The following is a 72089-nucleotide window of genomic DNA, read 5'->3' on the forward strand; positions in this document are numbered from 1 at the left end:
AAATAGTAGGCTCTGGAACTAGACTATTTGGGTTTGGAACCTGAATCTACTTATAGACTTAGGTGTGATCTTGGGTAAAACTCTCAACTTTTCTGTGCTGCACTCTCCTTATCTATAAAGTGGGGATGACAAAAATGCCTACCTCAACTGGTGAGGGTTGTGTGAGCTACTTTGGTAAAGCATTTTATGCCTCTCCATCAATGATTCCCAGGACTGACATGAGGACCCAGGCTCAGTGCCTGATCACACAGCACAGCAGGAGCCAGGACTGGGGTCAGGCAAGTCCATGGTGGCACCTCTCCAAGGTCAGGAAAGTACAAGAGGTACTTTCCTGAATTCAAGAGGTCAGAATTTTCAGTCCCCCCGACCTGAGATGGAGGAGTATGGGGTAATGCTGGGCCTGGCAGCTTTGACTTTCAGACTCAGATAAAGCATTGCCCTTGCCTCACTCCGATGCATGTGGGGTGACTCAGCCACCCCCACCCCTTACATCAGGATCTTAGGGGGTGGCAAGTGGTTTGTTTAGCTTTGCGAGCAAGATGTTGGCTCTCCATTTCATTTTTTTTTAATTTTTTGTTTATTGCAATAACATTGGTTTATAACATTGTATACATTTCAGGTGTACATCATTATACTTCTATTTCTGCATAGATTACATCATGTTCACCACCCAAATACTAATTACAACCTAGCACCACACACATGTGCCGAATTATCCCTTTCAACCTCCTCCCTCCCCGTTTCCCCTCTGGTAACCACCAATCCAATCTCTGTCTCTATGTGTTTGTTTATTGTTGTTATTATCTACTACTTAATGAAGGAAATCATACGGTATTTGACCTTCTCCCTCTGACTTATTTCACTTTGCATAATACCCTCAGTGTCCATCCACGTTGTCACAAATGGCTGGATTTCATCGTTTCTTATGGCTGAGTAGTATTCCATAGTGTATATATACCACATCTTCTTTATCCATTCGTCCCTTGATGGGCACTTAAGTTGCTTCTGAGTCTTGGCTATTGTGAATAACGCTGCAATGAACACAGGGGTGCATGTATCTTTATGCATTGGTGTTTTCAAGTTCTTTGGATAAATACCCAGCAGTGGAATAGCTGGATCATAAGGTAGTTCTATCCTTGATTTTTTGAGGAATCTCCATACTGTTTTCCATAGTGGCTGCACCAGTTTGCACTCCCACCAGCAGTGTATGAGAGTTCCCTTCTCTCCACATCCTCTCCGACACAGGTTGTTTCCTGTCTTGTTAATTATAGCCATTCTGACGGGCGTGAGGTGATATCTCATTGTAGTTTTGATTTGCATTTCCCTGAGAGTTAATGATTTTGAACATCTTTTCATGTGTCTGTTGGCCATCTGTATATCTTCTTTGGAGAAATGTCTGTTCAGGTCTTTTGCCCATTTTTTAATTGGGTTGTTAGATTTTTTGTTGTTGAGATGCATGTGTTCTTTATATATTTTGGAGATTAAGCCCCTATCAGATGTATGGTTTGCAAATATCTTCTCCCAATTGTTAGGTTGTCTTTTCGTTTTGTTGATGGTTTCCTTTGCTGTGCAGAAGCTTTTTAGTTTGATGTAGTCCCATTTGTTTATTTTTTCTATTGTTTCTCTTGCCTGATCAGACATGGTGCTTGAAAATATGTTGCTAAGACTGATGTCGAAGAGTGTACTGCCTATGTTTTCTTCTAGAAGTTTCATAGTTTCAGGTCTTACATTCAAGTCTTTAATCCATTTGGAGTTAATTTTTGTGTATGGTGTAAGGTAAGGGTCTACTTTCATTTTTTTGCATGTGGCTATCCAGTTTTCCCAACACCATTTCTTGAAGAGACTTTCTTTTCTCCATTGTATGTTCTTGGCTCCTTTTTCCAAGATTAGCTGTCCATAGATGTGTGGGTTTATTTCTGGGCTCTCAATTCTGTTCCATTGATCTGTGTGTCTGTTTTTGTGCCAGTACCATGCTGTTTTGGTTACTATAGCTTTGTAGTATATTTTGAAATCAGGGAGTGTGATACCTCCAGCTTTGTTCTTTTTTCTCAGGATTCCTTTGGCTATTCGGGGTCTTTTGTTGTTCCATATAAATTTTAGAATTCTTTGTTCTATTTCTGTGAAAAATGTTGTTGGAACTTTGATAGGGATTGCATTGAATCTATAGATGGCTTTAGGAAGTATGGACATCTTATCTATGTTAATTCTTCCCTGATTTTTGTATGTTGATTTTGTATCCTGCAACTTTACCATATTCGTTTATTACTTCTAAAAGTTTTCTGGTAGATTCTTTAGTGTTTTCTATATATAAAATCATGTCATCTGCAAATAGTGACAGTTTCACTTCTTCCTTTCCAATTTGGATCCCTTTTATTTCTTTCTCTTGCCTGATTGCTCTGGCTAGGACTTCCAGTACTATGTTAAATAGGAGTGGTGAGAGTGGGCATCCTTGTCTGGTTCCTGTTCTTAGAGGGATAGCTTTCAGTTTTTCACCATTGAGGATGATATTAGCTGTGGGTTTCTCATATATGGTCTTTATTATGTTGAAGTACTTTCCTTCTGTCCCCATTTTATTCAGAGTTTTTATCATAAATGGATGCTGTATCTTGTTAAATGCTTTCTCTGCATCTATTGAGATGATCATGTGTTTTTAATTCTTCATTTTATTAAGGTGGTGTATCACGTTGATTGTTTTGCGAATGTTAAACCATTCCTGCATACCTGGAATAAATCCCACTTGATCATGGTGTATAATCCTTTTAACGTATTGTTGTATGCGATTTGCTAGTATTTTGTTGAGGATTTTTGCATCAATGTTCATCAGTGATATTGGCCTGTAATTTTCTTTTTTTGTGTTGTCCTTGTCTGGTTTTGGTATCAGGGTAATGTCGGCTTCGTAGAATGAGTTAGGGAGCTTCCGCCCCTCCTCAATTTTTTGGAAGAGTTTGAGAAGGATAGGTATTAATTCTTCTTTGAATATTTGGTAGAATTCACCAGGGAAGCCATCTTGTCCTGGACTTTTATTTTTGGGGGAGGTTTGTGATTACTGTTTCGATCTCCTTACTGGTGATTGGTCTATTCAAATTCTCTACTTCTTCTTGATCCAGTTTTGGAAGGTTTTATGATTCTAAGAATTTAGCCATTTCTTCCAGATTGTCGAATTGGTTGGCATATAGCTTTTCATAGTATTCTCTTATAATCTTTTGTATTTCTGAGGTGTCTGTTGTAATTTCTCCTCTTTCATTTCTGATTTTACTTATTTGTGCCTTCTCTCTTTTTTTCTTGGTGAGTCTAGCTAAAGGTTTGTCAATTTTGTTTATCTTTTCAAAGAACCAGCTCTTGGTTTTATTAATTTTTTCTATTGTTTTTTTGGTCTCTATTTCATTTATTTCTGCTCTGATTTTTATTATTTCCCTACTTCTACTGATTTTGGGCTTTGTTTGTTCTTCTTTTTCCAGTTCATTTAGGTGCATTGTTAGATTGTTTATTTGAGATTTTTCTTGTTTGTTGAGATAAGGCAGAATTGCTATAAACTTCCCTCTTAGAACTGCTTTTGCTGTATCCCATAAATTCTGGCATGTCGTATTTTCATTTTCATTTGTCTCCAGGTATTTTTTGATTTCTTCTTTCATTTCTTCGTTGACCCAGTCGTTGTTCAGTAACATTTTGTTTAATCTCCACGTATTTGTGGCTTATCTGATTTTCTTCCTGTAGTTGATTTCTAGTTTCATACCGTTGTGGTCAGAAGAGATGCTTGGTATTATTTCAATCTTCTTAAATTTATGTAGACTTGTTTTGTGGCCTAATATGTGATCAATCCTGGAGAATGTTCCATGTACATTTGAAAAGAACGTGTATTCTTCGTTTTTTGGATTGCATGCTCTGTATATCTACTAGGTCCATCTGTTCTAGTGTGTCGTTTAAGGCCAATGTTTCCTTATTGATCTTCTGTTTGGATGATCTATCCGTTGGTGTAAGCGGAGTGTTAAAGTCCTCTACTATTATTGTGTTACTGTCTATTTCTGTTTTTATGTCTGTTAATAATTGCTTTATATATTTAGGTACACCTACATTGGGTGCATAGATATTTACAAGTGTTATATCCTCTTGTTGGATTGTTCCCTTGATCATTATGTAATGCGCTTCTTTGTCTCTTTTTACAGTTTTTGTTTTAAAGTCTATTTTGTCTGATATGAGTAGTGCTACTCCAGCTTTCTTTTCATTGCCATTTGCGTGGAGTATCTTTTTCCATCCCTTCACTTTCAGTTTGTGAGTGTCTTTAGGTCTGAAGTGTGTCTCTTGTATGCAGCATATATATGGGTCTTGTTTTTTTATCCAATCAGCCACCCTATGCCTTTTAATTGGAGCATTTAGTCCATTGACGTTTAAAGTAGCTATTGGTAAGTATGTGGTTACTGCCATTTTTTAACTTTTATTTTCTCAGTGTTTTAGTAGTCCTTCTCTGTTCCTTTCTTCTTCTATACAGAATTGATGGTCTCTTTAGTTTGACCTCTGTCTGAAAGCTCTACTCTTTAACTCCTCTCCTCCCTCCTTTTATGTTTTTCATATCATATCTAACCTCTTTTTTGTGCATTTGTATCCATTACCCTCTTATCATGGAAATAGATATTTTTTCCTGTTTGTGGTCTTCTCTTTTCCCCTTAAATAAGTCCCTTTAACATTTCTTGTAGCACTGGTTTCTTGGTGACAAACTCCTTTAATTTTTGCTTGTCTGGGAAATTTTTGATCTCTCCTTCCATTTTGAATGATAACCTTGCTGGGTAGAGTATTCTTGGCTGTAAGTTTTTTCCTTTTAGCACTTTAAATATATCGTGCCACTCTCTTCTAGCCTGTAAGGTTTCTGCTGAGAAGTCAGCTGATAGCCTTATGGGGTTTCCTTTGTATGTAACTTGACTTTCTCTTGCGGCTTTTAGGATTCTCTCTTTATCTTTAATTCTGGACATTTTGATTATGATGTGTCTTGGTCTGGGCTTCTTTGGGTTTATCTTGTTTTGGGCTCTCTGTGCTTCGTGTACCTGGATGTCTGTTTCCTTCCTAGGTTAGGGAAGTTGTCATCTGTTATTTCTTGAACTAGATTCTCTGCCCCTTTGTCTCACTCTTCTCCTTCTGGGACACCTATAACACGGATGTTAGTGAGCTTGATGTTGTCCCAGAGGTCCCTTAGACTGTCCTCAGTCTTTTTAATTCTTTTCTCTTTTACCTATTCAGCTTGGGTAATTTCTTCTAGTCTTTCATCCAGCTCGCAGATCCGTTCTTCTGTATCCTCTACTCTGCTTTTGAGTCCCTCTAGTGAATTTTTCATTTCCAGTATTGTATTTTTCATTTCTGATTGGTTCTTTTTTATATCTTCCATTTCTTTGTTGACATTCTCACTGAGTTCATCTATTCTTCTCCCCAGATCAGTGAACATCCTTAACACTCTTTGTTTTAACTCTCTCTCTGGTAGGTTGCTCATTTCTCTTTCACTTAGTTCCTTTTCTGGGGTTTTGTCCTGTTCCCTTACTTGGAATGTATTCCTTTGCCTCCTCATTTTGCCTCTTTCCCTGTGCTGTGTCTACATATTAGGTAGGTCAGCTATGTCTCCTGCTCTTGGATAGGTGACCTTATGTAAGTGATGGCTTAGGAGGCCTGCAGTGTGCTTCCCTCAGTTCTCAATGTTCCAGGGATGACCCGTATGTGGGCTACGTGTGTCCTTCTGTTGTGACCTGTTTGCTCTCCCTGTAGGCACCTAGGGAGGCGGAGTTATGCTCCTGGCCAGCTGTTGTAATGCTCAGCTGCTTGTATTTGTTGTGGGCCCTTCAGTCTCTTTGTCGGGTGTGGGGAGCCCCAGCACAGTTGGCGGCAAGTTCTAATACCACATTTGTGTTACAGCATTTCTTTTAAGTGAGTAGGCCCCCAGCGTGGCAGGTTGTTAGGCTCAGGGCCTTACAATTGCTATAAGCCTCCAGCCTTTAGGTCTCTTGTCAGCTCTCTGAGGATTGCAGCTGGGTGGGGCTGGCCTCAGGTTCAGGAGCACCCAATTGTTTTAGGCTTTGGAAGGTGGGGCAAACCCCCTATGTGGGTCTTTGAGAAGCACAAGTCTTCTGCAGCTGACAAGCCCTGCCGCCCACAGGTCCACACACACAGTCAACACAGTCCTGCCCCGTGTGCGTGCCCCGACCTCCCGAAGAGGACCCAGTCTCTCCACGGCGGGAGCCCCACACACTCCACCACCACCCCACACTCTCCACCCCCTCGTTGTGCACGCCCTGCCCCACTGAAGTCGGCTCACTTGCCAGGCTGCTGAGAATCCAGTCACCAATCTATGCAGGCCCACAAGTTGCCTGAGGGCTTGTTGTTGGGGGGGGGCCAGTCTCTAGGGTGGGCTGCCTGCCCTGGCTGAGCTGGATTAAATCGGTGCTCTAGCTGATGGGGCAGACCCTTGGCTAGCAGGCCTCAGGGAGAACTCCAATGGCGTCTGTGGCCGCACGCCCACATCAGGCCACAACAATGGCCGCCGCCAATGTCCCATTCCCTGGAGAGGTCGCACCTCTCACTGAGATGCACTCAGGGCCTATTAGGTGAGTCCCTTTTCACCAAAGCATTGTGCACCTTTATTTCTGGTGATTTTAGGTTGCTTTCTGAAACGGGTGAGTTTGCATGTGAGCCCTTTAAGAGCCAGTTTTAATTTCTTTGTGAAATAGCTTTTCTGGGGGTACTCCCCAATGTTTTAGTAGTAGGCAAAGTCAGATATTATGCCACTCATCTCGATTGTGCTGGGTCCACAAAATGCCCACAGAGGGGGTGCTCCCCTACTCAGGGCCTCGCTCCTCCAGGGAGGGCTGCGTACCTTTGGGCTGTTCCTGGGTGGCCGTGAGGCACTACGGCTTGTGAAGGCAGCCTTTTTCCTCTCCAGAAGGGAGTTTCTGCCTCTTCTACCTCAATTAGGTTTGTCCCTTGTTACAGGAGTTCCTCTTATCCAGTTTTCAGTTCTGTCTCAGGGGTAATTTTTCCACGAGTAGTTGTGAATTGGCTGTGTCCATGGGAGGAGGTGAGTTCAGAGTCTGTCTAAGCCACCATCTTGACTTCCTCCTCTGGCTCTTCATTTTAATGGAGATATAAAGAAAAAAGCTGATAGAGAGGCTGACTTGGACACATTCATTCACATATTGGGCAATTATCAACTGAACCAATGCACTCCTGAATTGAAGAGACAGACGGAGAGTCTGAGGGGTCCAAGGCAGCTGGAATTCACAGTAAAGAGTACAAATTAGGAGCTGCACAGAGAGGGAATTCTGGTGATCTTCAGAGGGTCCCCTGAGAACACCCAGCTGAGTACTGATCAATGCATATGTGTGTGTGGAAACAAGCAGAAGCCTTGGAAAGAACCATCTGGAAGGATTAGAAGAAACAGTGCCAGTTGCTTACAGAGGCCAGGCATAGTGTCTGTTCCTATCAGCCAGACTGAAAAAATTCATAGTTCATGAAGCATTGAGACTCAAGAAAATCCTGCCTTAGTAGAGGGGAATAGTTAGTCCTAGACTGAACACCTCTCAGAACTCACTGAACAAATCTTTAAAACAAGACCTAAAAGGATAAAACATTTCCCAAGTAACTTACCTGTGTTCCAGAAAAAGCTCAAGAGTCTTTATCTTTATAGGAATACAAATATCCAGTACCTAACAAGGTAAAATTCATAGTGTCTGGAATCCAACAAAAAATTACCAGGCATGCAAGAAGCAGACAAATACCTCCCATAATGAGGAGAAGTCAATAAAACTGATACAGGGTTTAGAATTAGCAGATAAAGACATTAAAATGGCTATTGTAACTGTATTCCATGTGCTGAAAGAGTTAATAAGGATATGGAAGAAATGAAAAAGACCCAAATCAAAGTTCTAGAGAGGAAAAATACTGTATGTGAGATGAAAAATACACTAGATAGGATACAAGGCAGATTAAACAATGCAGAAGAAAAGATTAATGAACTTGAAGTCATAGCAATATAAACTATTCAAAATGAAACACAAAAACAGAACAGAGTGGTGGCTGCCAGAGGCAGGGGGTGGGGAGTGGGCAAAATGGGTGTGGGGGGTTAAAAGGTACAAACTTCCAGTTATAAAATAAATAAGTCATGGGGATATAATGTACAGCATGGTGACTATAGTTAATAATACTGTATTGCACATCTGAATGTTGCTAAGTGAATAAATCTTAAGAATTCTCATCACAAGAAAAGAAATTTTGTAACTATGTATGGTGATGGATGTGAACTAGACTTATTGTGGTGATCATTTCACAGTGTATACAAATATCAAGTCATTATGTTGTACACCTGAAACTAATATAATGTTATGAGTCAATTATACCTCAGTAAAAAATAAAAAAAAAATAAAACACAAAGAGAAAAGACAATTTAAAATATAAAAAGAGCATCAGTGAGCTGTGGAGACAATATTAAGAGGCCTAACATACATACAATTGGAGTCCTTGAAAGAAAGGAGAGGGGCCAGGCCAGTGGCATAGCAGTTAAGTGGCGTGCTCCACTTTGGCAGCCTGGGGTTCACAGGGTCAGATCCCGGGCATGGACTGACGCACTGCTTGTCAAGCCATGTTGTGGCGGCATCCCACATAAAGTAAAGGAAGATGGGCATGGAGGTTAGCCCGGGGCCAATCTTCCTCAGCAAAAAAGAGGAGGCTTGGCAATGGACGTTAGCTCAGGGCTGATCTTCCTCCCAAAAAAAAAAAAAGAAAGAAAGAAGAAAAAGTTGGTATAGAAAAAATATTTGAAAAAATAATGGCCGAAAAATTTCCAAAATTGATGAAAATTATAAACATTTAGATTCATGAATCTCAATAAACCTCAAGCACAAAAAACATAAAAAAACTAAAGACAAATCATAATCAAATTCCTCAAAACAAGTGCTAAAAAGAGAATCTTAAAAGCAGATAGTGGAAAAATCATGTGATGTACAGAGGAATAAAGATAAAGATGACAGCAGATTTCTCAACAGAGGTAGTGCAAGTGATAAAACGGTGGAGCAACACCTTACAGTAAAGAAATCACAAATCTATCAATCTAGAAATCTATATCCAGCAACAATATCTTCCAAAAACAAACACAAAATAAAGATGTTTTCAGATATATGAATGTTTAAAGGATTCATCACCAGCAGATCCATGCCACAAAAAATGTTATAGGAAGCTCTATAGGCAGAAGGAAAATGCTATCAGATGGAAATATGGATCTACACAAAGGAATGAAGAACACTGGAAATGGTAACTGTATGGGTAATATATAAGATTTTTCCCCCTATTATTTAAATCTTTTAAAAGGATAATTGACTGTTTAAATAAAATAGTTACAAGGTAGTGTGAGGTTTATAGCCTATGTAAAAGTAAGATGTATGAAAACAATAGCCTAGTGTTCCAGAATATAATATAGTAAATTCTTACTCTATATGTGAAGTGACATAGTATCACTTGGAGGTAGATAATGATGTTAAGGATCTATACTATGAACCCTAAAGCAACCACAAAAATTATGAATCAAAGAGTTGTAGCTAGTAAGTCAACAAAGGAGAGAAAAGGGAATCATAAAAATACGTCCTAAGTTAAGATGTATACTATGAACCCTAAGCAGCCACAAAAACAACTAAAGATAATCCTCTTGAGCATCATCAAGGAGTGAATTGTTCCCTTTATCTCTCTCCTATAAGTTACAACTAAACGGACATCCATTAACCAAAAGAAGATTTCCTACACAGCACAGCAGGACCCCTGAGAGATCCAGGCAGCTATACATCTGAAGGTGGGTGGATTGAACCCCCAGGAAGCAGTGGAACTAGGTGAGTAGCCCCCACCCCTTCCCCAGCGGCAGTGACCCAGGAAGCTGATCCTCATGCAGTCGACAGGGCCACTGTGAGTGGAGGTGGGGGCAACCCAGCCCGTGTGTGAACTCTTGTGGAGTGGTGGTAGCCTGCCTGTGGGAGTGCCTACCGAGCCATGGTGGCCTTGTGTGCACAAGTGTGATCCACCGAGAGGCAGTGTCCCTGCCTGCGCAAATGTGTCCTACCAAGCAGTGGTGTCCTGGACTGTGCCAACACAGAGTGGCTAGACTGACACAATTATGAGGAGATGGGGCAGGAACAGAAAAAAACAGCCGCTGCCCACCTCCCACTAGTGGCAGATGGAATCTGGGACCAGAAGTATCAGGAACCAGGGCAGAACTGGTGACCCAGCCTGCACTGGCAGCAACCTCAACACCATTTCCATCAGCGGCAGGGGCTGCATACAAGTCCCCAGGTCCCCAGACCCCCGCCAGTGATAGCAACATCTGTGAACCCAGCACCCCTGGCAGCAGTGCAACCAGAACCCCCAAGTCAACCTGAGAACAGCAGTACAGGTGATGCATGGGACAGCAGTATCGAGGCTGCTGGAAAGCCAGTGGAGGAACAAGAGACCCGGGTGACTAGAACCAAAGTAACCAAAGCCATACCCAAATAAGAAAAGTTGAATACTACAACAAATGCGCTAGCAGAGGATCAACTCATCAAACACCATGAAGACTACAGTAACATGGCAGAACAGAAAGAAAATGACAACTCTCCAGAAACCAAACCTTAAGTCACAGATTAAAGTCTAACTGACAGAGAATTCAAAATAGCTGTCATAAAGTAACTCAATGAGTTACAAGAAAACTCAGACAGACATTTCAATGAGCTTAGGAATAAAATTAATGAACAGAGGAATATTTCACCAAAGAGACTGAAGCTCTAAAACAAAACCAAACATAAATTCTGGAGATGAAGAACACAATGAATGAGATTAAAAAATAAGGTAGAAAACATAAAAAATAGAGTAGACCTTATGGAGGAGAGAATTAGTGAGCCAGAAGATATAAACCTAGAAATGCTTCAGGTGGAGGAAGAGAGAGAACTAAGAATTAAAAAACATGAAGACATTCTTGAAGAAACATCTGACTCAATTAGGAAAAGTAACATAAAGCTTATAGGTATCCCAGAGGGAGAAGTGAGGGAGAAAGGAGCAGAGAGATTATTCAAAGAAATAACAGCTGAGAACGTCCCGAACCTGGGGAAGGAATGGGACATACAAGTTCATGAAGCCAATAGAACTGCTAATTACATCAATCAAAAGATCTTCTCCAAGGCATATAATATTAAAACTGTCAAAAGTCAATGACAAAGAAAAAATATTAAGAGCAGCAAGAGAGAAAAAAATAACCTACAAAGGAACCCCCATCAGGGTTTCAGCTGATTTATCAGCAGAAACTTTACAGGCTAGGACAGAGTGGAATGATATATTCAAAATACTGGAAAACTATCAGCCAAGAATACTCCATCCAGCAAAATTATCCTTCAGATATGATGGAAAAATAAAAGCTTTCCAAGATAAACAAAAATCGAGGGAGTCCATTGCCACTAGACCTGCCTTACAAGAAATAATGAAGGAAGCCCTCCTACCTGAAGCAAAAAGTCAAAGGTTTACAAAGCCTTGAGCAAGGAGAGAAACAGACAGACAAAATCAGAAAATTGCAGCTCTATATCAGAACAGGTTAGCAAACATTTAATTATAATGTAAAAGATAAAGGGAAGGGAAGCATCAAAAATTGCTCTCTTTGCCTCACTCTCCCCATCAATAAAGCAAGAATGACAACAATACTTACCTCGAAGGGTGAGAATTAAGTCAGTTACTCTGTGCAAAGCAAGAATGATGCTGCCTCATCTTTACCCAATCCATTTTAAAGGAGACAGACAGAGAGAGGTGGAAAGCCAGGCCCAGGCCATGACAGGTGGATGTGGACACATTCATTCACATGTTTGGCAAATACGGAGTGAGCCTGCCAGAGGCTGGGTGGGGACAGGCTCAGAGTCATGACTGAGAGAGACACAAGAAGAGTGGATGTCAATCAAGCTGGACCCAGTCTCTGAGCTCCTGAAGCTCAGAGCCCTAAGGGGGAAACAGAGACACTGAGACAGACAGAGAAAGCAGGAGAGAGAGCCACACACGTACAGATTGTCAGTGAGGGTCAGAGAAAAGTCCCACACTGTGAAGACAGAGCCAGAGGCAGGGAGAGAACTGCCTGGTGGTGCTCAGAGCAATCAGACATCCAGAGGACCCCAACGTTCCACCTGCCAGGTCTCAGTCTCTCCATCTCTCTCCACCTGACCCTCTCCACCTCTGAGTCTCACCAGTTCTGTGTGTCTCCTCCCTCCTTCTATTTCTACCATCACTCTCATCTGTGGTTGTCACAGAAAGGAGGACAAAGGAAGGGGAACTGGAGAGAGAGACACTGAGGGTCTGCCGGCCCTATAGAGACAGGAAATGGCTGATGCGCAAACACACAAGCACACACAGACTCACACACAGGGACATATACCACGATCACCACCCAAATGCAAACACACCATATAAATACATGTAAGTCCGCCCAATGCAAAAATATGCACATAAGCACACAGACTCATATACAGAAACATACACCAGCATATTTACAAAAATACAAACACGCTTTCACACATGAAAATCATACAAGCACACACACAGATGCAAAGGCACGGACAAATGCATGCAAGCATAAACACACAAACGTGGTCAAAGCAAGTATACATTGCATGCTCACCCATACCCAGAAAAATAGACAAACACATGCTCATGCACATACACACTCACATGGACCTTGGTATCTCCACCACAGTATCTCTGCCAACAGCTAGGGAGGGAATGCAGAAGTAAGGAGTGAGCAGGTCACTGCGCTGCCAGAGCACAAGTATGGGTCCCTTAGCTCCTCTCTGTAAAGTTCACATTCCTGGACAATGGTGAAAGAGGAGGTGGGGAATGGAGGACTTTACATAGGTGGGTGGGGAGGCAGGCTCAGGATAAAAGGTCCAGCTCGAGCCTGCAGTGGGGTGGAAGGCAGTCAGACTGAGACCGTGGAGCTCAGTGTGCTCCTCCTTACTCTCCTCATGGGACTCTTGCTTCTCCTGAAGGCCCACGGCCGCCTCCCACCAGGACTGCGACCTCTGCCCTTCTTGAGGAACCTTCTGCAGATGGACAGAAGAGGCTTACTCAAATCCTTCCTGAGGGTGAGATACAGATGGAGAGGGTCTGAGGATGGCTCCCTGCCTCTATACTTGGGGATCACTCACCAGAAGGAGGGAGGCATCCTTCTAGGCTCAGGGGTGGGATCTATGAAGGTTGGTGAGTAAGGGGAATGGAGCTGAAGCATGGTGGATGGAGGTCAGACACTCAGAGGTGTCCTTGCTCAGTTGGAAGTGTGTGGGTACTGTCTCTAGACCAGGCAACTGGGCATTAAGAGGCCCTGGGTGTGAGCCATGGGTGTAGAATTTCACCCTCATCTACAGCCCTCTGTCGTGTTCCTGGGTGTCTGCTCACCACTGGGAGAGAGAGAAAAAGGGGAAGTAGCACAAATCAAGTAAGTTTCTCCTCTGCCAACGAAAGACAGCAAAGACTGGCTCATGGCAGTGCCAGGACAATGGGGAGACGGCGGGAGAGCAGGACAGAGACCAGATACAGAGTGCTTACCAATAATGAACATTAATGCACTATAATAATAGTTGACATTGTGGAGTATTTACTAGGCTCTGTGTCACTGTTTTCCAGGCATGATTTCACATTTGATGATCTATTTGTTAATTAATAATAATCCACACCCATGACCCGACTATCCAACAGAACAATTGGAACACTGACAGTAACTTCCAACTGCCCCGTGCTACCCCATCTATTTCCCCCGCCATGGGGACCACACTCCTGAGTCTTGGGCTGTCATCCCTTTGCTTTTAATAGAGAGCATTTTACCACAGATCTGGAGGCCCCAAGTGCATGTTATTTCATTTTCAGTGTCTTTAATGTATCACAAGGGTGCCGTGCTTTCGTGTAAACTCCTGGACTTACTTTCTTCACTCAGAATTACGTGACTAGGATTCATCTGTATCATCCCTGGAATTCATCAGGTCTTGTTTAAATAAGAGGGCTGGGAGAGGTGCTGCCCTCATCTTAGAGGGATGAACAGGGAAGCTCAGCCTGGGGAGGGCACTTGTGCCCAGTCACACAGCTGGGACTACACAGAGGGGAAGCTGGGTCCAGCACAGAGGTCTCTTCATCTCCAATGCCCTCGTAGACTGAAGCTGCCTCACAATTTGGGGATCCCTAAATCCTTTGGGAATTTGATTAAAGCCCTCCTTTACAAATATCCATGCACATTTAGCATAAAATGTTGAGAGTTCCAGAGCCCCTAAACCTCTTCCATAGACCCTCCAAAGATCCTCAAGGTGTCCATGATCCTCCATTGTCATTGCATCTTTGTGGAGAGAGAGAAAGGGAGAGAGAAGGATGTAGAGACAGAGGAAGAGAGAGAGAGAGATTGAGAGAGGGAGGGAGGGAAAGGGCATGGGCTAGTGGGTGTCATGTTGGGACAGTTTGGGGAGGGTGGCACTGCTCCTCCTCCATTCCTCCATAGGCTCCAAAATCCTTCTGGGGTCAGATAGACGTGGGTTCATGTTCCAGATTTAATTCTCACTCATTATTCTACTGTTACTCTTGGCTTCCTCTTCTGTAAAATGAGATGGTGACCACAAGAATGTATTCCTCCTAAGACTATTATGAGGATTAAATGGGATATTACATAGATCCTGGTGGATAGTAAGTTAAATGGCAGCTACTTCAATCCACTCATTCATTTATTTACTCATATAATAATAATTTACTGGGCACCTTCTGTGAGCCAGGGAATATTCTAGGCATTTGTGATGTGGCATTGGACAGGGATACAAAATAAACAAATAAGGAAATATTAGATAGACAAGAGCTACGATGAAAATAAAGCAGAGTGATGTTTTAGAAAGTGGTGGGAGATACTGCTCAGTCTTGGTCTGTTTCTGAGCAGAGGCCCTGAAAGATGCAGGTGGAAGGCACCAGAGAGAGGCAGGTGTCAGTTTAAGAACACTGGAACTCTGTAAGAAAATCTGAGAAGGACAGCATGTTTGGGGGACAACACAGAGGCTAGATCCGAGTGTGTCAAGGGGCGAGTGGGAGGAGAAGTCAGAGGGGTGATGGGACCATGTTATGTAGGGGCACAGGTTCCACGGTGGAGACATCTGGTGTTACCCTCAGCACAGTGGGAGCATTGGAGGCTTTGGAGCAGGTTACGGATATTAATTAATTTACATTTTAATGGGATTACTCTGGCCTCAGGGTGGGGTGGGATGGGTGGGTGGTGAAACAGTTGTAGGGGGGACAGGAATGAAAGTAGGGAGACCAGTGCGGAGGCTTTGCAGAGATCAATGTGAGTAAGTTTTAAGTAAACGTAACCCTTTTATGATTTTAAGTCAACTATTTATTGAAGTTTAACATCACCATAAAAAAAGCACAAATCATAAGTGTGCAGCTCAGTGAATTTTCTCAAACAAACATACTCATGTAATTGACACACAGATAAGTAACAACATGGCTTTTCCCCAGAAACCTCCTCTCATCCCCCTTCCGGTTACTACCCTTTTACCATATGTTCATGTTATCTGTTATTGAACTTCATATGAATAGAATTATGATGCATGGACTCTTTTGTGTCTAGTTGCTTTCGCTCAACATTATGTCTGTGAGTTTCATTCATGCAGTTAGGTGTGGCAGTGGTTTGTTCTTTTTCATTGCTGCCTAGTATTCCATGACATGAATACATCATTATATATTTATTCTGTATTGATGGTGCTGAACATGTCATTAATAAGGCTTCTGTGAATCTCCGTGTTTATATTTTTGGTGAATCCATATATACAGTTTTGTTTGGCATTTTGTTGAGAGTGAAGTCGTTGAATCACTGAGTATACATGCATTCAGCCTCGGTAAGTACAGCTGAGGCATTTCCCAAGTCCCTGTACTGATGTTATGATTTTTCAAATTTATGATCACCCCAGAGAGCCCTCTCTTTCCCTTCATGTCTACCAAGTGGGTTCAGGGTAGATCTCTGGGCAAAATTTCAGGAGGCAGACAGCAGGTTGAATTCGGGTCACAAGAAGGATGATTCTTTAGTTGTGATGCCAGGGAGATCTGGCTAGATTCAAGGGTATAGGCAAGGGTGATATTAGAAGTATTTAAACATCTCTACTGCTTAGGGCACCAATCACACATATCCTGGCTGGGTGACTCATTAATCCTTTAGTTGCTGGGTCCTGGGGTGGAGGGTCTTGGGGGCAGCAGCTAATTATCAATCTATATGTAAGTGTTTTAATGGTTTAACAACCTGGGCGATCACGGACATGCACACTGACTAACAGCAACTCTGGGAGGGGTATTCTTGGCAGAGAAATACGGGGTGTCTTCATGGTGACCCTGGGTCCAAGGCCTGTGGTCATGCTGTGTGGGACAGAGGCCACCTGGGAGGCCCTGGTGGACCAAGCTGAGACCTTTTCTGAGGTGGGGGAAAATCGCTATTATTGAGCCAATCTTCCAGGGATATGGTAAATATCTCAAGGGCACCTGGCGGAGGCAGGTTGGAGGATAGGGATTGGGCAGGTGAGTCTGGGATGGGAGGGTAAGGAGTGGAGAAGGACCCAGAGTCTCCTTCTAACTTCTACACCCCCAAGTGTGCTCTTTGCCAACGGGGAACGTTGGAGGACCCTTTGCCAATTCTCTCTGGCCACCATGAGGGACTTCGGGATGGGAAAGCGGAGTGTGGAGGAGCGGATTCAGGAGGAGGCTCAGTGTCTGTTGGAGGAGCTGCGGAATACCAAGGGTGAGCCCCGGGGGACGGGGAGGAAAGAAGGATGGTGAATCAGGAGAGATGAGGGGTACATAGCAACAGAAAGACGGAGGGGTAGACGTGGGCAGAGAAAGAGGGGTAGAGATAGAGAAAGACAGAGCCTGAGAGACCATCAGACTTAGGGACAGGGACAGAGAGAGGAGCATGGAGATGGACAGGGATGAGCAGGAGAAGGAAATGAAAAGCCGGAAGAGCTGCTGGATGTGTAGTGTCGAGAACAACCAAAGACATAGAATAAGGTATTAGCACAGTCTGTACTTGTGTTCAGGGAGACCAATGCATGGATTAATTGTATGTATCAAAGGGAAAAACAGGACTTACATAAAAGAAAGCAAAGAGAGAAAAGGGAAAACTGCAGACATTTTGAAAATGGTGAACTGAGTTTTCCTTCTTGCAGTGAACTGCTGATGAGCTGGCAGTGAGCACAGGGCAGAGAGGTATTCTGCTCTCAGGCAGCTGGATGGACCATCAAAGAAGCACTTCCGGTTGTTTTTGGATTCTCGTTAAATAGGGATTTATGAGACACAAAGTTGACGGGATCTTTTCTTAAGAGATTGCAGAACATAAATGTGGAGACTGGGAGGGAGAGGCAGAGGCAGAGACACAGGGAGCAACAGAGGAATAGGGACAGAGGGTTGAGAAGAAAGTCAGGAAGAAAGAGAGTGACACAGAGAGACAGAGAAGGAGACAGAGATAGAGGGACCAAGACCAAGAAAGACAAGAGAAAGAGTGGAAGAGGCTTGGAGAGGCAGAAAGAAAAAAGGCAGTGAGCAACGGAGGCAGAGAAAATTAGAGAGATAGACAGACAGGCTCAGGAAAGGATCTGCAGGGGAACCAGAGAAGACGGACAGGTGAGACCCAGAGAGAGAGGCTGCACCCATCTGAGGTTCCAAAGCTCACAGCCCACCCTCCATCCAACCGGGCCAAGTCTGGCTACTCAGACATCAACTAACAAGTGCAGGAGGATTCCGATTCTGGAAGACCAGAGCCCAAAGAGGGAGGGAGGAGCTGACGGGGGTGACAGATAAGGGACAGGGAGAGCAGAGTTTTATATTTGCACAAGTGATTGATTGAAAACACCTGCTTTGCACCACCCCTGCCCTTGGGACTTATGTCTACCTGCTTCCAGAGTCAGAGAAGTGGCCTGAGTGGAGACCAATCATACAGCCCTGCAGCTGGGCCTCCTGAGTCTGAGTCCTGGTGCCAGTGATGAGTAGCTGGGTAACCCTAGTCAAATGAAGTAACCTCTCTGTCACCCATCTGTGAAAAGAGGACAATAACAGAATTGCACGCTTCTCACAGGGTTGTGGTAGGAATTAAATAAAACAATATGTTAAGTGCTTACAATAGGGCCTGGCATGTAATATGGGCTAGTGAGTGTTAGCTGTTTCTGGTTCTGTTTTCTTCGTCATGGCTGAGCGATTGAGGACAGTCACACAGAACTGGGGCAGCAGCCAAATGCTCAGGGCTTTGAGTCTGTGTCTGCTGAATTGTGCCTCCTCCCCCTAGGAGCCCTCCAGGACTCCACCTTTTTCTCCTGCGCCATCACCACCAACATCATCTCCTCCAATGTCTTTGTGTGTATGTGAGGAGATCAGCCCTGTGCTAACATCTGCCAATCCTCCTCTTTTTTTTTTTTCCTGAGGAAGACTGGCCCTGGGCTAACATCCGTGCCCATCTTCCTCCACTTTATATGGGATGCCGCCACAGCATGGCTTGACAAGCAGTGCGTCGGTGCGTGCCTGGGGTCCGAACTGGCGAACCCCGGGCCGCCGCAGCGGAGCGTGCGCACTTAACCACTTGCGCCGCAGGGCCGGCCCCCTCCTCCAATGTCTTTGGAAAACACTTCTACAGGGATCCTGAGTTCCTGCGACTACTGGACTTGTTTACCAGTCCTTTGCGCTCATCAGCTCCTTCTCCAGCCAGGTCAGGGAGAGGCTGAGGGACAGTGGGGACGAGGGGGCATCCAGGGTAGGAGAAAGGAGTGATCTGCTTTGGGGGCCAGAAATGCAGCTTAGGGATGGAAGAAGGGCAGAGACACAGGGAGAGACAGGGACTGAGAACTGGAGGGAGGGACAGTCGGTGAGACAGGGACTGAGAGACTGAGAGAAAGAAAAAGGAATGAAGTAGAGGCAGAAATAGAGAGAATAAGGAATGAGGGCTTGGAGAGAGAGGAGAGAAGAGGAGAGGAAAAGAGAGAAGACAGAGAGATAACAAGACAAAGAAGGGCAGAGATGAAGAGAGCCTGAGAGAGACAATTGAAAATCGAGTGTGTGTGAGTCTGTGTGTGCATGTGTGAGAGGGAGAGGGAGAGACAGCGAGAGAGAGAGAGAGAGAGAGACAGAGAGAGAGAGACAGAGAGAGAGAGAGACAGAGAGAGACAGACAGAGAGAGAGAGACAGAGAGAATGAATCAGGCTTTCAGGCTCTCTCCTCTTCTGTCCCTGCTTCCTGTGAATCTTTGCCTCTGTCTTGGGCAAAGTCCCTCACTTGAAGAAACTCAAGGATACATGAAAATAAGAACTGCATTTCTTCATTTCCCCCATTTCTCTTCCTTCTTTCTGTGAATTTCTCCCAGATTATGAAGGAATATATTCCTCTTTTAAAGAAAAATAATAAAGTTTCGCTTTTTCGACTAATCTGGAAATACCCCTATTGTATATTAAGTCAAAAAATTAAATGGCAGAACAGTATGCCTGGCCATTGCTCTTCACCAGGTGTGTGTCAGATTCACAGGTACGACTGTTACAAGTGTGGAATGGGGTCTGGGGTGAGAGCATGTGTGACAAGCCCAACAGGTGGTTTCAATTATCTCCTCCCATAGAGAATCACAGAGAGAGAAAAATCTGGAAGGAGATCCACCAAAAAGTTAACAGTGTTTATCTATAGAGGGAGAGATTAAGAAGGAATTTTACATTGATACGTTTCTGCACTTTTTGCCATTATTTGCAACGTTAGGTATTATATTTATCATCAGACAAAATAATGTAAATAGGCTTCAAAATAAATAAATCGCCTTAAATAGTCAGTAGGCTCATCTTGTATAAACATCCTATTATCAATGCCTGACACAGCAAGGCAGATGCAAGAGGTGGAAAGAGTCAGGGAGAGGTTTGAGTAAAACAGATAAACTGCTTAGGTAGGCAAGGGAAGCCCAGAGAGAGGATAAGAAGAGGAGACACACAGAGATAAGGAGAGATGGCGTGGTGGGGCAGAGACCAACAAAAAGACAATTTTTGGAGGAGGATGAGAGAGGAAGATGCAGAAAGAAAAAAATGTGAGAATAACAGATCAAAGGAGACATAGTATCAGTGAGCGAGGGACTAAGATACAGAGAGAGAGACAGAGAGAGAGAGAGACTGAGATTTCCCTTGAATTTATTAGGGTCCAGCAGGGCTGCCCCTCCCTGTGACCGGCTCTCTCAGCCCCAGGAGGACCTCACAGCCCCTTCCCTCCTACTTCAGGTGTTGGAGCTCTTCCTTGACTTCCTGAAGCACTTTCCTGGCACATCAGGGAAGTCTACAAAAACCTGCAGGAAATCAATGCCTTCATTCCCCACAGTGTGGAGGAGTACCGGGAAACTCTGGACCCCAGCAACCCCCAGGACGTCATCGATACCTACCTGCTCCTCATGGAAAAAGTAGGGTTTGGGAGAGGGGAGTTGGAGGGGAGGGGAAGGAGGAAAGACTGGGGGATGAGAAGGAGGGAGAGGAAGAGGGTGAGGGAAGAAGAGAGACTGAGGAGGGGATTTAGGAAAGGGGAGGGGAGATGCGGGAAGCAACAGAGAGAGATGAAAAGAAAGAGAAAGTAGGGAAGAGAGAGAGAGAGATACTGGAAATAAGTGACAAGGGCAAAAATACAGTTGAATAGACCCACAGAGGCAGAAAGACGCTGAGAGACAAAAAGAGACAAACATACCAAAGAGATGGAGAGAGAGTGAAACAGAGCCAGACAGAGTGAAGAGAGACTGAGCGAGACAGAAATAGAGATATACGGTTAGATCCGCAGAGGATAGGGAATAGTAAAATGAGCCAGACAGCATGAGAGACCCAGAAACAGGTGGATGGCATCTCAAGAGACACATGTGCCTTTCCTGACATGAACCCTAACCCTCTGGACCCAGGAGAATTCTGACCCCAACAACGAGTTTCACCAGCAGAACCTCATCATCAATGTGCTCTCGCTCTTCTTCGCTGGCACTGAGACCACCAGCACCACTCTCCGCTATGGATTCCTGCTCATGCCCAAATACCCACACATCAGAGGTGGGCAGGCTGGCGACGGCCAATCAAGGGAGATCTTCTGGCCCCTGTTGGAATGCAGAAGTGAGGCTGGGCTTCTTCCTGAATGAGAGGGCACTTTCCCCTCTTATACCTGGATCACTGCAGGTTTGGAAGGAGCCCCCAACTAGGCCAGCCATGTTGGTGGATGGATGAATGAATATGTTTATCTGTTCTCTCACTGTTTTCTCTGATCAATTAAAGATCAACTCATCCATGCAACCTTTCATCCATCCATCTTTCATCCATTCATCTGTCCATTCATCAGTCTGTCCTTTTATTCATTAATTAACCTGCTTCCTCAGCTTCTTTTATCTATGATTTATCCAAAAACATACACTCCCATTCTTTATTTGGATTAATTGATTCATCTATTGATCCTTTGAAACAGTAATTGAATGAACTATTTGTCATTAATTCATTGGCTCATTCATGCATTCATGCATCCTTCTGTGCTTCTATGAGCTAGGTCTCACTCCTTGATCCTTCCATCAGTCAGTCTTTCAATTCATCCTTCATCCATTCCTTCATTTGTCCATTTAATAATTCACTCATTTTTTCATCCTTGATTTATTCATTAATCATTCAATGCATCCATCTATTTATTCCTTTATTTACTCATTCCCTCACTAATTTATTCATTCACTTATTCCTCCCTAAATCTGGCCATTCATCCATTCATGTAATTTATTTGTCTATGAAATGTTTATTAATTAAGGATTCATTAATTTGTCTATTGATTGATATGTAAATATGTACATACATTCAGTAATGTTCTTCCATTCATCAACCTTTCCATTCATGAATTGATCCATTGGTTGATTGATTTATGTAGTGATTTATTTATCCAGTTGTTCACAGGATAATATATTGATCTATTTCACTGATATATTCCTGAGGACCTTGCACAGTACCTCATCTATCCTACATACACAGTAAATATTAGTTCTTTTTTCTACTCATCTTGGAGAATTTTGACAGGTTCATAGCCTAGAGTTATTAATCTGAAATTCTGTGCAAAAATGTGGCACACGTGGATATGTATGTGTCTGTGTTTACCTGTGCATGTGGGGAGAGAATCCATAACATTCATTAGATTTCAACGGGTGAGAAGTCTTATTGCGTCCTTCCTCCCCCCCTCACCCCAAACTGGTTGCTCTGAGGGGTGTCAATAATATAACCCTTTACTAGAGGTATTTTTTTGCTCATTGGCCCATAGAGCAGTGTCCCTGCTGAAATGTCTCTTTGAAATGAGGTTCACTGGTCCCACTCTTCTGTGCAAAGAGAGTCCACAAGGAGATTGATCAGGTGATTAGCTCACATTGCCCTCCAGCCTTCGATGACCGAGCCAAAATGCCATACACTGATGCAGTCATCCATGAGATCCAGAGATTCAGGGAGCTCATCGCCTTTGGCTTGCCCGACATGGTCACCAAAGACACTCGCTTCTGAGAGTACATCATCCCCAAGGGTGAGGCCAGCCAGGCTCCCACATCTGTTTTGGGTGGGCATCCTGGGTTCCCATAAACTCCAAACTCGACTTATTGTTGGTTTTATTACTAGGACTCTCTTGTTCTGTTTTTAGGGGTGGAGTGGGGAAGGGGATGACAATATCCTTGATCTTGTGATCAAAGGGCACTGAAGTATATCCCATCCTGAGCTCTGCTCTCCATAACCCATGTAACTTTGAAAAACCAGATGCTTTCAACCCTGACCACTTTCTGGATGCCAATCCTGAGGGTGGACATGAAGAAGAATGAAGCTTTTATCCCTTTCTCCACAGGTAAGGTGGACCCACACTCCCTTTCCAAAACACCAGAGTGCAGGTGCCATCCACTTCTTGAGACAATCAAGGAGAGGTCTTTGTTTATTTAGCACTGAGTATATACCAGTTGCTTTACCTGTATTAACCCATTCCATCTTCACTACAACCCTAGAGGGGGCTTGAGAAGTGAGATCAGGTCCCAAAGGCACATCTTGGTAAGCTTGACCCTGGGCAAATATTTTAATCTCTCCACATCTTCTGGTATAAAAGTGGGTCCTTGGGGCCTTCCCGGTGGCACAGTGGTTAAGGGCGCATGCTCTGCTGCCGCGGCCCAGGGTTTGCCGTTTCGGATCCCGGGCGCGCACCGATGCACTGCTTGTCAAGCCATGCTGTGGCGGCGTCCCATATAAAGTGGAGGAAGATTGGCACAGATGTTAGCCCAGGGCCAATCTTCCTTAACAAAAAAAGGGGAGGATTGGCAGATGTTAACACAGGGCTGATCTTCCTCACAAAAAAAATAAAAAAAAGTGGGTCCTTAGATTCTGTGGGGCCACTTAACCTTTTGGAAATCTAACAGAAGCTATACACTCTCTCCTGGAAAAATGTGCAAGGCACATCCACCCAAAGATTTGACCCTGGATTCACAGGGTCTGGGAACCATATAAATATCCACCATAAATTGTAGGTTAAAGGCCAATCTTAGGAAAATCTGTTGCAATGGACACATGTGTCTGGGCTTTGGGATGTGACAGGGCAAAGAATGTCCACCTGCCCCATGCCCAAACTGGTGATCCCCTGTGCCCACAGGGAAGCGCATTTGTCTTGGTGAAGCATCGCTTGTATGGAATTATTCCTCTTCTTTACCACCATCCTCCAGAACTTCTCCGTGGCTAGCCCCGTGGCCCCTGAGGACATCGACCTCATACCCCTGGAGAGTGGTGTGGGCAAACTGCCCCCAGTGTACCAGATCAGCTTCCTGCCCCACTGAGGGTGCTGAGGAAGGGGGTCTAAGGATTCCAGGGTCATGAAGTATCCCCATCTCTGCAGAGAATGGCCCCTGACTCTCTCCATGTCTTCCCCACTCTGAGAGACCCGCTGCAAGCCTGTATCCTTCCCCCGCCTTGGTTGCCACCTCCGTGGACAAGTCCTTTCTTCAGTCTCACCTCCTTCCATCATGCCACAGCTCTTCTAAAGACTCAAGGAAGTGTTTCCTTTGTTAAGAGAATTCCAGAAGTGGTGTATATATAGAAACAGGGGCTAAAAGGGGAAACCTGGCTCAGGATCTCTACAGTTTCACCTCCCAGGCCACAGCTCACCCTGAGTGACTTCTCTCTTCCCCAGAACAACCACAGCCTCCATTTATCAACTCCTTGTGCTCCATGATCTGTGCATACATGACTACACTAGAATCCTATCCAGTTAGCCCCTGTGGTGAGTACAATGATCATGCCCCCTTTACAGATGAGTAAACAGAGGGCAGAGAGTGCCATCAGTTGTCTGAGGTCAGATGGCTAGTGAGTGGAGGCACAGGATTCACACTGTCTGCCTGGATCTAGAACCCAAACTCTTCACCACACCTCCTTTTTTATCAATATATATTTTAAAACTAAGATGAAATTCACATAACTTAAAATTAACCATTTTAACATGTATAATTCAGTGGCATTTTGTTCATTCACAATGTTGTGCATCCACCACCACTATCTAGTTCCAAACATTTTCATCACCCAGGAGAAAACCCCACACCCATTAGCATTCCCCCTTCCCCACAGCCCCTGACAAACACCAGTCTGCTTTCTGTCTCTGTGGATTTTCCTGTTCTGAACATTTCATACAGACAGAATCACACAATCTTTTGTGTCTGGCCTCTTTCACTCAGCAGAGCTTAAGTACAAAATCTTTTAATTAACTAGGAGAATGTCATTTAAGGTTTTCTGATACTATGGTTGTTTATTCAATCCACATCTGAATGGGCCTCCGATGGCATGTCTTCAAGCAATAGGCTCATTCCTTTGCTTCACATATTAATCAGTCCAATTGTTGGATATGTGGCCAACTTCCCCTTTCTAGTACATCTGGGTTACCTTGGTGGGTTTTTCCCTTTCAAGGTACAGATTGCAAAGCTCTAAAACAATTTATTATGATGGAGAGGTCAAATTCCAATGTTCACAGTTCATCTGATGTTACTAACTATCATCCTGAAACCTGGCCAATAGCCAATACTATTAATGGTACAGGACACGGTTATTCCTTTTCTGTTGCTCAAACTATTCCATTTTCCCACCTGAAAATGTTTTTGCCACTAAACAACAAAATGTTTTGCCACTAAACAAAAGAAATTGGATCCTACCACAAGAACTATGGGGGATTTCACACAAATCTGACATGGATTTGTTTGTCTCACTCCTAGGGGTCTTTAAGTACATGAGCACGTTTATGCTGGAACAGAGGAACATGGGATGAAACATGGGATGGATATCCCTGGAGCCATGTCAAAATACTATCATTCTTAAAGAAAGTTTTCAGTTGGAACAGACTGGTCTTGAAGGCCAGAGATTGAAATCTTATAAAAGAAGAACGTGTTGTAAAATACACTGGATTATAAATATACCAGAAACAGATCTAAGGATATTTAAAATTTTATCATATTGTATGTTTCAAGCCAGTAGATAAAAGTTGAATTATCTGATAGGTGATTGGATCAGGGCACTTGCAGGACCTTGAGAGTGAGGATTCCCCAAATTTCTGTGTCCTAATTGCCTCCTGGGCTGCACTCTAGTCCACGGCTTGGATTTTAAAAACTGGCTCATTGGAAATAAGTCATTGAATTTTCCTTTTTTACTCTTCCATTCTGTTCCCTTTCTTTCCTCTACCTACTTATCCTCTATCTATCATCTATCTATCTATCTATCTATCTATCTATCTATCTATCTATCTACCTATCTTTCTCTCTGTCTGTCTTTCTATCTGTCTATTTGTCTATCCATCTATCACCTAACCTGGTGTGTGTGCACATATTTAATAAAAAGTTTGGAAGGACTTCTTTTTTTTTTTTTTTAAAGATTTTATTTATTTATTTTTCCCCCCAAAGCCCCACTAGATAGTTGTATGCCATAGCTGCACATCCTTCTAGTTGCTGTATGTGGGACTCGGCCTCAGGATGGACAGAGAAGTGGTGCCTCGGTGCGCGCCCGGGATCCGAACCCGGGCCACCAGCATCGGAGCGCGCTCACTTAACCACCAAGCCACGGGGCCGGCCCACAGAAGGACTTCTATAATATTAACAGATATGTTTTGGTGGTGAATTATAGCTGATTTTCACTTTCAACTTAATTACTTCCTTGTTGTATAAAAATTAGAAAAAAGTAAAAAGTTGTTTTTACCTTGAAAGAAAAGCTGAAAATGCCATTCTCAATTCTTGGCACATAGCGTGTGCTCAATAATGGATCATTTATCTGCCTGTTCTTTTGTGTGCACGTGCGTGCTTGTGTGTGTCTTTGTCTTTCATGTTATCTCAATCATTGATTTAGTTTCCATCTTTCTCCCCAATCATACCGCCTCTCTCTCATCTCCCTCACACTATCTTTGCCTTTTGTAAATTTCTTACTTTCTTTCCTTAGAATATTCATCTTTTTCAAAAATGTTCACCCAGCTTTTGGGGTTAGACAAAGGGAGAAAGTCTCACAAAGAGGAGGTGAGCAGGTGTTCTCATGGGGTGGGGAGGGCACAGATTACTCATGGAGAATGGGATGAAGGCTTCTTGCTTCCTGAGGCTGCCCTCCGCATCCAGGAAGCGGCCAGGGTGGAAGATATCCAGTTTCTCCAAGTGGTGTGGGTCATGGAGGACAGAGCTCATGACGGGGTACACAGTAGTGTCCTAAGAGGGTGTTAAAGCCAAAGAGACCCAAATGGCCATCAATGAAGAGTGGCTGAATCAATGATGGTGCAGCCACAGTTGATAATAAGCTTCACCAACTGTATAGTCCACAGTTGGTGACTAAAATAATTGAAAAAATAATGAATTGAAATAATTCTGCCCCATTTGGTTAATAGTTGTGTCCTGAGCTCTTCAGGAATCCCCACTGACCGGCCTCACCCTTCTTCCCAAAGACCCTTTGGACTTCTCCATGATCCATCAACTAAAAGTGTCACATCTGGCTCAGCAGAGGCCACCAAGGACCCGACTCTGATACCAGGGCCAGAATCTAATCTGATGGGTAGTGCCCATTGGGTGATTAGATATTGTGAGTATCACCCCTCGGTACGTCGATACTCAGGAAAGTTTGCAACCACGGAAAAAATGAGTTAGAACCATAGGCTAACCTGAAAATATATTGACAGCATATTCTTATATTATAAAAGGAAAACCACACACATGGACACAAAATGAAAAACGAATTGAAAATTGTATTAATATGAACATAAAGACAAGAGGGGAAGGAGACAATGCACACTGTACACGCAAGTTCCAAAGTGATAGATACAGTGTGATTACCAATCTTTTTGTAGATGCATTTGCATGTGGTATATGTTCATGTAATTAAAGGAAAGTGTGGAAGGAGAAAAATCAAATTGCAAACACCTTCTCATGAAGGAGGAAGGTAGAGGAGATGATAAAATAGTTGTAGGAAAAAAGCTCCATTGTGTAACAAGTTTCAATAAGTATATGGTAATTTTTTCAGAAAGTCTAACATCTAATAAAGGTAAAATATAAGACGGAGAGAAGGGAGAGGACTTTTCTGTGTTTCTCAAATCTCTCTCTCTCCCATAGACATCTGGAATAAAAATTCTCATTGCAGTGCAACAACCAGAGACATGAAGCATAGGACTGCAGGCGGACAGCACCTTCCATCCAAGATTCTGTGGCCCTGCTGGTCTCACCTTAGGGAGACCATATGCCTGAAGTGAGTATCTTTGTGACAGAGTAGGGGACAGCAAAGGGGATGAGGTCACTGACTCTCTGAATCTCGTGGATCACAGCATCTGTATAAGGCATTTTTGCCTGATTTTAAGGGCTGGAGACAGTGTGGGCCGATCACTCTGTCAATCTCAGCCTGGACGTTCTCTAAGAGTGGTGAGGGTGGGAGGGGGTCATCAGTGGATGCCCATAACAGTGGGCTCAGCCAAGTCACCCAAAAGTTGACCTGCAGACAGGGGGGAGGGTCTTGTGAACTCTTTACTAAGATGTTGGGTTATTGTTCCTGCTCTATGAAAGTATCAAGAAAGTAAGTCAATGGCTTCTTTGTGGGGAAGTCTTCTCTGATGTTTCCACTGTAGCTATGAGAGGAATCATTTGGGTAATGACAGGTCAGTAGAAATTCATTCACCAGTTAAAACACCATTTTGTGAGTGTGTGTGTGTGTGTGTGTGTGTGTGTGTGGGGAAGATCAGCCCTGAGCTAATATCCATGCCAATCCTCCTCTTCTTTTTTTTGCTGAGGAAGACTGGCCCTGAGCTGACATCCATACCAATCCTTCTACACTTTATGTGGGATGCTGCCACAGCATGGCCTGACAAGTGGTGCCTCGGTGCACACCCGGGATCCGAACTTGAGTCGCCAGCAGCGAAGCGTGCGCACTTAACTGCTACGCCATGGGGCCGGCCCCTAAAACACCTTTTTTTAAAAAAAAAATAAAAATGAGTTGTGGCTGAAACTGGGGTCATGTCCTTCTGTCCCACTGATTTACTATGTGATCTTGGATAAGTCACTTCCCCTCTCTGGGCCTAAATTCATTATCTGTAAAACAAAGGGGTTTGATTGGATGAAACTTTCTCAAAGTCTGATCTACAGACCATCCACATGAGAACCAATTAAGGAGATTTTTAATTAGTTGTACATCAGCAATATACTCCAAATAGTCCAGTTCTTTGTCAGCCTCGAAGTGTCAACGACAAAATGTTCTGTCAAGACCCATGTGCTTTGGTAGACTGCAAAATGCCCACTGATTGCTAATGCTTTGTGCCTGGAGCATGCTTTGTAAACCATAAAGCACTTTACAATCTCCCAAGTGTTTTGCAAATTACAAAACACTTCAATATACCTTCTAAACCATAGGGTGCATCATTGAATGAAAAATATTTTGTAAATTCTAAGTACCTTGTCAACTTCAAAGAGTTTTGTTTGCAGCAAAGCTCATTATAAGTTACAAATCCGTACAAAGGTGGATTTTCTATTTTTCAGACTGATCAGGACAGATGTCTTCACCTATCACCCAATAACCTTCCAGCATGGTCTCAGAGACCCTTGATTATCCTCACCTTCACCCACTATAAGCCCAGCTCAGCTAAGACATCCGGGTTCTTAAGAAGGAATAGAAGCTTATAGCAAAGAGTGGTGCTGGATGTCTCCATGCCAGAGAAGAACAGTGATAGCATCGCATGGATGAGATTCTTATGGTGGAACTCACTCTCAGGATCGGAGCATTCCTGGGGGTGGCAATGGACAATCCTTGATGCCTCCCATTGCATCTGTTTTAATTTCTAGGTCTTCTTTTCTCCCCACCCACCCCCGTGTTACTCTGTGTTGCTTTTTCTTTTTCCCTATTTCCCTTTTTGTCTATTCAAAGCCAACAATGAAGCAAAAGGGTGGGCTCTGGAGCCAAACTAACTGGTTTCAAGCTCAGGCCCTACCACTTACTAGCTGTGTGCCTTTGGGCAAGGAATTTAACCTGTCTGTGCCTTTGTTCGTCACCTTTGAAATTATGTATGTAAGTATTAAAGAAACATTATGGATTAACTTTCTGTTGTTGTTATTACCTTCTCTGTCCTTTGGTGTCTTTGCTTTCCTGATTGGCTCTTGCAGCTGTATATCCAGGGGTAATACTGAAGATATTTAACAACCTGTATGACTCTTACCACACCAATAAGAACAGACATCAGCCTCCAACCAATCAGAACAGACATGGGCTCTGACCAATGAGAACAGACATGGGTCTCTGAACAATCAGAATAGAAGGGCGATGGGCCGGCCCCGTGGCTTAGCGGTTAAGTGCGCGCGCTCTGCTGCTGGCAGCCCGGGTTTGGGTCCTGGGCGTGTACTGACGCACCACTTCTCCGGCCATGCTGAGGCCGAGTCCTACATAGAGCAACTAGAAGGATGTGCAGCTGTGACATACAACTATCTACTGGGGCTTTGGGGGAAGAGAAGTAAATAAAATTATAAAAAAAAAAAAAGAATAGAAGGGCGATCCTCAGACAACGGAAACAAAAGAAAAATAAAGAAATGGGACTATATCAGATTAAAAAGCATCTGCAAGGAGGAGGAAACCATCAACAAAACAAAAAGACAACTCACCAACTGGGAGAAAATATTTGCAAATCATATGTCCGACAAGGGGTTAATTTCAAAAATATGTAAAGAACTCATACAACTCAACAACAACAAAAAAACAACTTCATCAATAAATGAGTAAAGGAGATGAACAGACATTTTTCCAAAGAAGATATACAGATGGCCAACAGGCACATGAGAAGATGTTCGACATCACTAATTAATTATTAGGGAAATGCAAATCAAAACTACAATGAAATATCACCTCACATCCATCAGAATGGCTATAATTAACAAGACAAGAAATAATAAGTGTTGGAGATAATGTAGAGAAAAGGGAACCCTCATACACTGCTGGTGGGAATGCAAATTGGTGCACCCATTATGGAAAGCAGTATGGAAAGTTCTCAAAAAATTAAAAATAGAAATACCATATGATCCAGCTATTCCACTTCTGGATATTTATCCAAAGAACATGAAAACACTAATTCAAAATCATGCTCATCGCACCATTATTCACAATAGCCAAGAACTGCAATCAAACCAAGTGCCCATCAACAGATCAAAGGATAAAGACGATGTGGTATACGTATACAATGGACTACTACTAGCCATTAAAAAAGACAGAATCAGGGGAGAGAAGTCAAGATGGCAGCGTAGACGGACTCTGAACTCACCTCCTCCCGTGGACACAGCCGATTTACAACTACTCTTGGAAAAATTACTCCTGAGAGAGAAATGAAAACTGGATAAGAGGAATCCCTGCAGCGAACAACAGTCATAATTGAGGTGGAAGGGGCAGAAATTCCCTTCTGGAGAGAAAAAAACGCCACCTTCACAAGCTGAAACACTTCACAGCTGCTCAGGAGCAATCCAGAGGTACTCAGCCTTCCCTGGAGGAGTGGGGGACCTGAGCCAGGGAGTGTTCCCGCTATAGGCATTTTTTTGGACCCAGCACAAGTGAGATGAGTGTCATAATATCTGACTTTGCAGGCTACTAACAACAGTGGGGAAAACTCCCAGAAAAGCTGGGACATAAGGAAATTAAAGCTGGCTCTTAAAGGGCCCAGGCACAAATTCACTCATTTTGGAAAGCAGCCTAAAATCACCAGAAAGAAAGATGCACAGTCTTTTGGTGAAAAGAGACTCACCTGATAGGCTCTGGGTGCATCTCAGTGAGAGTTGAGACCTCTCCAGGGACTGGGACATTGGCGGTGGCCATTGCTGTCACCTGGTGTGGGTGTGCTGACACAGACACTGGCAGATGCCATTGGAGTTCTCCCTGTGGCCTGCTACCCCAGGGTCCACCCCACCCACTAGAGCACTGATTTAATCCAGCTCACCCAAGGAAAGCAGCCTGCCCCAGGGACTAGCCTCACCCAACAACAAGCCCTCAGGCAACCTGTGGGCCTGCTAAGCAAGCTGCCTGGATTCTCTGCAGCCCAATGAGTGGGTCCATCTCTGTGGAGCAGGGCATGAGCTAGGAGTAGGTGGACAGTGTGGGGCGTTGGTGGAGTGTGTGTGGCTCCTGCCTTGGAGAGACTGGGTCCACTTCAGGGGGTCAGGGTGTGTGCATGGGGCAGGACTGTGTTGACTGTGTATGTGGCCCTGTGGGTAGCAGGGCTTGTCAGCTGCAGAAGACTTGTGCTTTTCAAAGAGCCACATAGGGGATAAGCCCTACCTTCCAAAGCCTGAAACAATTGGATGATCCCGTGCCTGAGGCCAGCCCCACCCAGCTGCAATCCTCAGACAGCTAGCAAGAGCCTTATAGGCCAGAGGCTTATAGCAATTGTAAGCCCCCGAGCCTAACAACCAGCCACCCTGGGGGCCTACTCACTTAATAGAAAAACTGCAACAGGAATGTGCTATTAGACCTTGCAGCCAATGTACTGGGGCACCCCACACCCGACAAAGAGACTGAAGGGCCCACAACAACTACACGCAGCTGAGCATTACAACCAGCTAGCCAGGGGTCAGCTCAGCCTCCCTGGGGACCTATGGCAAAGCAACCCTGCCACAACAGAAGGACACAGATATCCCACACAGGGGTCACTCCTGGAACATTTGGAACTGGTGATGAGAATGAAGCACACTGCTTGGTCTCATAAGGCATCACTTATATAAGGTCACCTCTCCAAGAGCAGGAGACATAGCTGACCTACCTAATACATAGACACAAGCACAGGGAAAGAGGCAAAATGAGGAGGCAAAGGAATACATTCAAGTAAGGGAACAGGACAAAACCTCAGAAAGGGAACTAAATGAAACACAAATGTGCAACCTACCTGACAGAGAGTTCAAACAAAGAGTCATAAGGATGCTCACTGATCTTGGGAGAAGAATGGATGAACTCAGTGAGAACATCAACAAAGAAATGGAAGATATAAAAGAGAACCAATCAGAAATGAAGAATACAATATTGGAAATGAAAAATTCACTAGAGGGACTCAAATGCAGAGTAGAGGATCCAGAAGAACAGATCAGTGAGCTGGATGAAAGACTAGAGGAAATCACCCAAGCTAAACAGATAAAAGAAAAAAGAGTTAAAAAGAACGAGGACAGTCTAAGGGACCTCTGGGACAAGATCAAGCACACTAACATCCGTGTTATAGGTGCCCCAGAAGGAGAAGAGAGAGACAAAGGGGCAGAGAACCTATTTGAAGAAATAATAGCTGAAAACTTCCCTAACCTAAGGAAGGAAACAGACTTCCAGGTACAGGAAGCACAGAGAGCACCAAACAACATAAATCCAAAGAGGCCCACATCAAGACACATCACAATTAAAATGTCCAAAATTAAAGATAAAGAGAAAATCCTAAAAGTTGCAAGAGAAAGACAACAAGTCACATACAAAGGAAACCCCATAAGGCTATCAGCTGACTTCTCAGCAATAACATTACCAGAGACAAGAGAGTGCTGCGATATATATAAGGTGCAAAGAGGAAGGGCAGGCCTGGTGGCATAGAGGTTCAGTGCGTGCGCTCTGCTTCAGTGGCCCGGGGTTCACAGGTTCAGAACCCCGGGCGCACAACAATGCATCACTTGTCAAGCGACGTTGTGGCGGCGTCCCTCATAAAGTAGAGGAAGATGGGCACTGGTGTTAGCCCAGGGCCAATCTTCCTCAGAAAAAAGAGGAGGATTGGTGATGCATGTTAGCTCAGGGCTGATCTTCCTCACAAAAAAATAAAAAATAAAGTGCAGAAAGGAAAAAACCTACAGCCAAGAATACTCTACCTGGCAAAGTTATCATTCAAAATGGAAGGAGAGATAAAAAGTTTCCCAGACAAGCAAAAATTAAAGGAGTTTATCACCATGAAACCAGTCCTACAAGAAATGCTAAAGGGACTTATTTAAGGGGGAAAGAGAAGACCACAAATAGGAAAAATTATCTATTCCCATGATGAGAGGGTAATGGATACAAACACACAAAAAAGAAGTTAGATATGATATCAAAAACATAAGATGTGGGAGAAGGGGAGTAAAAGAGTAGAGCTTTCAGATAGAGGTCAAACTAAGGAGACCATCAACTTAATATAGATTCCTATATACGTAGGTTTCTATATATGAACCACATGGTAATCACAAACCAGAAACCTATCATAAATACACAAAAAACTAAGAGAAAGGAACCCAAACATAATACTAACGAAAGCCATAAAGCCACAAGGGAAGAGAGCAAGAGAAGAAGAAAGGAACAGAGAAGGACTACTAAAACTCTGAGAAAAAAAGTTAAAAAATGGCAGTAAGTACATACTTATCAATAGCTACTTTAAACATCAATGGACTAAATGCTCAAATTAAAAGGCACAGGGTTGCTGACTGGATAAAAAGACATGATCCATATATATACTGCACACAAGAGACACACTTCAGACCTAAAGACACTCACAAACTGAAAGTGAAGGGATGGAAAAAGATACTCCATGCAAATGGCAATGAAAAGAAAGCTGAGGTAGCAGTACTCATATCATACAAAATAGACTTTAAAACAAAACTGTAGCAACAAAGAAGGGCACTACATAATGATCAAGGGAACAATCCAACAAGAGGATATAATACTTGTGAATACCTATGCACCCAACGTAGGAGCACCTAAATATATAAAGCAATTATTAACTGACATAAAAGGAGGAATAGACAGTAACACAATAATAGTAAGGGACTTTAACACTCCACTTACACCAATGGATAGATCATCCAAACAGAAGATCAATAAGGAAACAGTGGCCTTAATCGACACACTAGGACAGATGGACTTAGTAGATATATACAGAACACTCTATCCAAAAACCAAGGAATATACATTCTTTTCAAATGCACATGGAACATTCTCCAGGATTGATCACACATTAGGCCAAAAAACAAGTCTACATAAATTTAAGAAGATTGAAATAATACAAAGCATCTTTTCTGATCACAATGGTATGAAACTAGAAGTCAACTATAGGAAGAAAATCAGAAAAGCCACAAATATGTGGAGATTAAACAAAATGCTACTGAACAACAATTGGGTCAATGAAGAAATCAACGAGAAATCAAAAAACACCTGGAGACAAATGAAAACGAAAATACGACATGCCAGAATTTATGGGATACAGCAAAAGTGGTTCTAAGAGGGAATTCTATAGCAATGCAGGCCTATCTCAACAAACAAGAAAAATCTCAAATAAACAGTCTAACAGTGCACCCAAAAGGAAGTGGAAAAAGAAGAACAAACAAAGCCCCAAATCAGTAGAAGTAGGGAAATAATAAAAATGAGAGCTGAAATAAATGAAATAAAGACTAAAATAAGAATAGAAAAGGTTAATAAAACCAAGAGCTGGTTCTTTAAAAAAATAAACAAAATTGACAAATCTTTAACTAAACTCACCAAGGAAAAAAGACAGAAGGCTCAAATAAGTAAAATCAGAAATGAAAGAGGAGAAATTACAAAGGACACCTCAGAAATACAAAAGATTATAAGAGAACACTATGAAAATCTATATGCCAACAAATTGGACAATCTAGAAGAAATGGATAAATTTTTAGAATCATACAACCTTCCAAAACGGAATCAAGAATAAATAGAGAATTTGAATAGAGCAATCACCAGTAAGGAGATCGAAATAGTAATCAATAACCTCCTCCAAAATAAAAGTGCAGGACCAGATGGCTTCCCTGGTGAATTCTACCAAACATTCAAAGAAGACTAAATACCTACCCTTCTCAAATTCTTCTAAAATATTGAAGAGCAAGGGAAGCTTCCTAACTCATTGTATGAAGCCAACATTACCCTGATACCAAACCAGACAACGACAACACAAAAAAGAAAATTACAGGCCAATATCACTGATGAACATCAATGCAAAAATCTTCAACAAAATACTAGCAAATCGAATACAACAATACATTAAAAAGATTATACACCATGATCAGGTGGGATTTATTTCAGGGATGCAGGGATGGGTCAACATCCGCAAATCAATCAACATGATACACCACATTAGTAAAATGAAGAATAAAAATCACATGATCATCTCAATAGATGCAGAGAAAGCATTTGACAAGATACAGCATCCATTTATGATAAAAATTCTGAATAAAATGGGCATAGAAGGAAAGTATCTCAACATAATAAAGGCCGTATATGACAAACCCACAGCCAATATCATCCTCAATGGTGAAAAACTGAAAGCTATCCCTCTAAGAACAGGAACCAGACAAGGATGCCCACTGTCACCACTCCTATTTAACATAGTTCTGGAAGTCCTAGCCAGAGCAATCAGGCAAGAAAAAGAAATAAAAGGGATCCAAATTGGAAAGGAAGAAGTGAAACTGTCACTATTTTCAGATGACATGATTTTATACATAGAAAAGCCTAAAGAATCCACCAAAAACATTTTAGAAATAATAAATGAATGCAGTAAAGTTGCAGGATACAAAATCAACATACAAAAGTCAGTTGCGTTTCTCTACACTAACAATGAAGCAGCAGAAAGAGAAATTAAGACTACAATCTCATTTACAATTGCAACAAAAAGAATAAAATATCTAGGAATAAACTTAACCAAAGAGGTGAAAAAGCTGTACACCGAAAACTATAAAACATTGCTGAAAGAAATTGAAGAAGACACAAAGAAATGGAAAGATATTCCATGCACTTGGATTGGAAGAATTAACATAGTTAAGATGTTCACGCTTCTTAAAGCAATCTGTAGATTCAATGCAATCCCTATCAAAGTTCCAAGAACATTTTTCACAGAAATAGAACAAAGAATCCTAAAATTTATATGGAACAACAAAAGACTCCGAATAGCCAAAGGAATCCTGAGAAAAAAGAACAAAGCTGGAGGTATCACACTCCCTGATTTCAAAATATACTACAGGGCTATAGTAACCAAAACAGCATGGTACTGGCACAAAAACAGACACACAGATCAATGGAACAGAATTGAGAGCCCAGAAATAAACCCACACATCTATGGACAGCTAATTTTCGACATATGAGCCAAGAACATAAAATGGAGAAAGGAAAGTCTATTCAACAAATGGTGTTGGGAAAACTGGACAGCCACATGCAAAAAAAATGAAAGTAGACCATTATCTTACACCATACACAAAGTTAACTCAAAATGGGTTAAAGACTTGAATATAAGACTTGAAACCATGAAAATTCTAGAAGAAAACATAGGAAGTACGCTCTTCGACATCGGTTCTAGCAACATATTTTCAAGTACCATGTCAGACCGGGCAAGAGAAACAATAGAAAAAGTAAACAAATGGGACTACATGAAACTAAAAATCTTCTGCACAGCAAAGGAAACCATCAACAAAACAAAAGACAACCTAACAATTGGGAGAGGATATTTGCTAACCATATATCTGATAAGGGGATAATCTCCAAAATATATAAAGAACTCATGCATCTCAACAAAAAAACTAATGACCCAATTAAAAAATGGGCAAAAGACCTGAACAGACATTTCTCCAAAGAAGATATAGAGATTACCAACAGGCACATGAAAAGATGTTCAACATCATTAACTATCAGGAAAATGCCAATCAAAACTACGAGATATCACCTCATGCCCGTCAAAATGGCTATAATTAACAAGACAGGAAACAACCAGTGTTGGAGAGGATGTGGAGAGAAGGGAACTCCCATACACTGCTGGTGGGAGTGCAAACTGGTGCAGCCACTATGGAAACAGTATGGAGATGCCTCAAAAAATTAGGGATAGAACTACCATACGATCCAGCTATTCTGCTGCTGGGTGTTTATCCAAAGAACATGAAAACACCAATGTGTAAAGATACACGCACCCCTGTGTTCATTGCAGCATTATTCACAATAGCCAAGACTTGGAAGCAACCTAAGTGCCCATAAAGGGATGAATGGATAAAGAAGATGTGGTATATATACACAATGGAATACTACTCAGCCATAAGAAACGATGAAATCCAGCCATTTGTGACAACATGGATCATTGCTGGAATTATGCTCATTGAAATAAGTCAGAGGGAGAACATCAAATACTGTATGATCTCACTCATAAGTAGAAGATAAAAACAACAACAAACACATGGAAACAGAGATTGGATTGGTGGTTACCAGAGGGGAAGGGGGAAGGGGGGAGGGTGAAAGGGATGATTAGGCACATGTTTGTGGTGATGGATTGTAATTAGTATTTGGGCGGTGAACATGCTGTAATCTATGCAGAACTAGAAGAATAATGATGTGCACCTGAAATTTATACAATGTTATAAACCAACGTTACCACAGTAAAATAATAATAATAATATAAAAAGAATGATATTATTTTGACATGTCTCCAGGGATATCTATCCCATGTTTCGGGTACAGTTAGGTAAGTTTTGTTTCTCTGTTCCAACATAAAGGTGCTCATGTACTTAAAGACCCAGAACTAGGAGTGAGAATAACAAATCCTTTCCAGATTTGTGTGAAATCTCCCATAGTTCTTGTGGTAGAATCCAATTTCTTTTGTTTAGTGGCAAAAACTTTTTCAGGTGGGAAAATGGAATAGTTTGAGCAACAGAAAAGGAATAACTGTGTCCTGTACCATTAATAGTATTGGCTATTGGCCAAGTTTCAGGATCATACTTAGTAACATCAGATGAAATGTGAACATTGGAATTTTTTTTTTTGAGGAAGATTAGCCCTGAGCTAACATCTGCCAATCCTCCTCTTTTTGCTGAGGAAGACTGGCCCTGGGCTGACATCCATGCCCATCTTCCTCCACTTTATATGGGACGCTGCCACAACATGGCTTGACAAACGGTGCGTCAGTGTGCGCCTGGGATCCGAACCAGCAAACCCCAGGCCACTTCAGCAGAGAGTGTGCACTTAACTGCTTGCACCACCGGGCTGGCCCCGAACATTGGAATTTGACCTCTCCATCATAATAAATTGTTTTAGAGCTTTGCAATCTGTACCTTGAAAGGGAAAAACCCACCAAGGTAACCCAGATGTACTAGAAAGGGGAAGCTGGCTACGTATCCAACAATTGGACTGATTAATATGTGAAGCAAAGGCATGAGCCTATTGCTTGAAGACATGCCATCGGAGCCCCATTCAGATGTGGATTGAATAAACAACCATAGTATCAGATAACTTTAAATGACATTCTCCTAGTTAATTAAAAGATTTTGTGCTTAAGCTCTGCTGAGTGAAAGAGGCTAGACACAAAAGACTGTGTGATTCTGTCTGTATGAAATGTCCAGAACAGGCAAATCCACAGAGACAGAAAGTAGACTGGTATTTGCCAGCGGCTGAGGGGAAGGGGAATGGGGAGTGACTGCTAATGGGTGTGGGGTTTTCTCCTGGGTGATGAAAATGTTTGGAACTAGATAGTGGTGGTGGATGCACAACATTGTGAATGAACAAAATGCCACTGAATTATACATGTTAAAATGGTTAAGTTTTGTGAATTTCATCTTAATTTTAAAATATAGATTGAGGGAGAAGGAGCTGTGGTGAAGAGTTTGAGTTCTAGATCCAGGCAGACAGTGTGAATCCTGCGCCTCCACTCACTAGCCCTGTGACCTCAGACAACTGATGTCACTCTCTGCCCTCTGTTTACTCATCTGTAAAGTGGGCATGATCACTGCACCCACCACAGGGGCTAACTGGATAGGATTCTAGTGTAGTCATGTATGCACAGATCATGGAGCACAAGGAGTTGATAAATGGAGGCTGTGGTTGTTCTGGGGAAGGAAGTCACTCGGGGTGGGCTGTGGGGCCTGGGAGGCAGAACTGCAGAGATCGTGAGCCAGGTTTCCTCTTTTAGCTCCCGTTTCTATATATACACCACTTCTGGAAATCTTTTAATAGAGGAAAGGAAAACACCTCCTTGAGTCTTTAGAAGAGCTGCGGCATGATGGAAGGAGCTGAGACGGAAGAAAGGACTTTCCCATGGAGGCGGCAACTGAGGAGGGGAAGGATACAAGCTTGCAGTGTGTCTCTGGGAAGTGGGAAGACATGGAGAGAGTCAGGGGCCAGTCTCTGCAGAGGTGGGGATACTTCATGACCCTGGAATCCTTAGACCCCCCTCCTCAGCACCCTTGGCGGGGCAGAAAGCTGATCTGGTACACTGGGGGCAGTTTGCCCACACCACTCTCCTGGGGTGTGAGGTCGATGTCCTCAGGGGCCACGGGGCTGGCCACGGAGAAGTTCTGGAGGATGGTGGTGAAGAAGAGGAATAATTCCATACGAGCGATGCCTTCGCCAAGACAAATGCGCTTCCCTGTGGGCACAGATGATGATCAATGCGGGCATGAGGCAGGTGCATGTTCTTTGCCCCGTCACATGCCCAAGCCCCAACAACGGTGTCCATTGCAACAGATTGGCATGAGTTTGGCCTTTAACCTGCAATCCAGGGTGGATTTTTAGGGGGTTCCAAACCCTGTGAATCCAGGTGCGAATCTTTGGTGGATGTGCCTTGCACATTTTTCCAGGAGAGAGTTTGTAGCTTCTGTTAGATTTCCAAAGGGTTCAGTGGCCCCGCAGAATCTAAGGACCCAATTCTGGTTGGATGTGTGTGTGTGTGTGTGTGTGTGTGCATCACGTCAGCATCCACATGTATGTGTGTGCCTATTTCTGGCATAACATTTTTAATGTCCTTCATTTCTAAGATGGGGAGAATGGTAGCTATCTCATAGGGCTATTGTGAGGGTAAATAAATAATATTTGTAAAAATTCTTAGAATTCTCTTCTGGCTCCTATTTAGGATCCCATAAATGTAGTTAGTGCTTTGTGTTTGTTTCTGGGTGTGTGTGGTGGGGAGTGTGTGTGCGGTGTGTCCCTGGCACTGTGTGTGAGTATCTATCTCTGGGATGTCTTGTTGTTGTTTTTAAGTTATTTATTTATTTATTTTTTGTGAGGAAGAATGGCCCTGAGCTAACATCCGTGCTGCTCTTCCTCTAATTTATGTGGGATGCCGCAACAGCATGGCCTGACAAGTGGTGCGTCGCTGCACGCCCAGGATCCGAACCCGGGCCGCCAGCAGCAGAGCGCATGCACTTAACCATTACGCCACGGGGCCGGCCCCTCAGGGATGTCTTCTTATCTTAACCACAGAGCCACACGCTTCAAGAGTTCTGAAAAATTCGCAGAGTGTACGTAAAATTGTGAATGAGAGTGATGCACTTGCCATGGGAGTGTATGGCTTCCATCAGATTCTCAAATGTGTGAAGACCCACTCCCCTCAGTGGGTTATAAACCATGGACTTGGAGAGAATTGAGGAAAAAGGGAGCTGAAAACTCAGGCAGAGACACTGAGATCCTCCTCCTTAACGTCCGTGGATCATCACCTGCATGCTGACAACCATGGAAGGTCACATCAAGGACGGGTTTCCAAGCATTTGCTAGACCTTTCAAGTTGACAGACATTGTGCCCATGTGGAGCTATCTGGGGAAGGGTCCACATCTTTCTGGCACGTCCAGAAGTTAGGAAACATGAGCTTAGAAATAGTTGGGGAGGGTCTCCAGGCTGCTTCTCCTCCTGTAACTGGTTCTGGGACCCAGCTCTTTCCAGAACAGCCTGACGCCTGTTATCTGCTTCCCACCCATCCTCCCCATCCCTGGGACTCTCCATTGGACAAGCTTTGGTATTCCTGTGACTCGAATACCTTTTGGCTTGGCTTGTCTTTCCTTCTGCCCATGGCAGTCTGGGCTGGTCTTTTTCTCTGTCTATGTCTCCTGTCAGGCACTGTTTCTCTGTGTCTCTTCTTTTTCTGCTTTCTTCCATGTTGTTTACCTCCCTGTCTCTGTCTATTTGGATCTGATCCTGTCTGCAACTCTCTCTCTCTCATTTCTCATCTCCCTCTACAGATCCCTTTTCTCTCCTTTACTATTTCTTCTTCTCTGCTTATGTCACTCTCTTTTTTCTCTCTCTTCTGTTTTACTCCCTCCTCTTCCCCCTTACCCTCCTTCTCTCTCCTCCTCCTCCCTCCTTCTCTTTCTCTCTCTCCCCTCCTCCCTCTATTGTCTCGTGTTCATTCTGAGTTTCTTTCCACCACTGTCTCCCCTGTCTCTATCTCCCTCTGTGTCTCTCTCTGTCCCTCTCTCTGTTTCTCACTCACTCTATCCTTATCTGTCTGTCTCTGTCCATACTTCCTCACCTCTCTGTCTCTCTCTAAACATAGCACAGGACTATTGAATGGATAATTGTCTCTCACCCCACCACATGGCCCTCAACTCTCACTGAAGATGAAGTGAGGGAGGAGGCCATTGCACAGGGCAGAGCCCAGGCCCTGGGTCACTGAAGTCACTGATGGGTCTCAAGACTAAGGATTAGTTTCTCTGGGTCTTCCTTTCTACTAAATGAAGAGGAGTCTGGGACTAGAGGTTTTCTCTGGATGGGGCCAAAAAGTGGAGAACTGGGATAGAGACACATCAAAGCATGTCAAGACCCTCCCTGTCTTCCCCGTGCCAACAGGACAAATCTAAATTCCCCCCAACGTTCCAGTCCTTCTAGTTGAGCTCCTCACCCTTCTCCCCTTCTGTAATCCACACCCCAGGTTGCCTGTGTTCTTCTAGTTTTTCAGTGCTCCACGCTGTCTCCTCCTTCAGGTTTTTCCCTTGCTGTTCCCTCCACCTGAATCACTCTCCAGTGGCTGGTTGATTCTCAACCATGAGGTCTTTGCTTAGAAGTCAGTTCTTCAGGTAAGCTTTTCCTCACCAACTACCAAGAGTTGTCAGTACTTCCTATTTTGTACTCCCAGAGCCCCCTTCAGAGCACTTATCACAATTATGACTAATTTAAATTGCCCCTGTGAGCACTTACTTTTTGTCAAGCCACCATAAGCACATTTCAGATGTTAATTCATTATGTTAGTTATTATGTTGTGACCATATGATGAATGACCATCTCCCTTGCTGGACAGTAAATTTCTTGGGGCAGGGACTGTGTCTCTATGTGACTTGTCAAATGTATTATCTTCAGCCACCAACAGAGCATTGAGCTCAGAACAATGCTCAACAGAAATTTTACACATGAAGATGTGGAGAGGTTAAAATACTTTCCCAGGGTCAAGCTTACCAAGATGTGCCTTTGGGGCATGATCTCACTTCTCCAGCCCCCTGTAGGGTTGTAGTCAAGATGGAGTGGGTTAATACATGTAAAGCAACTGGTATATATTCACTACTCAATAAACAAAGACCTCTCCCTGATTGCCTCAAGGATGGGATGGCACCTGCACTCTGATGTCTGGGAAAGGGAATATATGTCCAGCTTACCTGTGGAGAAGGGGATAAAAGCTTCAGTCTTCCTCACTGCCCCACTGGCATCCAGAAAGTGGTCAGGGTTGAAGGCATCTGGTTTTTCAAAGTAATGTGCGTCATGGAGAGCAGAGCTCAGGATGGGAAATACTTCAGTGCCCTGAGGGAGGGTCATAAGATCAAAGATAATGCCATCGCCTTCCCCACTCCACCCCTAAAAACAAAACAACAGGGTCCCAGTAATAAAACCAACAGGAGGTCAAGTTTGGAGATGAGGAGAACCCAAGATGCCCACTATTTGGAGATGTGCTTGAACCCAGGTGGTCTCACCTTGGGGATGATGTACCCTCGGAAGTAAGTGTCTTTGGTGACCACGTGGGGTGCGCCAAGGGGGGAGAGGTCTGAGAATCTCTGAATCTCGTGAATGACTGCATCAGTGTATGGCATTTTGGCTCGGTCATCGAGGGCTGGAGGGCGCTGTGAGCCAACCACCTGATTAATCTCCTTGTGGACTCTCTCTGCACAGAAGAGTGGGATCAGTGAACCTCATTTCAAAGAGGTATTTCAGCAGGCACTCTGCTCTATGGGCCAGTGAGCCAGGAAATACCTCTGGTAAAGGGTTAGGTTATTAGGTTACTGACACCCCAGAGAGCAACCAGCTTAGAGTGGGCGAGGAGGGTAGAAGCAACAAGAATTCTCACCCGTTGAAATCTAATGAATGTTATGGATCTCTGCTCACATGCACAGGTAAACACAGACACACATTTACTCACAGGTGCTACATTTTGCATTGAATTTCAGAGTAACAACTCTAGGCTATGAACCTGTCAAAATTCCCCGAGTAGAAAAATGAACTAATATTTCTTGTATATGTAGGATAGATGAGACACTCTGCTAGGTGCTCAGGAAGGTAACAGTGAAATAGACAAATAGATTAACCCATGGACAAGTGGATAGATAAATGAATACAGCAATCAGCCAACCTATGGATCAATTCATGAATGAAAAGATTGATGAATAGAAGAAAATTAATGAATCTATGGATGTATTTACTTATCAATCAATAGATGAATTAATGAATCCTTAGTTAATAAATATTTCATAGACAAATAAATCACATGAGTGGATGAATGGCCAGATTTATGGAGGAATAAGTGAAGGAATAAATTAGTGAGGGAATGAATAAATAAAGGAATAAATAGATGGATGCATTGAATGATAGGTTAATAAATCAAGGATGAATAAATGAGTGAATTATCCAATGGACAAATGAAGGAATAGATGGATGAAGGATGAATTGAAAGAATGACTGATGGAAGGATTAAGGAATGAGACCTAGAGGGGCGGAGTCAAGATGGCAGCGTAGGCAGACTCTGAACTCACCTCCTCCCGTGGACACAGCCAATTTACAACTACTCGTGGAAAAATTACCCCTGAGACAGAACTGAAAACTGGATAAGAGGAACTCCTGCAACAACGGACAATCCTAACTGGGGTAGAAGAGGCAGAGACTCCCTTCTGGAGAGGAAAAACGCCGCTGTTACAAGCCGCCAGCTTCACGGCCGCCGGGAGCAGCTCACAGGTACGCAGCCTCCCTGGAGGCGCGGGGCCCTGAGCCGGGGAGCGCCCCCGCTGTGGGCATTTTGTGGACCCAGCACAATTGAGACCAGCGGCATAATATCTGACTTTGCCTGCTACTAAAGCATTGGGTAGCACCCCCAGAAAACCCGGTTCACAAAGAAACTAAAACTGGCTCTTAAAGGGCCCGCGCATAAACTCACCCGTTCCAGAAAGCATTCTAAAATCACCAGAAAGAAAGGTGCACAGTGCTTCGGTGACAAGAGACTCACCTAATAGGCCCTGAGTGCATCTCGGTGAGGGGTGAGACCTCTCCAGGGACTGGGACATTGGCGGCGGCCATTGTTGTGGCCTGGTGTGAGCGTGCTGACACAGACGCCATTGGAGTTCTCCCTGAGACCTGCTAGCCCAGGGTCTGCTCCACCCGCTAGAGCACCGATTTAATCCAGCTCAGCCAGGGCAGGCAGCCCACCCTAGAGACTAGCCCCACCCAACAACAAGCCCTCAGGCAACGTGTGGGCCTGCATAGATTGGTGACTGGATTCTCTGCAGCCTGGCAACTGAGCTGACTTGAGCGGGGCAGGGTGTGCACAAGGAGCGGGTGGAGAGTGTGGGGCGGTGGCAGAGTGTGTGGGGCTCCCGCCGTGGAGAGACTGGGTCCACTTGGGAGGTCGGGCGCTCACACGGGGCAGGACTGTGTTGACTGTGTGTGTGGACCTGTGGGCGGCAGGGCTTCTCAGCCACAGAAGACTTGTACTTCTCAAAGACCCACATAGGAGGTTTGCTCCACCTTCCAAAACCTGAAACAATTGGGTGCTCCTGTGCCTGAGGGCAGCCCCACCCAGCTGCAATCCTCAGAGAGCTGACAAGAGACCTAATAGGCTAGAGGCTTACAGCAATTGTAAGGCCCTGAGCCTAACAACCTGCCACGGTGGGGGCCTACTCACTTAAAAGAAATACTGCAACACAAATGTGGTATTAGAACTTGCAGCCAACTGTGGTGGGGCTCCCCACAGCTGATAAAGAGACTGAAGGGCCCACAACAACTACAAGCAGCTGAGCATTACAACAGCTGGCCAGGAGCATAACTCAGCCTCCCTGGGTGCCTACAGGGAGGGCAAACAGGCCACAGCAGAAGGATACACGTAGCCCACATAGGGGTCACCCCTGGAACATTGAGAACTGAGGGAAGCACACTGGAAGCCTCCTAAGCCATCACTTACATAAGGTCACCTATCCAAGAGCAGGAGACGTAGCTGACCTACCTAATACGTAGACACAAGCACAGGGAAAGAGGCAAAATGAAGAGGCAAAAGAATACATTCCAAGTAAGGGAACAGGACAAAACCCCAGAAAAGGAACTTAGTGAAACAGAAATGAGCAACCTACCCGACAGAGAGTTCAAACTAAGAGTGTTAAGGATGCTCACTGATCTGGGGAGAAGAATAGATGGACTCAGTGAGAATGTCAACAAAGAAATGGAAGATATAAAAAGAACCAATCAGAAATGAAGAATACAATACTGGAAATGAAAAACTCATTAGAGGGACTCAAAAGCAGAGTAGAGGATACAGAAGAACGGATCTGTGAGCTGGAAGAAAGACTAGAAGAAATTACCCAAGCTGAACAGGTAAAAGAGAAAAGAATTAAAAAGAGTGAGGACAGTCTAAGGGACCTCTGGGACAACATCAAGCGCACTAACATCCGTGTTATAGGTGTCCCGGAAGGAGAAGAGCGAGACAAGGGGGCAGAGAATCTATTTCAAGAAATAATAGATGAAAACTTCCTAACCTAAGGAAGGAAACAGACATCCAGGTACAGGAGGCACAGAGAGCCCCAAACAAGATAAACCCAAAGAGGCCCACACCAAGACACATCATAATCAAAATGTCCAGAATTAAAGATAAAGAGAGAATCCTAAAAGCCGCAAGAGAATGTCAAGTTACATACAAAGGAAACCCCATAAGGCTATCAGCTGACTTCTCAGCAGAAACCTTACAGGCTAGAAGAGAATGGCATGATATATTTAAAGTGCTAAAAGGAAAAAACTTACAGCCAAGAATACTCTACCCAGCAAGGTTATCGTTCAAAATGGAAGGAGAGATCAAAATTTTCCCAGATAAGCAAAAATTAAAGGAGTTTGTCACCAAGAAACCAGTGTTACAAGAAATGTTAAAGGGACTGATTTAAGGGGAAAAGAGAAGACCACAAATAGGAAAAATTATCTATTTCCACGATTAGAACGTAATGGATACAAATGCACAAAAAGAGGTTGGATATGATATCAAAAACATAAAAGGAGGGAGGAGGGTAGTTAAAGAGTACAGCTTTCAGACAGAGGTCAAACTAAAGTGACCATCAATTCTGTATAGAAGAAGTAAGGAACAGAGAAGGACTACTAAAACACTGAGGGAAAAAAAAAAAAGTTAGAAAATGGCAGTAAGTACATACTTATCAATAGCTACTTTAAACGTCAATGGACTAAATGCTCCAATTAAAAGGCATAGGGTGGCTGACTGGATAAAAAAACAAGACCCATATATATGCTGCATACAAGAGACACACTTCAGACCTAAAGACACTCACAAACTGAAAGTGAAGGGATGGAAAAAGATACTCCACGCAAATGGCAATGAAAAGAAAGCTGGGGTAGCAGTACTCATATCAGACAAAATAGACTTTAAAACAAAAACTGTAAAACGAGACAAAGAAGGGCATTACATAATGATCAAGGGAACAATCCAACAAGAGGATATAACACTTGTAAATATCTACGCACTCCAATGTAGGTGCACCTAAATATATAAAGCAATTATTAACAGACATAAAAACAGAAATAGACAGTAACACAATAATAGTAGGGGACTTTAACACTCCACTTACACCAACGGATAGATCATCCAAACAGAAGATCAATAAGGAAACATTGGCCTTAAACGACACACTAGAACAGATGGACCTAGTAGATATATACAGAGCATTCCATCCAAAAACCGAAGAATACACGTTCTTTTCAAATGCACATGGAACGTTCTCCAGGATTGATCACATATTAGGCCACAAAACAAGTCTCCATAAATTTAAGAAGATTGAAATAATACCAAGCATCTTTTCTGACCACAAAGGTATGAAACTAGAAATCAACTATAGGAAGAAAATCAGAAAAGCCACAAATACATGGAGATTAAACAAAATGCTACTGAACAACGACTGGGTTAATGAAGAAATCAAAGAAGAAATCAAAAAATACCTGGAGACAAATGAAAATGAAAATACGACATGCCAGAATTTATGGGATACAGCAAAAGCGGTTCTAAGAGGGAAGTTTATAGCAATACAGGCCTATCTCAACAAACAAGAAAAATCTCAAATAAACAATCTAACAATGCACCTGAAGGAACTGGAAAAAGAAGAACAAAAAGCACAAAATAAGTAGAAGAAGGAAAATAATAAAAATCAGAGCAGAAAAAAATGAAATAGAGACCAAAAAAACAATAGAAAAAATTAATAAAACCAAGAGCTGGTTCTTTGAAAAGATCAACAAAATAGATAAACCTTTAGCTAGACTCACCAAGAAAAAAGAGAGAAGGCGCAAATAAGTAAAATCAGAAATGAAAGAGGAGAGGTTACAACAGACACCTCAGAAATACAAAAGATTATAAGAGAATACTATGAAAAACTATATGCCAACCAATTCGACAATCTGGAAGAAATGGATAAATTCTTAGAATCATACAACCTTCCAAAACTGGATCAAGAAGAAGTAGAGAATTTGAATAGACCAATCACCAGTAAGGAGATCGAAACAGTAATCAAAAACCTCCCCAAAAATAAAAGTCCAGGACCAGACGGCTTCCCTGGTGAATTCTACCAAACATTCAAAGAAGACTTAATACCTATCCTTCTCAAACTCTTCCAAAAATTGAGGAGGGGGGGAAGCTCCCTAACTCATTCTACGAAGCTGACATTACCCTGATACCAAAACCAGACAAGGACAACACAAAAAAGAAAATTACAGGCCAATATCACTGATGAACATCGATGCGAAAATCCTCAACAAAATACTAGCAAATCGCATACAACAATACGTTAAAAGATTATACACCATGATCAAGTGGGATTTATTCCAGGGATGCAGGGATGGTTTAACATTCGCAAATCAATCAACGTAATACACCACATTAATAAAATGAAGAACAAAAATCACATGATCATCTCAATAGATGCAGAGAAAGCATTTGACAAGATCCAGCATCCATTTATGATAAAAACTCTGAATAAAATGGGTATAGAAGGAAAGTACCTCAACATAATAAAGACCATATATGAGAAACCCACAGCTAATATCATCCTCAATGGTGAAAAACTGAAAGCTATCCCTCTAAGAACAGGAACCAGACAAGGATGCCCACTGTCACCACTCCTATTTAACATAGTATTGGAAGTCCTAGCCAGAGCAATCAGGCAAGAGAAAGAAATAAAAGGGATCCAAATTGGAAAGGAAGAAGTGAAACTGTCACTATTTGCAGATGACATGATTTTATATATAGAAAACCCTAAAGAATCCACCAGAAAACTTTTAGAAGTAATAAACGAATATGGTAAAGTTGCAGGATACAAAATCAACATACAAAAATCAGTTGCATTTCTGTACACTAACAACGAAGTAGCAGAAAGAGAAATTAAGAATACCATCCCATTTACAATTGCAACAAAAAGAATAAAATACCTAGGAATAAACTTAACCAAAGAGGTGAAAGATCTGTACACGAAAACTATAAAACATTTCTGAGAGAAATTGAAGAAGACACAAAGAAATGGAAAGATATTCCGTGCTCTTGGATTGGAAGAATTAACATAGTTAAGATGTCCATACTTCCTAAAGCCATCTATAGATTCAATGCAATCCCTATCAAAGTTCCAACAACATTTTTCACAGAAATAGAACAAAGAATCCTAAAATTTATATGGAACAACAAAAGACCCTGAATAGCTAAAGGAATCCTGAGAAAAAGAACAAAGCTGGAGGTATCACACTCCCTGATTTCAAAATATACTACAAAGCTATAGTAACCAAAACAGCATGGTACTGGCACAAAAACAGACACACAGATCAATGGAATAGAATCGAAAGCCCAGAAATAAACCCACACATCTATGGACAGCTAATCTTTGACAAAGGAGCCAAGAACATACAATGGGGAAAAGAAAGTCTCTTCAACAAATGGTGTTGGGAAAACTGGATAGCCATATGCAAAAAAATGAAAGTAGACTCTTACCTTACACCATACACAAAAATTAACTCCAAATGGATTAAAGACTTGAATGTAAGACCTGAAACTGTGAAAGTTCTAGAAGAAAACATAGGCAGTACGCTTTTCGACATCAGTCTTAGCAACATCTTTTCAAACACCACATCTGACCGGGCAAGAGAAACAATAGAAAAAATAAACAAATGGGACTACATCAAACTAAAAGCTTCTGCACAGCAAAGGAAACCATCAACAAAACGAAAAGACAACCTAACAATTGGGAGAAGATATTTGCAAACCATACATCTGATAAGGGCTTAATCTCCAAAATATATAAAGAACTCATGCATCTCAACAACAAAAAAACTACCAACCCAATTAAAAAATGGGCAAAAGACCTGAACAGACATTTCTCCAAAGAAGATATACAGATGGCCAACAGACACATGAAAAGATGTTCAAAATCACTAACTCTCAGGGAAATGCAAATCAAAACTACAATGAGATATCACCTCACGCCCGTCAGAATGGCTATAATTAACAAGACAGGAAACAACATGTGTTGGAGAGGTTGTGGAGAGAAGGGAACTCTCATACACTGCTGGTGGGAGTGCAAACTGGTGCAGCCACTATGGAAAACAGTATGGAGATTCCTCAAAAATCAACGATAGAACTACCATATGATCCAGCTATTCCACTGTTGGGTATTTATCCAAAGAACTTGAAAACACCAATTTGCAAAGGTACATGCACCCCTGTGTTCATTGCAGCCTTATTCACAATAGCCAAGACTTGGAAGCAACCTAAGTGCCCATCAAGGGACGAATGGATAAAAAGCTGTGGTATATATACACAATGGAATACTACTCAGCCATAAGAAACGATGAAATCCAGCCATTTGTGACAACATGGATGGACATTGAGGGCATGATGCAAAGTGAAATAAGTCAGAGGGAGAAGGTCAAATACCGTATGATTTCCTTCATTAAGTAGTAGATAATAACAACAATAAACAAACACATAGGGACAGAGATTGGATTGGTGGTTACCAGAGGGGAAGGGGGGAGGGAGGAGGGTGAAAGGGATAATTGGGTACATGTGTGTGGTGATGGGTTGTAATTAGTATTTTGGTGGTGAACATGATGTAATCTATGCAGAAATAGAAGTACAATGATGTACACCTGAAATTTTTACAATGTTATAAACCAATGTTACTGCAATAAACAAAAAATTAAAAAAAAAAAAAAAAAAAAGGAATGAGACCTAGCTCACAGAAGGACAGATGGATGCATGAATGAATGATCAGGCCAATGAATCGATGACAAATCATTCATTGAATTAATCACCATTTCAAAGGATCAATAGATGAATCAATTGATCCAAAGAGAGAATGGAAGTGTATGTTTTTGGATAAATCACAGATAAAAGAATCTGAAAATACACGTTAATTAATGAATAAAAGGACAGACTGATGAATGGACGGATGGATGGATGAGTTGACCTTTAAGTGATCAGAAAAAACAGTAGAAGAACAGATAGACATATTTGTACATCCATCCACCAACAGGACTGGCCTAGTTGTGGGCTCCTTCAAAACCTGCAGGGCTCCATGTATAAGAGGGGAAAGTGCCCTCTCTCATTGATGAAGTAACACTAGCTTCACTTCTGTAGTTCCAAAAGGGGTCAAAAGATCCCGTTGATTGGCTGTCCTTAGCCCACCCACCTGTGATGTGGGGGTATTTGAGCATGAGCAGAAATCCGTAGCTGAGAGTGGTGCTCGTGGTCTCGGTGCCAGCGAAGAAGAGCGCAAGCACAGTGTTGATGAGGTTCTGCTGGTGGAACTCACTGTTGGGGTCAGACTTCTCCTGGGCCCAAGGGATAGGGCTCATATCACAGGAGGCTGAAGCCTCACCCCACTCACCTCTCTTGGGGTGCCCTCCACCTGTTTCTGGGTCTCTCATACCGTCTGACTCCTTTTACTTTCCTCTATCCTCTGTGGGTCCAACCATATATCTCTGTCTCTCTCAGTCTCTCTTCACTCTGTCTGGCTCTGCTTCAATCTCTCACTCCATCTCTTTGATATGTTTGCCTCTCTTCTTCTCTCAGCCTTTTTCTGCCTCTGTGGGTCTTTTCACCTGCTGCTGCGTTTTTGTCCCTTGTCCTGTATTTCCAGTATCTCTCTCTCTCTCTTCTCCCTACTTTCTCCTTCCTTTCATGTTGCATTCTGTTCCCTCCCGCATCTCCCCTCCCTTTTCCTAATCTCCCCTCCTCATCCTCTGGTCTTCGCTCCCCCTCTTTCCCACTCTCTAAAACTTTCCCTATGTTGTTCTCACCCTTCACTTTTCCTCCCTCCACTCCCCTCCAACTCCCCTCTCCCAAACCCCACTTTGTCCATGCGGAGCAGGTAGGTATCGATGAAGTCCCGGAGGTTGCTGGGGTCCAGGGTTTTACGGTGCTCCTCCACACTGCGGGCAATGAAGACGTTGATTTCCTGCAGGTTTTTGTAGACTTGCCTGTGTGCGCCAGGAAAGTGCTTCAGGAAGTCGGGGAAGAGCTCAAACACCTGAGGCAGGAGGTAGAGAAGGGACTGTGAGGTCCTCCTGGGACTGAGAGAGCCAGTCACAGGGAGGGGCAGCCCTGCTGGGCCCTAAAACCTCCAAGCGGAATCTCTGTCTCCCTTTATCTCTGTCTCTCTGTGGTTCTGTCTCTGTCTCACTCTTTCTCTCTCTGTCTATATCTGAGTCTCTCGCTCCCTGACTCTATGTCTCCTTGGAACTTTTATTCTCATATTTTTCTCTTTATTCATCTTCCTCTCTCATCCTCTTGTGTTTTCGTTGGTCTCTGCCCCACCTCTCCGTCTCTCCTTTCCACCTCTCCTTATCTCTGTGTGTCTCTCCTTCTCATCATCTCTCTGGGCTTCTCTTACCCACCTCAGCCAGTTTACCTGTTCTGCTCAAACCTCTCTCTGACTCTTTCTATCTCTTGCATCTCCTTTGCTGTGTCAGGCATTGATAACAGGATGTTTACACAAGATGAGCTTACTGGTGACTTAAGACTATTTATTTATGTTGGAACATATTTGTATTGTTTTGTGTCATTATAAACATAATATCTAACTTGTTGCAAATAATTTCAAAAAATGCAGAAACGTATCAATGTAAAATTCCTTCTCATCCCTTGCTCAGTAGATAATCACTGTTAACTTTCTGGTAGATCTCCCTCCATACTTTTCTCTCTCCATGGTTCTCTAAGGGAAGAGATAATTGAAACCACTTGCTGGGCTTGTCTCAGCTCCTTGCCCTGGGACTTATTCCAGTTTTGTAGTAGTCCTACCTGTGAACGTGACATACACCTGGTGAAGAACAATCTCCAGGCATATGTTGTGCCATTTAATTTTTTTACATCAATATACAATAGGTGTATTTCCAGATTAGTTGAGAAAGAGAAACATTGTTTTTTTTTGTCAAAAAGTGGAGCATATTCCTTTATAGTCTCAGAGAAATTTTTGAAATATTGAAAGGAGGAGGAGAAATGGGGAAAACGAAGAAATGCAATTTTGTATTTTCATGTATCTTTGAATTCTTTCAAGTGAGGGATTTTGCAGAAGACAAAGGCAAAGATTCAGAGGAAGCAGGGGCAGAAGGGTACAGAGCCTCAAAGTCTGATTCATTCTCTGTCTCACCCCCCCCCCACTCTTTTCAACTTTCTCTCTTAGGATCTCTTTGTCTCTGCCCTTCTTTGTCTTGTTTTCTCTCTTTTCCTCTCCTCTTCTCTCCTCTCTCTTCCAAGGCTTCACTCCTTAGTCTCTATTTCTGCCTCCCCTTCACTCCTCTTTCTTTCTCTCAGTCTCTCAGTCCCTGTTCTCACCCACTGTCCCTCCCTCCAGTTCTCAGTCCCTGTCTCTTCCTGCTGTCTCTGCCCTTCTTCCAGCCCTAAGCTGCATTTCTGGCCCCCAAAGCAGATCACTCCTTTCCCCTTCCCTGTATGCCCCCTTGTCCCCACTGTCGCTCAGCCTCTCCATGACCTGGCTAGAGAAGGAGCTGATGAGCACAAAGGACTGGTATATCAATTCCAGGAGCCACATGAACTCAGGATCTCTGTAGGAGAAGCGTTTTCCAAAGACAATGGAGCAGATGATGTTGGCGGTGATGGCGTGGAAGAAGAAGGTAGGATCCCGGAGGGCTCCTAGGGGGAGGAGACACAAGTCACTGGACACAGACTCAAAGGCCTGAGCATTTGGCTGCTGCCCCAGTTCTGTGTGACTGTCCTCCATCGCTCAGTCATGATGAAGAAAACAGGACCAGGAACTGCTAACACTCACTAGCCTGTATTATGCAAGTCCTTATTGTAAGTACTTCACATAGTGTTTTATTTAATTCTCACCGCAGCCCTGTGAGGAATGCACACTTCTGTTATTAACCCTACTTCACAGACGAGTAGACAGAGAAGTTATATCATTTGACCAGGGTTACCCAGCTACTCATCAATGGGACTAGGACTCAGACCCAGGCCACCCAGCTACAGGGCTCTGTGGTTGGACCCCACTCAGGCCCCAGCTCTGACTCTGGGAGCAGGGAGAGTTCAGTCCCACAGGGCAGGGGTGGCGAAGAGCAGGTTTTCAGTCAATTGCATGTGCAAATTAAAGAACTCTGCTCCCCCTGTCCCTTATCTGTCACTCCCCCTTCATCTCTTCTCCCCACCTGTCAGGCTCTGGTCTTTGGGAATCATTCTGCACTTGTTAGTTGATGTCTGTGTAGCCATGCTTGGCCCAGTTGGAGGGAGGGTGGGCTGTGAGCCCAGGAATGTCAGGTGGGTGCAGCCTCTTTCTCTGAGTCTCACTTGTCCATCTTCTCTTGTTCCCCAGCAGACCCTTTCCTGAGCCTGTCTGTCTGTCTCTCTAATTTTCTATGCCTTTCCTTCTCTCTGCCTTTTTTCTTTCTGTCTCTCCAAGCCTCTTCTACTCTCTCTCTTCTCTCTGCATGTCTCCCGTGGTCTTGGTCCCTCCATCTCTGTCTTTGTCTCTTTCTCTGTCTCTCTGTGTCACTCTGTTTCTTCCTGTCTTTCTTCTCAACGCTCTGTCTCTATTCTTCTGTTGCTCCCTGTGTCTCTGCCTCTGCCTCTCCCTCCCAGTCTCCACATTTATGTCTTGCAAATTGTTAAGAAAGGACCCTGTCACCTTTCTGTCTCATAAACACTCGTTCATGGAGAATCCACAAACAACCAGAAGTGCTTCTTTGATGGCCCATCCAGTTGCCTGAGAGCAGAATACCCATCTGCCCTCTTTGCTCACTGCCAGCTCACCAGCAGTTCACCCACAGAAAGGAAAACTCAGTTCATCATTTTCAAAATGTGTATACTTTTCACTTTTCTCTCTCTGCTTTCTTTTATTTAAGTCTTGTTTTTTCTTTGATAGATACAATTAATCCAATGCATTGGTTTCCCTGAATGTAAGTAAACAGCGTGCTAATTTCTTAGTCTATGTCTTTGGGTTGTTGTCGACACTACACACCCCACATCTCTTCTGGCTCCCCATGTCCGTCTACTGCTCATCTCTGTCCATCTCCATGCTCCTCTCTCTGTCCCTGTCCCCCAGTCTGATGGTCTCTCAGGCTCTGCCTTTCTCTATCTCTATCTCTACCTCTATTTCTCTGCCCACATCTACCCCTCTGTCTTTCTGTTGCTGTGCACTACACTTCTCTCCTGATTCACTGTCCTTCTTTCCTCCCCGTCCCCCGGGGCTCACCCTTGGTATTCCGCAGTTCCTCCAACAGACACTGAGCCTCCTCCTGAATCCGCTCCTCCACACTCCGCTTTCCCATCCCGAAGTCCCTCATGGTGGCCAGAGAGAATCGGCGAAGGGTTCTCCAACGGTCCCCGTTGGCAAAGACCACACCTGGGGGTGTAGAATTTGGAAGAAGACTCTGGGTCCCTCTTGACCCCTTATCCTCCCTTCCCAGAGTCACCTGCCCAAGCCCCATCCTCCATCCTCCCCCTCCTCAGTGTTTCTGAGGTCCTTACCGTATCCCTGGACAACTGGGTCAACGACAGCGATTTTCCCCCGGCCAGAGAAGGCCTCAGCTTGGTCCACGAGGGCCTCCCGGATGGCCTCTGTCCCACACAGCATGACCACAGGCCTTGGCCCCAGGTACAGGGTGAAGACATCCCCATATTTCTCTTGGAGCTGCCAAGCATACCCGCCCACAGTGTTCTGTTAGTCACTGTGGACATCTATGACTACCCCAGTTGTTAAACCACTGAAAGACTTACATTAAATTGATGATTAGCTGCTGCCCCCAAGACCCTCCAACTACTGGATTAATCTCACACCCAGGCAGGGTCCGAGCGCTTGGGACCTTACACAGTACAGATGGTTAAATACTTCTAATATCAACCTCGCTCATACCCTTGAGTCTATCCAGATCTCTCCAACATCACAACTAATGAATCATCCTTCTTGTGACCCAACTTCAACCTGCTCTCTGTCTCCTGACAATTTCCCCAGAGAACTACTCTGAATCTCCTGCCTGGTACACATTAAGAGAAAGTGATGGCCATCTGTGGGGTGATTATGAAATTTGAAAACTTATCCATCAGTACTGCCACTCGGGAAACACCTCAGCTGTACTTACTGAGGCTGAATGCATGTTTACTCAGTGACTCAGCAACTTCACTCTCAGCAAAATGCCCAACCACAAATTGTGTGTGGATTCACCCAAAATATGAAGAAGGAGACACATAGAAGCCTTATTAGTGAAATGTTCAGCACCATCGATACAGAATAAAATGCAATGGTGTATTCATACCATGGAATACTATGCAGCAATGAAGAAGACCAAACCACTGCTACACATAACAACGTGAAGGAAATTCACAGATACAATTCTGAGTGAAAGCAACTAGACGCAAAAGAGTCCATATGTCATAATTCTATTTATAATATGTTCGATAATAAATAACACCAACTTATGGTGTCAGGATAGTGCGAGGGTAGTGACTAGAAGGAGGACATGAAGGGGGTTTCTTGGGACAGGCCGTGTTGTTACTTATCTGTATATCATTTACATGAGTATGTTCATTTGAGAAAATTCACTGAGCTGCACACTTATGATTTGTGCACTTTGTAGGGTGATGTTAAACTTCAATAAAAAGTTGACTTGAAATCATAAAAAGGCTAAGTTTACTTAAAACTTACATTGATCTCTGCAAAGCCTCCTCACTGATCTCCCTACTTTCATTCCTGTCCCCCCTACAGTCATTTCACCTGCACCCAACCCACCCTACCCCACTCCAAAGCCAGAGTAATCCCATTAAAATGTAAATTAATTAATATCCCTAACCTGCTCCAAAAACTCCAGTGCTCCCACTGACCTGAGAATAAGACCTGAAGTCTCCACTATGGACCACACGGCCCTATATAATGCCACCCCATCACCCCTCTGACTTCTCCTCCCACTCGCCTCTTCACTCACTCAGATCCAGCCTCTGTGTTGTCCCCCAAATATGCTGAGCTTGCCTCCTGTTTTAGGGTTCTTGCACTGACACCTGCTTCGGTCTGGTGCCTTGCACCTGCATCTTTCAGGGTCTCTGCTCAGAAACTAAGCAAGACCGAGCCTTTCCCTGCCCGCTCAATCTAAAGAAGCTCCCACCACTTTCTAAAATATCACTCTGCTTTATTTTCATCATAGCTCTTGTCTACCTAATATTTCCTTATTTGTTTATTTTGTATCGCTGTCCAATGCCACATCATCAATGCCTAGAATATTCCCCAGCACACAGAAGGTGCTCAGTAAATTATTATTGTGTGAGTGAATAAATAAATGAGTGGATTGAAGTAGCTGCCATTTAACTTACTATCCACCAGGCTCTATGCAATATCCCATTTAATCCTCATAATAGTCTTAGGAGGAATACATTCTTGTGGTCACCATCTCATTTTACAGAAGAGGAAGCCGAGAGTAAGAGTAGAGTAATGAGTAAGAGTTAAATCTGGAACACGAACCCCAGGTCTGTCTGACTCCAGAAGGATTTGGGAGCATACGTGGGAATGGAGGAGGAGCAGAGCCACCCTCCCAACCCTTCCCATCATGATACCCACTAGCCCATGCCCTCTCACTCTATCCCTCTCTCAATCTCTCTCACTCTCATCCTCTCTCTCTCCACAAAGATGGAATGATAATGGAGGATCATGGACAACTTGAGGATCCTTGGAGGGTCTATGGAAGAGCTTTAGGGGCTCTGGAACCCTCAACATTTTATGCTAAATGTGCATGGATATTTGTAGGAGAGGGAGCCCACAGCTTTAATCAAATTTCCAAAGTATACAGTGATCCTCAAATTGTTAGGCAGCTTCAGTCTACAAGGGCATTGGAGATGAAGAGACCTCTGTGCTGAACCTAGCTTCCCCTCTGTGAAGTCCCAGCTGTGTGTGACTGTGGATGAGTGCCCTCCCCAGGCTGAGATTCACTGTCTGTACCTCTACGATGGTGATATTACCTCTCCAGCCGTCTTGTTGCAAAGAAGACCTGCCGAATTTCCACTACAATGTAGATAAATCCTAGCCACATATTTCTGAGTGAAGAAACTAAGTTTACACAAGGAGTTTACACAAAAGCATGGCACCTTTGTGATACACTAAAGACAATGAAAACTAAGCAATATGCATTGGATACCTCGATATCTGCGATAAAACACTCTCTATTAAGCAAAGGGTTGACAAGCACAAGATTCAGGAGCGTGGTCGCCATGGTGGGGGAAAGTGGATGGAGGAGCACGGGACAGTTGGAAGTTACTGTCAGTGTTCCATTTCTTCTGTTGGGTAGTGGGTTTATGGATGTGGATTATTATTAATAACTAAATAGATCATCAAACATGAAAACATGCCTGGAAAGCAGTGATACAGAGCCTAGTAAATACTCAGCAATTACTGGTAAGCACTCTGTATCTGGCCCCCCGTCCTGTTCTCCCTCCCTTCTCCGCGTTGTGCTGGCACTGCCATGAGCCAGTCTTTGCTGTCTTTCATTGACAGAGGAGAAACCTACTTGACTGGTGCCACTGCCCATTTTTGTCTCTTCCAGTGGTGAGCAGGCACCCAGGAACACGACAGAGGGTGGCAGAGGAAGGAGAAATTCTAAACCTACTGCTCACACCCAGGGCCTCTTCATGCCCACTTGCCTGCTCCGGGAACAGTGCCCACGCACTTCCAACTGAGCAAGGACACCTCTGAGAGTCTGACCAGCATCCACCATGCTTCTGCTCCATGACCTTAATCACCAACCTTCACACATCCCGCCCCTGAGCCTGGAAGGCTGCCTCACTCCTTCTGGGGAGTGATCCCCATATGGAGGCAGGGAGCCATCCTCAGACACTGTTCACCTGTGTCTCACCCTCAGGATGGATTTCAGTAGTCCTCTTCTGTCCATCTGCAGAAGGTTCCCCAAGAAGGGCAGAGGACGGGGTCCTGGCGGGAGGTGGCCTTGGGCCTTTGTGCAGCCCTTGGCTAGGAGAAGCAAGATTCCCGTAAGGAGAGCAAGGAGGAGGAGCACGCTAAGCTCCATGGTCTCAGTCTGACTGCCTTCCACACCACTGCAGCCTGGAGCTGGGCTTTTATCCTGAGCCTGCCTCCCCACCCAGTTATGTAACTTCCTCCCTTCCTCACCAAATCCCTCATCATAGTCCAGGAGTGTCAACTTTCACAGGAGGAGCTAAGGGAACCATGATTCCTGCTCTGGCAGCCCAGTGACCTGCTCACTGCCTACCTCTGCACTCCCTCCCTAGATGCTGGCAGAGATACTGTGGTAGAGATACCAAGGTCCACATGAGTGTGTGTGTGTTTATTTTTCTGGGTATGGGTGAGCATACACTGTCTACATGTTTTCACCACATTTCTGTGTTTATGCTTGCATGTGTTTGTCCGTGCCTGCTTCCATCTTTGTGTGTGCTTGCATAATTTTCATACGTCAAAGTGTATTTGTATTTATGTGAACATGCTGATGTGTGTTTCTGTGTATGAGTCTGCATTTGCTTATGTGTATATTTTTGCCTGTGTGTGGACTTATGAGTATTTATATGGATTCATACCTGCAGATGTGTTTGCATTTGCATGGTGGTCGTGGTATATGTCCCTGTGTGTGAATCTGTTTGTGTTTTTGTGACAACCATAGATGAGAGTGATGGGAGAAACAGAAGGAGGGGGAGAGACACAGAACTGGTGAGACTCAGAGGAGGAGAGGGTCAGGTGGCGAGAGACAGAGAGATTGAGACCTGGCAGGTTGAGTGTTGGGGTCCTCTGGATGTTTGATTGCTCTGACCAGCACCAGGCGGTTCTCTCCCTGCCTCTGGCTCTGTCTTCACAGTGCAGGACTTTTCTTTGACCCTCGCTCACAATCTGTATGTGTATTTCTCTCTCCTGCTTTCTCTGTCTGTCTCAGTGTCTCTTTTTCCCCCTTAGGACTCTGAGCTCCTGGAGTCCAGTTGATTGACATCCTCTGGGCTTGCGTCTCTCTCCTCTAGCAGGCTCATTCCGTGTTTGATGAACATGTGAATGAATGTGTCCATGTCCACCTGGCACGTCCTGGGCCTTGCTTTCCACCTCTCTCTGTCTGTCACCGTGAAAAGGGAGTGGGGGAGATGAGGCACCATATTTCTTGCAATGTTAGACAAAACTCTTGCTGGACCCAGAATCCTGAACGTGGCAGTTGAGTCAAACTCCTCCAAGCCAGGAAGAATGGACCAACAGACCTGACCTCTTTAATTCAGGGGTGGAACCTGTACTTTCCTGACCTTGGAGAGGTGCCACCATGGACTTTCCTGAACCTGGGTACGGGCTCCCGCTGTGTGTGAGATCTGGCACTGAGCTCAGGTGCTCATTCCAGTCCCGAGAATCACTGGTGGGGACACAAGAAGTGCTTTCCAGAGAGTAACTCGCTTATCCTCACCCATTGAGGCAGGTGTGGTTGTCATCCCCACTTTATAAATGGGGAGAATGAAGCACAGAGATGTTGAGAGTTTAGCCCAAGGTCACACTGCACCGTAGAACTGCATTGTCCAATATGGTAGCCACTTACCACATGTGGCTGTGAAGCACTTGAAATGTGTCTAGTAAGACTAACCAAAACAAGAATTCAATTTTAATTAGAAAATTAATACTCGATTCAGTTATTCGAAAACTTCCAAGTACGTTTGGAACAAGGTGGTCCCAATCTGGTATGTGAATTTGTATGTGAATCTGCTTTTTCAATTGTTAACTTTCATGAAATCTAAATACAGAACAAGCGTTTCTGAAGAAAATCTAGGGTCCCAGTTAAGATGTGCTGTAAGTGCAAAATACACACCAGATTTCAAAGACTTTCAATAAAAAACAGATAAGATGAGAGGCAGAGGCAGAAACAGAGAGAACGCAGAGACCAAGAAATAGACAAGGTATAACACAGAGATGGAGGTAGACAAAGGGAAGGTGCAAGAGAGACGGAGAGAGAACAGGAGAGCGAGTAAGGCAGAGACACAAATACACAGGGACAGGGACCTCCAGGGGGTGAGGGCAGGGCTGGCATCTGTGAAAGATTTTGTTTTTATACATGACAGTGTGTTTGTATTATTATTATTTTATTTTAACAGCTTATTGAGGTATAATTGACGCACAATACATTTCATATATTTAAAGTGTACTATGTGATCAATTCTGACACACTGCATCACCTCAGTCAAGATAACAAACATATCCATCACCCGTAAAGTCTCCTCGTGCCCTTCTGCAACTCCTCCCTTCCCCCATTTCCAAGCCCCTCCCCAGGCAACCACTGATCGGCTGTTTGTCACTAGAGATTAGCTTGCACTTTCTAAATGTTATATAAATGGAATCATACATTATGTCCTCTTTTGTGTCTGCCTTCTTCCACTCAGCATAACTATTTTGAAGTCTGGAGTAGGCTGAATAATGCCCTCCTAACTATGTCCACATCCTAATCCCTAACCTGTGAATGCTACCTTACATGGCAAAAGGGATTTTAGATAGGATTAAATTAGGGTTTATGAAATGGGCAGATGATCCTGGATTTTCCAATTAGACCATGGACGTAATCACACAGATCCTTATAAGAAAGAGACAAGGTCAGCGAAAATGTGCTCAACATCACTAATCATCAGGGAAATGCCAATCAAAACCACAATGAGATATCATCTCACATTTGTTAAAATGGCTATTATCAAACAGACAAGAAATTACAAGTGTTGGTGAGGTCATGGAGCAAAGGGAACCCTGTGTACTGTGGGTGGGAATGTAAATTGCAGCAGCCACTATGAAAATTGTATAGAGGTTCCTGAAAATATTAAAAATAGAACTATCTTAGGAAGGAAATTATGGCACGTGCTACAACATGGATGAAACTTGAGGACATCATGCTAAGTGAAATAACTAGTCACAAAAAGGCAGATACCGTATGATTCCACCTGTACGAGGTACCTAGAGTGGTCAAATTCATAAAAACAGAAAATAGAATGGTGGCTGCCAGGGGTTGTGGGAGAGAAATGAGGAGTTAGTGTTTAATGGGTTCAGAGTCTCAGTTTTGCAAGATAAAAAGAGTTCTGATGATGAATGATGGTGATGGTTGCACAACAATGTGAATGCACTTAATGCCACTGAACTGTAAAAATGGTTCAGATGGTAAATTTTATGTTACATATATCTGACCACAACTTTTAAAGAAAGTTTTCAAAACAAAGTAGAACTACCACATGACCCAGCAATTCCACTACTGGATATTTATCTGAAGGAAATGAAAACATTAACTTGAAAAGATATATGCACTCCTATGTTCATTGCAATGTTATTTACAATAACCAAGACATGGAAGCAATCTAAGTGTCCATCAATAGATGAATGGATAAAGAAAGAAAAAAACAAAAACCCAAGCTCATAGATACAGAGAACAGATTGGTGGTTGCCAGAGGGAGGTGTTGGGGGTGGGCATAACGAGTGGAGGAGATCAAAGGTACAAACTTCCACGTATAAAATAAATAAGCATGGGGATTTAATGTACAGTGTGGTGACTATAGTTAATAATATTGTATTGTATATTTGAAAATTGCTAAGAGAGAAGATCTTAAATGTTCTCTTCAAAAGAAAAAAAAATGTACCTATATGTGGTGATGAATGTTAACTACACTTATCATGGTGATTATTTCACAACATACAGAAACATTAAATCATTATGTCGCACACCTGGAAATAATATAATGGTATATGTCGATTATATCTCAACTTTTAAAAACTTAATATTATTTTCAGATAATATGTTATAAAATATTTTATTTTTGACAGTTCTGTAAACTATATTTCTAAGGACTCAAAGAAAAAGGAGGCAAGAAGGTCAAAGTGAGTAATGGGACATATAATGATGGGAAGCAAGAGGTTGAACTGATGTGAAGGGGCCACAAGCCAAGGAATGCAAGCAGCTTCTAGAAGCTGGAAAAGGCAAGGAAGCGGATTCTTCCCCAAGAACCTCCAAAAAGGAACACAGTCCTGGTGATACTATGACTTTAGCACAGTAAGACCCCTGTCAGAGCTCTGACCTACAGAACTAAGAGATAACAAATCTCTGTTGTTTTACACCACTAAATCAATTGTAATTTGTTACAACAGCAATAGAAAACAAACACAATCTTTCTTAGTTTCTTACAGCAATATTTTGTAGGTTTCATTTGTAAGCCTTTCATACGTTTTGTCAGATTCATTCCTAAGTATTTCATATTTTTGGTGATATAGTAAATATTCTTTTAAAATTCTATTTCTATTTCTGATTGGTCTATTTCTATTTCTGATTGCTAGTACATACAAGCACACTTGATTTTTTTATATTTATCTTGTATCCTGTAACCTTGCTAAACTCACTTATCAGTTCAAGTCCATTATTTGTAGATTCCATTGTATTCTCTACATAAACAATCATGTTCTCTGAGAATAAAAGAGGTTTGCCTCTTCATTTACAATCTGGATGTCTATGTGAAGGTGTGTTTGTGTTTGTATGGTGGTGGTGATGTGTGTTCCTCTGTGTGAATCTGTGTCTGCTTGTTGTGCTTTCGCATGCGTCTGTGTGTGTGTCTCTGTGTGTGTGTGTGTGTGCACACATATCATGGTCCCTGTTTTTGTGTAGTCTGCAGATGCTCAGTGTCTTTCTCCTCACCTCTCCTTTTCTGTGACAGAGGTGATGGGAGTAACAGAGAGAGGGAATGAGAAAGACAAAATTGGAGAGGCCCAGAGGTAGGGGTAGAACAGCTGGAGAAAGGAAGAGAGACTGTGATCTGGGGACATAAAGACACAGTCAGTTGAGGGGCCTGTCTCTCTTGGACTCTGTGTCTCTCTGAACGAGCTGGACAGATCTCTCCTTGTCTTTTTCTGTCTATGTGTCCCTCCGTCGGGGTGTCTTTTTCTGGTCCTCTCTGCATCTCTCTCTCTCTTGCATTCTCCCTCTTGCTCCATATCTCTGTCTCTTTCTCTAGACTTCGAGTTGCAGGAGCACAGAGTCTGAGTCCAAGTTGAATGATGTCCAACAGGCTCAGGTCTGTCCTGCATGGGTCGGTCCCTAATTGCCCAATATGTGAATTGAATGTGTCCACATCTGCCTGGGTATCAGACTCCTTCTCTCTCCTTTCAAAGGTAGAACCAGCAACTTGCTTGCAAAGCTCAAAAAAAACTTGCCACCACCAAAGATCCACATATAAGGGGTGGAGGTGGCTGAGTCACCCCACGTGCACAGGAGTGAGGCAAGGGCAACACTTTATCTGGGCCTGAAAGTCAAAGCTTCCAGGTGCAGTCTCACCCCACACTTCTCCAACTCAGGAGGAGGGGACTGACAGTTCTGACCTCTTGAATTCAGGGGTGGAACCTGTGCTTTCCTGACCTTGGAAAGGTGTCATGGTGGACTTTCCGGACACAATGTCCTGGTTCCTGCTGTGTTTTGCAATCAGGCAGTGAGCTGGGGTCCTCCTTCCAGCCCTGGGATCACTGGTGGGGACAAGTCGAGTGCTTGACACAGAGGAACACACTTAATCCTCACACTTTGAGGTAGATATTGTTGTCGTCCCCACTTTCTAGATGGGGAGAGCGAGGCATGCAGAGGTTGAGAGTGCTGCCCAAGATCACACTGCAGGTCAGAATCACATTGTCCAATATGGTAGCCACTTGCCTCACATGACTACTAACTACTTGAAATATGCCTAGTAGGACTAATTAAAATTTAAGTTTAATTAGAGGATTGATACTCAATTCAGTTATTGGAAATCCTCTAAGTACATTTGGAACACCTTGCTTATGTGAATCTGCATTGTTAACTTTCATGGACTCTAAACACACATCAAGTAAATCTAGGGTCCCAATTAAGACGTGTTGTAAGTGCAAAATACACACCAGATTTCAAAGACTTTCAATAAAAAAAAAGATAAGCTGAGCTGCAGAGGCAGAAACAGAGAGAAACCCAGCTACAGGGAGAGGCCAACAAATAGAGAAGAGATGTAATGCAGAGATGGAGGCAGACAAAGGGAAGGTGCAAGAGAGACAGAGAGAGAGAACAGAAGAGCAAGAGAGGAACAGATACAAACACACAGTGATGGGGGCCTGCAGGAGGTGAGGACTGGGCTGGCATCTGTGAAAAAGCTTGTTTTTATATGTGAAAGTGTGCTCATATTATTATTTTTTTATTTTTAACAGCTTATTGAGATATAATTGACATACAATAAATTACATATATTTCAAGTGTACAATTTGATCAATATTCCACACCTGTGAAACCAGCACCACAATCAAAATAATGAACATATCCATCACCCCAAAAGTCTCCTCGTGCCCTTCTGCAACTCTTCTCCTCCTCCATTTCCAACCTCCTCCCCAGGCAACCACTGATCTGCCGTTTGTCCTTAGAGATTAGTTGCACTTTCTAAATTTTATGTAAGTGGAATCATACAGAATGTCCTCTTTTGTGTCTGCCTTTTTCTACTCAGTGTAATTATTTTGATGTCTTGGTAGCCTAAATGATGGCCTCCCCAAAATGCCCATGTGCTAATCCCTGTAACCTGTGAATGTGACCTTACATGGTAAAAGGAAGTTTTCAGATGTGATTAAATTAAGGTTCATCAAATGGGGAGATTATCCAAATTGACCAAGGATGTAATCACAAGGATCCTTATTGAAAAAAGGAAAGAAGATCAAAGTGAGCAGTAGGAGATGTCATTATGGGAAGTTGGAGTGACGCGAAGGGGCCCCAAGCCAAGGAATGCAAATTCCAGAAGGAATACAGCTCTGCCAACACCTTGACTTTAGCCCAGTGAGATTGATTTTGGATTCTGAACCTCAGAACTGTAAGAAAATAAATTGTGTTCTTGTATGCCACTAAGTTTGTGGTGATTTATTATCACAATACTAAGAGACAAATGTCAGGTTAGGTCATGTTTTTGCAGATATCAGTCGCTCATTCCTTTTCATTGCTGAGTGTACTTCATTGTATGGATGCTCCACTGTTTGGTTACCCATGGATGTATTGATGGAAATTTGTGTTATTTCCAGTTTGGGGCTGTTACAACTCTAGCTACTTAGGAATACTTGCATACTAGTGTTTGTATGTACATACGTTTTCATTTCCCTTTAGTAAATACTTACTTCTGGAATGGCTGGGTCATATGATAGATGTATACATTTTATAAGAAACTGCCAATCTGTTTGCCAAAGTGCTTGTAAGATTTGACATTCCCACCAGCAGTGTGTGAGAATTCCAGTTGCCCCAGATGCTTGCCAACACTTGGTATGATCAGTCTATTTAAGTTTAGCCATTCTGATAAGTGTGAAGTGGGATCTCATTGTAATTTTACCTTGAATTTCCATAATGACTAATGATGCGAAACATCTTTTCATGTGGTAATTTGTGATATGTATGTCATCTGTGCTGAAGAGTCTGGTCAAATCTTTTGTCCACTTTTTAAATTGGGTTCTTTGTTTTCTTACTATTGAGTTTTGAAAATTCTTCATCTATTCCGGAGACAAGGCCTTTGTCAGAGAGGTGATTTGTAAATATTTTCTCTTAGTCTATGGCTTGTCTTCTTCTTCTCTTAACAGTGTCTTTTTAGGAGCAAATGTTTTTAATTCTGATGAAGTTCCACTTACCATTCTTTTTATGGATTGCACTTTTAGTGTCATATCTCTATGACCCCCAAAGTTTTTGAGACTAAGAGGGTCTCAAAAACTTTGTCCAACCGAAGGTCACAAAGATTTGATCCTACGTCTTTTCCAGGAAGTTTTACAGTTTGAGGTTTTACATTTAGGTCCATGATACATTTGTAGTCAATTTTCACATGAGGTGATAGGTATGGATAAAAATTTCTTTTTTGGCATTTGAATGTCCAGTGTTTCCAGCACTATTGGTTGAAAGTATTGTTTCTCCACTGAATTACCTTTGCACCTTTGTCAAAAATCAGATGAACATATCTGTGCGTCAATTTCTGGACTCTCTACTCTTCTATTCTGTATTTTGTTGACCTTGACCCCAATAGCAAGCTGTCTTGATTATTGTAGATTTACCTTTCCAGAGATAGATGTTTTAGTCCTCCAACACTGGTCTTCTTTTTCAAAATTGTATTATTTGAAGTCTTTTGCATTTATATCTGAATTTCTAAACAGGTTTGTCAATTTATAAGATAAAAAAAGAGCCTGCTGTGATTTTGCTTGGAATTGCTCTGAATTCGTAGGGAATTGATATCTTAACCATACGAGTCTTCTAAGAGTCTTGATTTCGTCTCTGTGGTAGGGAGAAGAATGGCTCCCCCAAAGATGTCCACATTCTAATTCTGAGAAACTGAATATTTTAGGTTAGATGACAAAGGAGAATTACCCTTGCAGATGGAATTAAGGTGACTAATCAGCTGAATTAAAGAAAGAGACAGTATTCTGGATTATCCAGGTGGATATGGTGTAATCATGAGGGTCTTTAAAAGTAAATGGGGGGGGGGCTGGCCCTGTGGCTTAGCGGTTGTCTTGACATGAGTACAGCCATGTTTGCCCGCTCCATTGACCTACAGCCACCAGCACAAAAAGAAATATAAAAGCTGCTTTCTGCGTGGTGGGAACTGGCCCTTCTCCCGTGGAGATAGTTGCAATGTGTAAAAATTTCAAGGCCTTTCGGGCGCCAGAGCCTGGGTCAGACTGGCCATCTGTGCCGGGCTGGGGCGATAAGCAAGGTAAGCAATGCATGTACACAACTACTGGGCTGGGACGACAGCCAAGAGTGGGGCTCAGTGCACATACGCCACTGATAACCATTTGTGCATGGGAACACTACGTGCTTGCTCTGTAAACTCTGTAACTGCTTACTCTGGAAATTATTGATGCTATAAAAAACTGCTGGAGACTGAGACCCGGTGAGAGTTCCACATGTGGAAGGGACGCCTTGCCCAGGACGTGTGATCCTTGCCCAGCCGTGTGGATTGACAGGACTCTCCTGGCAGTGGGGCGTGGATGTTGTGAGTAATTGATTTATCGTGAAGTAATTGATCTGATGTGTTCTCTTTTCGGTCAACCTGGCGTTTCTCTTTCCGGTTGATTTGTGTCATTTCCCTTCAGTCCATCTGGTGTTTCCCTTTCTGATCGATCTGATGTTTTTCCCTCTTATTATACGACCTGTTCGAATCTGCTGCTATCTCAGCTGATGTGGATGTTTTCTCTTTCCAGTCGAGCTGGTGTTTTTTCCCTCTTATTATTTGACCTATTCGGATCTGTTTGTGGACTATCTTCTTTACTATCCTCTATATAATAAAATATACCTTGAATCCATTTGCTTGGAGTGGAAAGTTTTTTTTACATCTCCGATCGAATCCCTGAACCTCCCATAACAGCGGTTAAGTGCGAGTGCTCCGCTACTAGCAGCCCAGGTTCGGATCCCGGGTGTGCACTGAGTCACCGCTTCTCCGGCCATGCTGAAGCCGCGTCCCACATACAGCAACTAGAAGGAAGTGCAACTATGACATACAACTATCTACTGGGGTTTTGGGAAAAAAAAGAAAGGAGGAGGATTGGCAATAGATGTTAGCACAGAGCCGGTCTTCCTCAGCAAAAAGAGGAGGATTAGCATGGATGTTAGCTCAGGGCTGATCTTCCTCACAAATAAATAAATAAATAAATAAAACTGTAAAAAAAATGTAAATGGGGGAGTGACGTCAGCATCATGGTGGAGTGAGCTTTCCCAGTAGACTCTCCGCCCCTAAGATACAACAAAAAGGATACTCAAATACCAAAAGAGGACATTCACGCAACACAAAAGACGTCTGAGAGACCCACACAGCCATACGTCTGAAGGTGGAGGTGCTGGAATCCTCAGAGGAAGTGGAAGGATGTAAGGAGAACTCTCCTTCCCAAACAACAGCAACCCTGGGACTGGGTCCATGCAGCTGTCAGAGAGAGGGTGGGAGGGGCAGCCCTCTGTGTGAAAACTGTCACTCTCCAAACTCTCACACAGCCTCTGGGAAATTCCCATAATGAGCTGACTGAACTGTTGCGGGTGTGCCTTCATCAAACTAGCACCCCAGGAGAACAGATAGTGAAGGAAGCATGAGAAGCCCCTGGGATCGGGCAAGCAAAAGAAAGAGACCCACCCTCCAGCCGGGCAGTGAAGCACAACCCGTCAGCCAGAGCACCCCCGGGCATGGACTCAGAATACAAGGCTGTTGACCCCCGCCTAGTGGCAGCAGGTGGAAGCTGTGACCAGATATTTCCACAATGAGGAAAAATAAGCCCACACCCTCAAACAGTATGCAAAAGCATATTAAATCTCCAGCCTGGAAGGAAAAAAACAAGCAGCCAGAAATCAATCCTGAAGGCACAAAAATCTGTAACCTAAACACCAGAGAATTCAAAATAGCTGTCATAAAAAAGCTCAATGAATCACAAGAAAACACAGATAGACAATTCAATGAAATCAGGAACCTCTTCACAAAAGAGATTGAAAGTATAAAGAAAAACCAATCAACAATTTTAGAGATGAAAGACACAATGGAGGAGATAAAGAAAAATCTGGAATCTTTAAAGAGCAGAGCTGACGACATGGAGGAAAGCATTAGCATTATTGAGGATAGGAATGCAGAAATGCTCCAGGTGGAGGAGGAGGGAGAACTAAGACTAAAAAGAAATGAAGAAATTCTCCAAGAAATATCCAATTCGATTAGGAAATGCAACATAAGGATTATAGGTATTCCAGAGGGAGAAGAAAGGGAAAAAGGAGCAGAGAGCTTGTTCAAAGAAATAATAGCTGAGAACATCCCACACCTGGGGAAGGAGCTGGAAATACAAGTGAATGAAGTCAATAGATCTCCTAAATATATCAACATAAAAAGGCCCTCTCCAAGGCATGTAGTAGTAAAGCTGGCAAAATTCAATGACAAAGAAAAGATATTAAGGGCAGCAAAACAAAACAAAACAAAAATAATAATAATAAAAAATAACGTACAAAGGAATCCCAATCAGGCTCTCAGCTGATTTCTTAGCAGAAACTCTACAGGCTATGAGAGACTGGAATGATATATTCAAAATTCTGAAAGACAAAAATTTTCAGCCAAGAATACTCTATCCAGCGAAAATATCCTTCAGATATGGTAGAGAAATAATAACTATTCCAGATAAACAAAAGCTAAAGGAGTTCATTGCCACAAGAGTCCTGCTACCAGAAATGCTCAAGAAGGCCCTCATGCCTGAAAAAATAAAAAATAAAAAGGGGATACAAAGGTTTGAGCAAGGAGAAAAATAGGTAGAGAAAATCAGAAAAATTTCAACTCTCTATCAGAATACAAATACAATCCCTGACTTCAAAATATGCTACAAAGCAATAATAATTAAAACAGCACAGTACTGGTACAAAACAGACCCACAGATCAATGGAACAGAGTTGAAAGCCCAGAAATAAAACCACACATCTAGGCACAGCTAATCTTTGACAAAGGAGCTAAGAACATACAATGGAGAAAGGAAAGTCTCCTCATTAAATGGTGCTGGGAAAACTGGACAGCCACATGCAAAAGAATGAAAGTAGACCATCTTCTTTCTCCATACACAAAAATTAACTCAAAATGGATCAAAGACATGAAAGTGAGATCTGAAACTATAAAACTCCTGGAAGAAAAGAGAGGCAGTACACTCTTTGACACTGGTCATAGAGGGATCTTTTCAAATTCCATGTCTACACGGACAAGGGAAACAAAAGAAAAAATAAACAAGTGGCACCTCCTCAGACTAAAGAGCTTCTGCAAGGCAAATGAAACCAGAATCAAAATGAAAAGACAACCCACCATCTGGGAGAAAGTATTTGCAAAGTATATATCTGACAAGGGGTTAATCTCCATAATATATAAAGAACTCACACAACTGAACAACAAAAAAAACAAGCAACCCGATCAAAAAGTGGGCAGAGGATATGAACAGATATTTTTCCAAGGAAGATATACAGATGGCCAGTAGGTACATGCAAAGATGTTCAACATCACTAATCATCAGGAAAATTCAAATCAAAACAACACTGAGATATGACCTAACACCCATAAGAATGGCTATAATCACCAAGACAAAGAATAACAAATGTTGGAGAGGTTGTAGAGAAAAGGGACCTTCATTTACTGCTGGTGGGAATGCAAACTGGTGCAGCCTCTATGGAAAACAGTATGGAGATTCCTCAAAAAATTAAAAATAGAAATACCTTATGATCTAGCTATCCCACTACTGGGTATCTATTCAAAGAATCTGAAATCAACAATCCAAAGAGATTCATGCGCCCTTATGTTCATTGCAGCGTTATTCACTATAGCCAAGATGTGGAAGCAACCTAAATGTCCCTCGACTGATGATTGGATCAAGAAGATGTGGTATAAAATACCGTATGATTTCCTTCATTAAGTAGTAGATAATAACAACAATAAACAAACACATAGGGACAGAGATTGGATTGGTGGTTACCAGAGGGGAAGGGGGGAGGGTGGAGGGTGAAAGGGATAATTCGGTACATGTGTGTGGTGATGGGTTGTAATTAGTATTTTGGTGGTGAACATGATGTAGTCCATGCAGAAATAGAAGTACAATGATGTACACCTGAAATTTTTGCAATGTTATAAACCAATGTTACTGCAATAAACAAATAAGCTAAAAAAAAAAAACAAAAAAACAAGAAGATGTGGTATATATATACAATGGAATACTAATCAGCCCAATAAAAGACAAAATCGTCCCATTTGCAACAACATGGATGGACCTGGAGGGTATTATGTTAAGCGAAATAAGCCAGACAGAGAATGACAAACACCACATGATTTCACTCATATGTGGAAGATAAACCGATTCATGGACAGAGAGAACAGTTTGGTGGTTGCCAGGGGGAAGGGGGTTGGGGTCAAGGGACGCATTTATATGGTG

At 43.1% G+C, this 72089-nt stretch overlaps 2 protein-coding genes across 2 annotated transcripts; one reads left to right on the forward strand and one right to left on the reverse strand.

The window, feature by feature from the left end:
* The first annotated feature begins 16683 nt into the window (after positions 1-16683).
* Positions 16684-23833, forward strand: LOC147912883 (cytochrome P450 2B4-like). The gene is made up of 6 exons (XM_087421937.1): positions 16684-16774; positions 18311-18386; positions 20314-20440; positions 20924-21065; positions 22414-22508; positions 23723-23833. Exons 1-6 carry the CDS (start codon positions 16684-16686, stop codon positions 23831-23833), a joined length of 642 nt encoding a protein of 213 aa, XP_087278063.1.
* Positions 23834-39667: 15834 nt separating this feature from the next.
* LOC101400131 (cytochrome P450 2B11-like) lies at positions 39668-59217 on the reverse strand. Its single transcript, XM_004441567.3, has 9 exons — positions 59047-59217; positions 55682-55844; positions 55407-55556; positions 53688-53848; positions 52050-52226; positions 51387-51528; positions 43164-43351; positions 42852-42993; positions 39668-39858 (listed from the first exon to the last, which is right to left on the reverse strand). Exons 1-9 carry the CDS (start codon positions 59215-59217, stop codon positions 39668-39670), a joined length of 1485 nt encoding a protein of 494 aa, XP_004441624.1.
* Between the last annotated feature and the right edge of the window lie 12872 nt (positions 59218-72089).

This window comes from Ceratotherium simum, chromosome 33, assembly GCF_057802395.1.
Source record: "Ceratotherium simum simum isolate JZ-2026a chromosome 33, ASM5780239v1, whole genome shotgun sequence".
NCBI classification, from domain to species: domain Eukaryota; kingdom Metazoa; phylum Chordata; class Mammalia; order Perissodactyla; family Rhinocerotidae; genus Ceratotherium; species Ceratotherium simum.

Excerpts from the sequence above, each read along its gene's own strand:
- LOC147912883 (XM_087421937.1), top strand. The coding sequence starts at position 16,684 with ATGAGGGACTTCGGGATGGGAAAGCGGAGTGTGGAGGAGCGGATTCAG. Across the intron at positions 21,066-22,413 it reads CAAATACCCACACATCAGAG|CCTTCGATGACCGAGCCAAA; the intron begins GTGGGCAGGCTG and ends ATTGCCCTCCAG. Across the intron at positions 22,509-23,722 it reads CCTTTGGCTTGCCCGACATG|AACTTCTCCGTGGCTAGCCC; the intron begins GTCACCAAAGAC and ends ACCATCCTCCAG.
- LOC101400131 (XM_004441567.3), bottom strand. The coding sequence starts at position 59,217 with ATGGAGCTTAGCGTGCTCCTCCTCCTTGCTCTCCTTACGGGAATCTTG. Across the intron at positions 53,849-55,406 it reads GGAACTGCGGAATACCAAGG|GAGCCCTCCGGGATCCTACC; the intron begins GTGAGCCCCGGG and ends TCCTCCCCCTAG. Across the intron at positions 51,529-52,049 it reads ACCTGCTCCGCATGGACAAA|GAGAAGTCTGACCCCAACAG; the intron begins GTGGGGTTTGGG and ends CCTTGGGCCCAG.